This window comes from Arvicola amphibius, chromosome 1, assembly GCF_903992535.2.
Source record: "Arvicola amphibius chromosome 1, mArvAmp1.2, whole genome shotgun sequence".
NCBI lineage: Eukaryota > Metazoa > Chordata > Mammalia > Rodentia > Cricetidae > Arvicola > Arvicola amphibius.
The window spans coordinates 110,236,862-110,308,950 of record NC_052047.1 but is presented as its reverse complement, the minus strand read 5'-3'; the positions used below and the strand labels follow the sequence as shown (position 1 = coordinate 110,308,950).

At 39.6% G+C, this 72,089-nt stretch overlaps 4 protein-coding genes and 1 pseudogene across 4 annotated transcripts; 2 read left to right on the top strand and 3 right to left on the bottom strand.

The window, feature by feature from the left end:
* Positions 1–9,019: 9,019 nt before the first annotated feature.
* Positions 9,020–9,958, bottom strand: LOC119823705 (olfactory receptor 1030-like). Its single transcript, XM_038343812.1, has one exon. It carries the CDS (start codon positions 9,956–9,958, stop codon positions 9,020–9,022), a length of 939 nt encoding a protein of 312 aa, XP_038199740.1.
* Positions 9,959–33,242: 23,284 nt separating this feature from the next.
* LOC119806816 (olfactory receptor 10T2-like) lies at positions 33,243–34,199 on the bottom strand. The gene has a single exon (XM_038318856.1). The coding sequence runs from the start codon at positions 34,197–34,199 to the stop codon at positions 33,243–33,245; it is 957 nt and encodes a 318-aa protein (XP_038174784.1).
* An 8,074-nt stretch (positions 34,200–42,273) lies between these two features.
* On the top strand, positions 42,274–44,014 carry LOC119803040 (annotated as a pseudogene).
* A 9,468-nt stretch (positions 44,015–53,482) lies between these two features.
* Positions 53,483–54,427, top strand: LOC119818618 (olfactory receptor 502). Its single transcript, XM_038336243.1, has one exon. It carries the CDS (start codon positions 53,483–53,485, stop codon positions 54,425–54,427), a length of 945 nt encoding a protein of 314 aa, XP_038192171.1.
* Positions 54,428–64,837: 10,410 nt separating this feature from the next.
* Positions 64,838–65,782, bottom strand: LOC119818390 (olfactory receptor 502-like). Its single transcript, XM_038335707.1, has one exon. It carries the CDS (start codon positions 65,780–65,782, stop codon positions 64,838–64,840), a length of 945 nt encoding a protein of 314 aa, XP_038191635.1.
* Positions 65,783–72,089: the final 6,307 nt, after the last annotated feature.

The window sequence follows — 72,089 nt, the reverse complement described above, 5'->3', positions numbered from 1 at the left end:
TGACTTTCCTAATAATATCCTTCCAATTTTCTCAATAGCAGGATTAGTATTAAACCCCGGGGGAAGGTCGCAAGAACCCATTTTCTCAAGTTATTTAAAACCCAGACTCAACAAACTCCCCTCATTTGCAGCATGGTGCATACCTGGTAACAGACATTCGAGGTAGCAAGGACATGAAAGTAAGTGACTTCCAGCACAAATGTCTCTGATTTCTAAAAATGTTATGTTAAAAGTAACTCTCAGGTATTGCATTCAACTTTAGCAAAACTTACAAAAATGAGGCAAATATATCAGCATATGTAAGACATCTGGCAGTTTAGTTGAACTTGACCCGTTAAATGAATATTTTTTATAATGTGCTTGAGTTATGCCAAACTTTTAACGATATAGTAATTGAGAACTTAGCATGATGCTTTGAAGGGTCCTGATGAAAACATTCCTTCTGGATCCTGACGATGTGATGGGGATTTTATGGCATTTACAGCTCCTCTACTAAGCACGCACAGGTTTGGAAGCCTGAGAGGCCTTTCTTCTCCCTTTTTTATTTATATTTTATAATTTAAGCACTTATTAGGACCTCATATATCACATCTCAAAACTTAGTTTTCACTGCAAAACTGAGAGATTCAGATGGGATTTAAATTGTCAAAAAAATTGGGTCCACTCTAATGCCTTTTAAACCATGGTAGTAACTCGATCCTGTGGCTTTAGGATATTGAGATGGAAATAAAGGTAGGGTTCAGACATCTACTCTTAAGCGAATTATTCCACGCATGGGAAGCAAGTTACCATTTATCCTAAAATGCCTTAGTGTATATTCTTTTGAGAAAAATCTAGTAAGGCTGCAGAAATATATGGAGGAGCTTTCTTTAGGTTCCTTTGTATATTTTTTTGTGACCGAGAACAGCTTGGATGAAAGGAAGCCAGGCTTCCAGGTGCACAGGCAGGCTGTGTTTGACAGGTTCTGCTGAACTGTGACAACTCTGAGAGCAGCTGACATGGAGGTCAGCTATTCTTTCTCATAATAAAAACAACAGGAAATCAGTTCTGATGCCATGGGCACAGGAGTCAACCACACTGCACAGATAAGTGGTTTGCGACCTCCCCCTCATCATAGACCTAGAGCTGGAAACCGAGGACTTGCACAGTATCAAGCCTCCATTCTAGCAACATGCTACTCAGGCCAATGCATTTCCCATTCTTTCTTTTAGTCTTATTAAATATTTAATTGAAACTAGGATTTTAATGTAGCTGACACGTGAGTATTGTTGATGTGAGTATGGACGTACCGTAAAGCGAGGGAAAGGGAAGAGTTCAAGTGAAGCCGCACGTTTGGATGTAGTGACTTCACCTCTGTAAAGAAAGGCAGGGATGCAATCCCTCCTTCTCCTTAGGTCCGAATCTGTCCTCTCCACCACTGCACAGTTTGGTTTAGGATATGTCACTTTAGTCTAAGTTCCGATTTGCTCACATAGTCTATAGTTAGTAATAATGATGTTTACTACTCTAAAGATTAAGGGAGATACACGGAGGGTAAGGAGTGCTGAGCACAGCCCTAGAAGGGTCTGGAGAGCCCGAACATGCAAACTGCAGAGCCTAAGACTGTTTAGAGAAGCCCAGACTGTTTGCATTTATATCTGGGAATACTTTGAGCAGATTCCTTCCTGTATTCTGTATGCTAGGCAAGTCTAAAGCACAACAACAACAACAACAAAAAATAAAAATCTATCTGCAGCAGTCTCAGACAAGGGGGGAGACCTGTGGACTCCTGGGTACTAGCTGGATCTCTGTAATCAGGGCAGTCAGAATATGGGGTTTCTACTTCTCTCTTGTCTTGAGGCTGTGACTCATGGAAGACATCTCTGAGAATGTGATAGTCAAGTCCTTGTGCAGAGAATAAGCAGACTTCTCGGCAGAGGAAAGGTGAGGAACTTGCCCAGGAACCTACAGCAAGCCTAACCCCACTTGGATTCTGGACTTCACTTTACTGCTTCAAATTGCTTCTTTGGTGCCTTCTTGGAATCCGTCGAACACATCTTGGGTAAGGCATGGCTACAACTCACCTCACAGATCTTGTAGAACTTCACCTCCAGTTAAAAATTACCGAGCGATGCCTATTTTCAGCGCGGTAAGAGGGTATTTAAAGGTCTACGATCCTTCTGTTTTGCCTTCTTTCTTTTGGGTTTCCAGGAGAGGTAGGAAATATCAAGACTATAATCAGTCCTCTGATGTCTTTTTCCCCCTTCTCTTCTCACAGCACTCACCCTTTATATATCCCTAGGTCTGGCACTGGGTAGTGGGAAGAGAACTTGGAGTTGATAGTGTGTGGTAACATTGCTGACACTGTTATGGGGTTGACTTCTTAGTTTTATTTCTAAAAACATCTGGGATACAGTCATCTAGAAATACTATTATATATTACCATTAAATCTATAATATTCACATATGTAATTAAAAATAAAATGGTATCATGAGCAGAGTAGAAAATTTTTGCACATATATTCTGAGCATTTTTAGAAAAATAAGATATCTGTAGCATCATTTTATCTGTGACATTATATACTGCTAGGTCATAAAAGTATTTTACTTAACCATTCCTTCATTGATGCATATCTATTACTGATGCTTTTTAAAAACTGCTGTAAAAACTATTGCAATAAATTATTAAACACATAGATAGTGTTACTTTCTTATAGTATTTTCATGAAATAAACCATTACAAAGGAAATTACTGAATCAAATGATGTTTAACTGTAGGGATTTAGTGATCATTGTCAAATTAAACTTTGAAAATTTTATGCCAATGAATACTCCCAAAATGTATCCACATGTGTCTCTTCCACTTTGGTACTATCACCCCTCTGGTAAGTAATAACTGTTACTATCTTTGCCAATAAAATATGAAAATCTGTCTCATTATTGTATTAATTTGATTACTAACAGTGTTGTACAAGTTTTACACATTTTAGCCACTCATCTCTCTTATTTTTCACATTTGTATACTTATATCTTATTTCTATGCTTCTATTGTTAGCTCTTTTGTGACTACTAATTCTGTTGAGTACATTTTATTTTTCCAGTGAATGTTTTTTCTGGGTTTATAATGGAAACTTAAACATTTGAGTTTATCAAATTTGTCACACGTTTTCTTTGCAGTTTCAGGCCTTAATGCTTCCCTTAAAATAGGCCAGAAAATATTCACATATATTCTTCTCAGTTTCTTTGAGATTTCCGTTATTACATTAAGATATGATCACTTTTTGATTTGTATGGACATGAAGTATAAGATATGTATACATTTATGTTAATATTTGTTGTTTAGTTAACTGTTAAACCTATCTTTAATTGACTTGACTTGCTGATATTATTATTTATTAGTGCAGATATAAATCTACCAATGTATCTTTGTTGTCGGAGATTAAAAGCAGAGATGTGAGGGAGGGCCAGGCACAAAGTTACCACAACACCATAGAAATGGAAGAGAAAAGGATTGATGTAAGACTACATTAATGCATGGGTGAATAACTGAGTAATCTTGTCCTCTGTTTTAAATGCCAGAGATATAAAGAGAGGTGACTAGGGAAGGTGCACTCCGTGGAAATGGAGAAGGAAAAGCAGACTGCAAAGTAAGTGATTATCGATTTCCATCAGTTTAGCTTTTAATTTTTTGATTTTTTTTTAAAGGGGAGCTAGATGGTTCAGCCAGTAAAAACAGCTGTCTCCAAGCTTGATGATCTGAGTTCAATCCTCAGAATCTATATGGGGGAAGCAGAGAACTGACTTCCACACTGCTCTCTGACCTTCACATGTGCTCTCTCTCTCTCTCTCTCTCTCTCTCTCTCTCTCTCTCTCTCTCTCTCTCTCTCTCCCCCCCCCACACACACACACACACACACACACACACAAATACATGCAAAATGAATCAATCAAGAAGTACAGCTTTGAGTTCCTGGTTCCAGCAGAACATTGATATAGTGATGTGTATGAGGGAGGAAAGAGAAAGGGGGGAGGAGACACTATTTAGCAATTCAGTTATTTTCTTTTTAGGCATCTTCTTTAAAAGGGAAAACTGCGTTTTCATGTATGACTCATCAACATGAGAGTGAAGCAGTGGCCAGTGCATTGGTGGAGAGTCAGCGGGGCCTATCACATCCTCCCGGCTCAGGCTCCTCTCCCTGCCCTCTTACCTATTCTCTTTCCCAGCCTCTGGGCCCCACACCAGGCTCCTGTTACCCTCCTCGGGGCATCAGATGTGGGCTCATTCTTCCTGAGGGATGGGGGACAGCACCGGAAGGAAGGGAAAGGCGGTGGTCGAGGGAGAGGCATTATTGACTCTTGTCAATGCTTCCAAGTTTATTGCCAGTCCCAGCGGAGATCGTGGAAAAGAAGCAGGAGAAGGTGAGATGCCCTCTCTCTTGCTGACCTTCAAAACACCTGGATCCACCGCTGGCTCACCTCTCACTGTTCTCTCACAGGCTTGGGCGGAGCCAGCAGCTCAGAGCAGTCACAGATGGGGGAGGGGAAGGCGACCCTCCACAGCTACAAGGCACACAGCGCCTAGCGGACCACTCTGGAACTTTAGGATTTTGTCCCTGGGAACAAGTTGAGTCTTAGTGATTCAGAGTCAAAGAAAGGTCAGTGAAAAGGTATTATCGATTCATTGAGTGCAGGAAACAATGGTGTTTCTAGGGCACAGGGTCCGTGTTGGAAATCACTGACTTATGAATTTTGGGACAGGAGCTCCTGCGGGGAGATAATGGGTTGCACTTCTTTCTGGAGACCCACAGGAATAAAGAAAGTCCGTTAGTCAATGCAACTTCCATGTTTTGTCATACAGATAGGTATGAACTTTTTACAGACAAGGATTTTTTACTGAGCAGTAGCTTCAAATCAGAGAACCTGAGGATGCATCAGAATCCTGCAATCTGACTACCTAAAATGAAATTTTGTTCTATTTCAGTACTTGGAATGTAGTTTAGCTCTCTGTACCAGTTTAATCTTACCACAACTCTGTGAGATATTATTTACCTAACTTAGGCTCAGAGGGGTCAAGCAGCTTGACTGACATGGTGCAGAGCGAATCTAAGGGAGCCTCTGACCCTGAGGCTCTTCTTACCGCACCATCACGGCTCCCGCAGGCCTGCGCTTTAGAAGGCGGCTTTGCTAAGAAAACTATTACTCTCCTCAGCCATGCCTGTTTTTCAGGCCCACAATAATTTATTTTGCTTGTGTGGCCTGCAAGTATCTATTAATGTACTCTTACACACACACTTCTCAAATGTGGATTGTAGCACTATCAGGAATCAGCGAGAGATCAGGTTATATAGACACAGACTTCTTTCTGATCAATGTAATGGTTGAATGTACAGAGAAATATGCATAGGAAACAAAAACTTATCAGATAGTCTTTGGACAATTAATTCAAACAGAGCAAAGAACTTCACCCTAGACTAAAGCTGATAGGGTTTCTAGTTTGTGCCTGTGGTCATTTCTGGATCAATTTGTGACTTGTATCAAATGTAAGAAGGAAAGATAGTCTCACAATTTAAAAAGCGAACTTCAACCTTTCTCCATATAAATGACTGTTTCTCCACACAAATATCATTAACCAGTTTCCTAATTGATGCATTATTATAACTGACATTCGTTTAAATTCCACATCTGAAGGGTTCCCACAGAAAGCTAGTTGCTAGTTTTGGCAGGGAAAATGATGAATAAAATATTATTTATCATAACAATAAAACAGAAAGATAGAGACAAGAGAAAAGACACTAAGAGCAGAGTGAAAGGTTTCTATGGGGAGGAGAAGATGGACCGGGCTCTTCCAGTTCCTCTCCAAAGCTGATACACTTGAGGTCGTGGAACATCCTGAGCCTAGGTTTGCCTTAGCTCTGTAAACCGCCTGAGCCTGGCGGTCACAACACCCAGTACATCACCTGCTGTGAGGAGTGGAAACTGCAGGCCGACACGTGTCCAGGCCAGTGGGCCACACACTCAACCGTGGAATGGAAGCTTGTGTGAACAAAATTTTATTTTTCAGGTCATAGAGTAATCATTCTGGGAACTAGAGCTGCTTCAGAGGCATAAAACACATACTCATGCATTATAAAAACCTTTTCTTTAATTTGACCTATCTTACGTGAGACGGAAATTCTGATTATTCAGAAAGTGGTCATATGTTTATAGCAACCTAAATGGAAGAGCAGGCTAAGTCTGTCCCTTTCCCAGGAGCCTGAACTCCCTAAGTTCTGAGCTCCTTGGCTCCCTATCTCTGGTGGACGCACTGCTAATTGCAGGCAGAGCCACTTGTCAGAACTGACCTAGTCTTTTCTCACTCTGCATGAGATGTGCATCCAGGGCCCAGGTGATAATATGGGGCAGAGAACTTGAAGGCGTAAGAGTGTTAGAATTTGCACAGATCAACTAGTGTGAAGGGATGCAGAAAAGAGGAGTTGTTGGTATTCTTGTGTTTCTTTTCGGTGCTTGACTTAAAAGAAATAATTTTGGCATATTTCCAGGCATGGAAACTCAATGGAGAAATAAGTGTTGATAAGTAAAAAAAGTCTATCCTAACTGAAAAGTTTAGTGATTTGTGCTCAAAGGAGCAAGCATTCATATTTATGTGAGCAGATGTAACCCCTTGGTGACAGATTAGACCAGTTGGGGAAAGATGCTTGTGTGGTAAAAGGTGACACATAAAAACCATTTGAGAATTACCATGGAAAAAAATAAAGTTATGTTTTGTTTATATATATGAGAACGTTTTTATTTTCACTTTCAAGGAAATATTACACTCTTAAATCCAGGTGATTTCCATTACTTTGGTCGCATTTTTATTTTCAGAAGATATTTTCTTAGGGCTAAGCACAGTCTGAGGAGGTTTCATGACCTGTCTTCAGTTTTCTGAGAATTTGTTTATACAGAATATCACTTTGAAAAGCAGGGTATAATTAATTTTTTGAGAGGCATGTATTAAAACATGGTAAATACTTCTTTTTTTTGTAGGTTAAACTGATTTGAACATAGTTTGAGGGAAAAACAAGTTAGGAAATAAACATAGCTTTTGGTTGAAAACACAAGTTTCCACCCAGCATTGGTACCTGCTCATCTTTATCTCAACAAGTCAGGTCTTTCTTCAGCAAAGGCCCCTTGTGGGTCAAGGTCCATTGCTACAAGCAGCCCCTGGACTATCATCTCATCATCAGCTTCTCAAGTGCTGCCCCTCTGTGTCCAAGCTGTGCTGTTAACTCTTGTGTCTTAATGTCTCTTTGACATTAGTCTTACTGGGGATATTGAAGCCCAGTCTTCCAGACCGAACTCCAGGAACCTCCTCTTCCATCTCAATTCTCAATCATGGATCTTTTTCTTTTAGAGTTAGGAATAAGAGCAGAACAGTTCAGGTGTAGCTCCTAGCCAGGTGTGGTAGGTGTGAGGGTGAAAAGTGAAGATTGCCTCTGCCTCTCTTCCAGGAGCTCCTGGCCTTCCACCCAGGCTCCCGTCCCATTTTAGAACCACTGGGTGAGCCTTTCTCCTTGTCGGCCTCTGTGCTGCCTCTCATGTCTGTTTATGCCTTGCCCTTTGTCCTTGCTTTATGTTATCACACTAAAGGTTTTTTCTTTTGTAACTAGTCAACACTTTCTCTACACTCACCAACGCAATGTGTAATTCAGTTCTTCAGATAGACTTCAGAATCAAAGAAAAGCACTTTAAAATACTCAATTAATTCTATTTTCCTAAATTACTGAGGCACAAGTAACAGTGCAACAGAGATCACATATACACATTGTTATCTGGGTGGCTAATTTGGGCACAACTAGGTCCCTTTGTTTCTTGATTGATTTAAAAAATTACTCATAGCTAATTGGTGAGTTATTTTTAACTGTTTGAAATCATAATCATCTTTGAAAACAGCTCAGGGGACCATCTACAGGTTTGTGACAGATTCGTGTGTTTTAAGAATGATCTGAAACAAGTGTTAGAATTAAACTTGGAACAATCATCTTCTTGCCTAAGAAAAGACAAAATATGTTTTTTCACCTACCCCTAGACACACCAGAGTTTACACAACTAGCTGTAAGAAAGTGGAATTTCAGATCTGTGGAAACAAAGAATACATAAAATGTTATAAAACTATCATATTTTTCTAAATTAATAAAATTATTTTATCAGAAACATGCATGCCATAATGCAGTTTCCTCAGGAAGCTTTTCTTTTTCCCTTTTTCATATACCCTAACTCCCAAAGAAAGAAAGAAAGAAAGTGTAAAAAAAGGAAAGAGAAAGCCACTGTAGATATACTTTCCAGAGATAAGAAAAATTAAACCTTGCTTGTTAAATAATGACTACTTTTAATATCTTTAAAAGTCCCCCGATCCCCACCCTTATCTCCTCTAACTAGATTTCTTTTCTTAAACACATTCCATATTCAGCTGAATCCCATTTTTCCTTTCCTTAGTACCACACTGATATTTATATTGTTCATTTAAAGCACAGAAGATTACAACTACATTTGGGTTAGTAAGATTTTTCTGAGATGTTCCTTGTAATTTAACCACAGCCTACAGCAGTTTGTTGCGAAAGAGTACTTTTAAGACTAACAAATAGCTTACTCTGATATAGACTGCATCAAACTGGAAAATGCTTAATAACAAGATGCTTACAAGGGCAGTTTATATCCATCATCATTAGTGCACAACTCTACTCAGAATATGGGTTTTGAGGATTTTCATGACTGTGGAGCTCAAATTGTTATGAAACGGTAGTCAGCCACTTCATCTTTAACACATGAAGGACATACATAATTAATCACATAATTTTTCTAGCAGACAAATAAATTGTAATTAGTTCATGACGATTGCTTGGATTAAATATTACTCATGTCCATGAGGCGGTTCTTTATTTTGGGCCATGAAAATCCTCCATTGGATTAACTCCTTCCTAACTGGGCAGCAGTTGACCCACTCCATTTCCATCAGCTTGGTGTGTACTGCTGTCCACAGTACGGCATCGTAGCACCCTGCTCAGTGTGAAGCTTTGCCCTCTAGCATTCTTCTCAGGGTTTCCTTCACCTCTGCATTTCTCAGGCTGTAGATGAGAGGGTTAAGCATGGGGATTACAAGGCTATAAAACACAGAGATCACTTTGCTATACCTCCATGAATTCCCTGTTGTTGGTTGCTGCAGGTACATGAAGAACAACGTCCCGTAGAAGATGGTGACCACGGTGAGGTGGGAGGCACAGGTGGAGAAGGCTTTACACTTGCCCTGGGAAGACTGGATTTTTATGATAGAGACCAGGATGCAGATGTAGGAGATGAGGACGGTCATGAGGGATCCAGTAAGATTCACAGCCGAGAAGATCAGGAGTTGCTTCTCTTTGTTGTGGGTGTTAGAGCAGGCGAGTGCGAGGAGAGGGGGGTCGGCACAGTAGAAGTGGTGGATCACGTTGGAGTTGCAGAAAGACAGCTGGAAAGTCAGTACTGTCTGTATGACAGAGTTCAGGAAACCGTAGGTGTAGACTCCTACCACCAGCTCCTTGCAGACCCGCTGTGTCATGATGGCTGTGTAGATCAGGGGGTTGCAGATGGCCATGTAGCGGTCATAGGCCATGGTAGCCAAGAGGAAGCATTCAGTAGTGGAAAAGGCACCAGAGAAGTACAGCTGAGCAAAACAGCCTGAAAAGGAGATGGTTTTTTTCTTCACCAATAAATTTTGCAGCATTTTGGGCCCAATGGAAGATGAATAACAGAGATCAATGAAAGCCAGGTGACCGAGGAAATAGTACATGGGCGTGTGAAGCCGCGAATCTGCCTTGATGAGCAGGATCATGCCAACGTTTCCCACCAGGGTGATGAGATAAATCACCAGGAACACCACAAAGAGGGGGAGCTGAAGCTCAGGGCGATCTGTGAATCCCATGAGGACAAATTCTGTCACGGTGGTGCGATTACCTCGTGCCATTTTGTTCTTCTACCTGATGTGAAGAGAAGAAATACGACTTAAAATGATCAGATACATAAAAACACAATCTCCCTGTGTCTCCATCCTAGCACAGTTGTTAAAAGTCTGCTGTTTCACAAATACCCAAATGGTTGGAGTTTGCTTCTTTTAAGAACCACAGCATGAGTTTCCTCGGCTGTATTTTCAAGTTTACAGTGGTGATGCTTTCAGTTTAATTCTGGACTCCACCTAGGACCAGACAGCAAGCGCATCTGTTTCTGGGATTGAGAGTAAGTACCACGCTGCTCTTGTTTTTGTGGGTCTGCAGGAAGGGCTCACAAACAAACGAGTAGAGGTTCACTGAGTACTCTGGACACCTGTGGGAGAGACTGAGTGTGGAAAGTGGAAATGGATGAGTCTTTATTGATTCTTACCCATTGGTCAAATGTCCACTGCCCACTTTTGTTGTGCCAGGCACTATGGAAAATGAAGTGGACATGAAGATGAAGAAATGTATGTCTGCTGAAAGGGTGCTCACAGGCTGCTAGGAGAAGGACGTATGTAAATAATTAGTTTCAATTCAGTGTGGACAGTGCTTTTCTTCATTAGCGTTTCTCTTGCTATGATAAAACACTGACCAAAACAATGAGGAAAGGGTTTATCTCATCTTGCAGCCTGCAATTCATCGCCGAGAGAAGTAAGGACAGTACCTCAAGGCAGGGACTCATGCAGAGGTCATGGAATGGTGTTAGTCACGGACTTGCCCTCCATGGCTTGCTCAGTTTGCTTTCTTATACCATCCAGGATCACCAGCCTAGGGATGGCACCAGGGTGGGCTGGGCTCTCCACATTAATCATCAATCAAGAAAATGTCTGACAGTGCCATGAAGAGACTTATGTCTTACATCAACCTGCCCTCTGGCAGAGTGTTGTGTATGGAGGGAGGATCAACAGCTGTTAAAGAGGGGATTCTGAATTATCCCGAACATCAGGCTGAATATTAACACAACATAGCATTGAAACATTGGTGTACTCTTCATAGCAGAGAGGACTATAAATGAAACAAACAAACAGAAAAATAAGCAAGCAAAACCAAGTCTGATTTCTGCTCTGTTGTTAATATAACTGCTTAATGATGCTATTTGTGAATATGAATAGAGAATCATCTCTGGGTATAAATGAGATCACAGTTTTATACTTTGCTTCTTCCTAAACTCAGCAATTATGCCATGACATTCCTTTTCATAGCTATGTTGTGGCTTATTAGTTCCCTCTGATTGGAAACATTTTCCACTCAATTCAGTGAATATATGCTTCTGGGCTCCACTTAGGGTTATGTACACACCTAGTGCTAGGGCGAAGACGTTTAAAATTTGTAATTTACAGGTTCTATCTATCTTTTGATGGTGGCTAACAAATTAATTAAACTCTTTGATATTTACGTATATATTATACTCAGTTTTCTGCTTGTACTTTAAAGTTGCTACATTATTTTTTCTTAGTGCTAAACAGTAAGTTTTATGCCAAATCTTTTCCTTTTTGAATTCTGATTTTTGTGACATGGTTTATAAACACTTCTAAATTTAATATCACTAAATTTATCTCTTGTTCTATTCTATATATTTTTCAGAATCCTTTCTTTATTTCTTCAAATGGCTGGCCAAGGATTCTAATACAACTGATTGGCTAAGTCACTTTACCGCTGATTCTGTTGGTTTGAAGTTCAAGCCTACAGCATACCAAACACCCTTTCTGTGCTTGCGTCAGTTTCTAATGTTTTTTTCCCCCAGTATCTTCTAGAGCTAAGACCAAATACAAAATCTAATAGAGTTAATTTTTGTGTCTGGTAGCACACTTTCTGGCTTGCTCATGCTAAAAGGATGCTAGCATGATTTTTATCAGTTAAAAAGTCTTGTTTGCACTCAGATTCCTTTGATTGAGTGGACATGTTAGTTTTGGGAGAACAGACATATTTACAAGAGGCTCTTCTTTCTGTAAGTAGGCTATATATTGTACTCATCAAAATTTTGATAATAGGTCAAACTTTCCAAATACATATTGTATACATTTCTTTAAGGTCTATTTTTAGGCATTTTGTTTTTTTTCATCACAATTTTAAATGAAATATTATCTTTCATTCTGTGGCTTGTTTAAGTCTTGTTTACATGTAGGAAAGCTATTGAATTTTGTGAATTAATTTTATAGATATCTTCTTTAACATATCATTTACGAGCCAATTTTAGTTGATTATTTTGGGTTTTTCAAATACACATTCACATACTATGAACCAGATGTGGTTTTCCCCAAGCTTTCTGTGGAGTGTCTCTCCTTTCTTTCCTTTGTCTACTTGTAAAGGCTTGTACTTCCACAGTGATGCTAAGCTATGGTGACAATTGTGGCCATTTCCATCCTCTTCAAGAGTGATTCAGGATTCAGAATGACAGAGGAGATTCCACAGTACTGCAGACAGATGGAATAACAGACACAGAACTGCTGAGGTAAGAGAGACTACACATTAAACAACTTCAAAGACAGGTGGCTAAGAGCACACCTTGGAAGCAAGCTCGCCTTTGTCTTTTGCAGGGTTAGGGCAAGCATAACAAATGCAGGCCCATATAACTTCATGTAAGAAAACATTTGAAAATTAAAAGGCAATATAGCAAATTATTAAATCTGTTCTATTATTTCTCTTATGCAGCTATACCTTTATAACCCCCTAGAAAATAGAATTCTTGGGATGTTCAGAGTACTGTAGAGATCTCCATAGAACTTGCATTCAGTTCCCACATATAGTTGCACAGTTGATGAATAAGACTATTTCCACACCCCGACAACCCTTAGCTCTCTATAAGGCCTGTTGTGACAATGCTAGTAGCATTGCTCACACCAAGAAGAGTTATCTGGAAGATCCTAGAAGCATTCTGGGAGTCATGCAAGAGTCCTGTTGCTAGGAAGTTAGTCTACGAGTAATAGATAGCATGGGTTTCATATCATAGGATGTGGTGCAGAGTAAAGTGCACTAGAATAACTCTAAAAGCAAGGATGGGCAGTGTTTTGTTACATTCGGATCTCAACACTGTCTGGCGTAGGTGACTGGAAATGTGGCTAAAATTGCATGCCTAAGCTAGATAATTGAAAGTCTGATGATCCCATTTTAAAAGATCCAAATATTTATTTTAAATTTATCACTGTGTGGGTATGTGTACACGAGTTTAGGTTCCTGCAGAGACCAGTGGTTTTGGGTCCTCCTGGAACTGGAGTTACAAGTGGTTGTGAGCTACTTGAATGGGTCCTGGGAATGAATTCTGGCTATCTGCAAGAGCAGTGTGCTCTCTTAATACCCGAGCCATCATTCTAGTCATAAAATATCCCATTTTAAAGAGTTTGTTTTATAACCCGTAGGTAGTAGGCAGCTTTTAAAATTAACTGAGGTATTGACAGAAAACTACAAGGAGCCCTAGTGTTTCTTAAGGAGATCTAATATATTCAAACACACACACACACACACACACACACACACACACACACACAGAGAGAGAGCTGTTCAGAGCTGTTTACACAAACTCACCAACATTAACACCATTTAATTCAAAAATAGAAGATGCAATTGAGCAATGAAAGGAAGCAGATATCCCAGTGTACTGTCTAATGATGTTGTCATGGATAATTTTAGTAGAGACAGAAAGTCTGCACTAGCAGTGAATTCAGAGGAAAGAATGCTGGATGCTGTGTGAAGCAATGCAGGATGATGTAGTCAGAGCTGATGATGGTATGGGAGTCACTGAGCTTTGGGTTGAGATGTGATGGTCGAAATCATGCAGGGAGAGAGAAATGGGTGAAAACAAGGATTTCAGAGTTGGTTTTATTTTTAAAAGCTAACCAGAAGAGTCAGCAGAGGAAAAAGTTGTCTCAAGATCTTCAGGCTAGTCCCTATCAGGGAATAGTGGAGAGCCCTTAAACACAGGCATTCTTGACATCCCTGGCTTATGGTAGATGCGGGCTGTCTATGTGTGCTCACAGTGCTCTCAATTATAGCTTGATTCAAGATCAAAGTAACCTTGGAATCTTCAGGTATCACACTTAAACTGTCTCGCTGTTACTGGTTAAATGCTTGTTGTTGAGAATTCTGTGCAGTAGCAAAAATCTGTTTGGATTTATTTCTGGAGTTGATCAAGTCTTCCCACTGGGGTCCAAACTAGGAGAGCGCCTACTCCAAAGAGACATAGGGAGGTTTAGCACTCTCAGGAGATCCCAAGAGCTAGTGTGCAGCTCTATTTAACAGCTTTATTTAACGACTCTTTCTTGATCAAAGATATTTACTATTAACCGCTATGGACATGATGTACTGTTTGCCTGTAAAGTTTCAAAAGCGTGGCTAATGAATGTTAAGTTGAAGTTTTAAAATGCTTTATTAGCTAAGTACTTATTAATCATCTATCATATTGAAATATCATTTTCCATTCGTACAAGCTTCTACTGAAATTAATCTTTAAGTTTTAGAATTACTGATAGTATCAGTTTTTATGTTTAGATTACAAATTTTAGGAATGAAGAAAACAATCTCTAATAGTAAATATTTGACTTTTAATTTTTCATCTAGGAGAATATTTATAGTCTCCTTTAAAAAGAAAATGTTAATGAGATTTAATTAAATCTCAAACTTGATAATAACTAGTGGTGAGTTGGAAAGGTTTGCTCCATAAAGATTCATATTTATTTTTAATTAAATATTTTAAATTATGGGTCTGTGTAGTATGTAGTGTGTGTGTGTCTCTGTGTGTGTGTGCGTGTTCACACATGCTTACTATGGCACATGAGTGGAGGTCAGAGGACAACTGGCTGTGGTTGGCTATTTCTACCCTATGGCTCCCATAAATTGGACTGAACTTAGGTTGGCAGGCTTGTTGGCAAGCACCGTTACCCACTTAGCCCTATCTTACTGCCGCAGGGCAACTTATATCATTCTGTTTAATACAAACTTGTTATCATTTCAGTTTCCCAACAAGTAAACTGATGTAGCAATCTTTAATAGTGTGCCACGTTTATAAAGCGGTAGGACCAGGATTTAAAGCCAGGTTGGCTAATGATTCAGTCTCCCTTTGCCCAAAGGATACAGTTTCTCTATTAGTGTTTTCCAGTATTTATTTATTCTGGCAAGTTTTTCTTGTAAAGTTAGATTCCTTTGATAATATTTTAAGCATGCAGTGATGGCTCAATGATACTTTCTAAAAGTTTGTTCAGATTTAACTGTTGCGTTTATACAAATAAACAACATCTGGTTATTTGGAATGTTGTTTTATTCCTTATGATAATCATTATGTATGACCAAATAAGACAGCTATGTTGATTAACTCAGGAGATATTCTTAGCCTCTGGGGAGGTAGGGGCAGGTGAAATACTTTGGAAATCTATGAAAGCTAAATTTTCTCTTCTGAGGAAATTTTTGCTTGTATGAAATTTTGGGATGTGATTTGGGAACCTTCTTGAGTTTGTCAGATCCCCTGCCGTGGTCTCCTCCTAAAATAACGCACTAATCAAAAGAGCAAGTGAGGCAGTGAGTAAGAGCACACTTTCTTTCCTACTCCATTTCCGGCAGGAACAAAGCACTTGTCTTCCCTACAGTCCCAGCACCAACAATGCCCTTTCCTTGGCTGCTTCATGGTTTCTACTACATCAATCTAAGCAGTAAGTACAACTTACCAAGCACCCAGTAGACAGTTAGGATTCCCAATGCTCTGGAAGTGTCCGCTGAGTGTATTTCCAGCCGGATAAACAGACCTCTTCATGTCTGTCTTCTTCTGCTCCTAGGTATCTGTATTCCACACTCAGGAGGCTGGGAGGTTTATAAAGTGCAGTGAATCCATTGTCTCCTGTTGTTCTGGTGCTTCCTACGTCTCAAGGGAAAGTTTCTGTGATGTAGTTTGCACATGACTAAATCACCTTTGGGAATGAAAATCCCTGAATCATTCTAATAGCTAATGATGACTCAGGTTGCCATACATGGGTGCTTGCCATGAGTTGGTGCTTGCTCTTGGGATGACTCCCAAGTCCAGAGCCTTTGGTGTAATGTTAAGATGAAGGACGTCCGAAGTAGGTGTCCTTGAAGTTGCACCTGTAATGAGGTTCAGAAAATGCTTTGTGGAGTGGTCGTTAAGATTAGGAAAATGTTATGTAATTAGAACAGATGCATACCCTAGACAATTTGGCTACAAAGAAAAGACAGTCTTGGTTTTCATATTTATCATAAGAGATAATATAGGGAAAAAGCAATATCTTCTTTTATTGTTATGCATTTCTCACTGAATCAAATTAGGGAGTAATTATTAAGTAATGGGCAGAGCCAGTCCCCAAAGCCGCTGCTTTAATCCTAGCTACATTGCTTAGCAGATTAAAGATTATGTGGTCAGAAAAAGATAGAGCTATGCAGTAAAGACAATTTCAGACAAAAAACCCTCTAAGTGGTTTACAGTATATTTAAAATATACATAGGATTGGAAGAGAAAGGAAAAAGGACAGAGAAAATCCTTAAAAGTAGAGCAGTTAGTGTGATGGCACATGCCTTTAATCCCAGCACTTGAGAGGCAGAGACAGGCAGATCTCTATGAGGTCGAGGCCAGCCTGGTCTACAGAGTGCGTTCCAGGACAGCCAAAGATACAGAGAAACCCTGTTTCAAAAAAACCAAAAATTAAAAAGAAAAATAAAAGAAAAAGAGTTAAAAATAAAAGCCATATAAAGATAGAAAATGCACAGAGAATCTGGATAATGTAGGTTATTGTGTTGTCTTTGAATTGTTTGACTGCGGAGGGAGGAGCAACAGTTGCTAAAAGACATTTGATTATAAATGCTGCTGGATTAATCCAATTTATATATTTGAAAATGCCTTAACTTCAAAATTTTAGTCAAAAGATATGTTACTTTGAAGAAGAGGTTTTTCTTTTATTTTCACAAGAAATGAGAGGCTGTGGATTCGTTCTGGGTTAAGAAAAATAAGGTTTGATTGAGAAAGACCCTTGAAAAATCTCCAGTGGAAATGGATGGCCCAGATGATCCAACGTTTCAGAGCACCTCTGCTGCAATTTCCCTTGAGTTCTCCATTCAGAACAGCCTCAAGGCTGCTGGCTGAGATGGTCAAGTCTCACAGAATACTTCAGTCATGACTTGACCATAAGCCTAAATTTTCTTTGGGTCCTCATAAGATTACTAGCACCTTCAGTCAGCAGGAAGTAACACAGAAAACTACATCCGCATTCCCAAATAATGGATTAAATAGGCTTTGCATAGGCATTCCATGATTCACTCAGACAGGGATGATTGACAATAGGTCCTTGGAGTGAGTCCCTGAGTCCTTGGTGACAGAATGGGGTCCAGGATTGTCAAAGGAGTGGAAGAACCTGGTTTGAGGGTTCTTACTGATTATCCTAAAATATATTTGCTAGAATTGCAAGGCCTAATTCTTACACTCAGTATCCTCTCTAAATCTGACCATGAGAAAATGCTGCTGTCCCCTGAGGAGTCATCTACTCTGAGCCGAACAGTGCAAGCCCAAAGTCTTGTTTCAGACAAAAACATTCAGAAAAACAATCAAAGGAAAGTAATTAACCTGTTAAACCTGAAAATCTCTCATCCACATGGTTTTCCTTCCTCCACTGATCAATTTGCTATTCTGTGTGCCTTGTTGATGTTTAAAACTGTTAAGAATGTATGCATTTCAATGAGTGAGGGTCTTCAGTTGTAAACAACAGAACAGATTCTGGGATATTTTCAGAGGATCAAGAGTCAACATGAGGTCTGTAAAAGCATGATTAAGGCTCTTTCTCACTTAACAGAACTGGTTAGGTGAGAATCCCGTTGAAGCTGACACTGAGGATCAGTGGCCATAGACCATTATCTCAAGGGCTGTTGCCACTACCTGATAGACACCGAGGACACTCAGATCAGCCCTAATGTTCCTTCTATAAAATTGCTGCTAAAGTCTTAAATTGTGGCTTTGATGAGTTGAGAGAAATATGCACATATGTGAGGTTTCTGTTTCTTTGAGAATCTCATACATCTTTGCAATGTAGTTTGATTATATTCACCTCCTCTCTTCTCTTGCTCCTCCCAGATTCCCCTCAAGTTCCCTTCCAGTTTCATTTCATTTTTAAAATATAACCTATTGGATCTAATAGTGCTGACCATATGTGCATGGGTGTGGAGTCATCTGATGAATATATTTAATTCTTACTTCCCCAAAGAAAACAATTATTCCTTTGATTTTGCATATTGGCTAGGGATACATGTAATTACTATTTTTAGGATCTATTCTATTTCAAGGATCAGGTACCCAAGAGAGGATAATTCAGGTGGTTGTTGACCAGTTTTATTCCAATTGCCTACCTGAGAGCTATTGGGCCCATTGAAAGGTAAAAATTTTCCTTACAACCCAATTCCTATAAGCTCTGTCTCTTTTTGGTGTGTGACAGTAGAGTAGTTTCTCAAAGGTAAGGGTAGCCCAGAACAAGTGTATAATAATCCCTAAATTCTCTGAGCTGTTTTCAATCAATAATTGCTTAAAAATGGCTTTCTATTCATTTGGAAAATGAGTATTGGGAATCAGAGAACATATCTCTGAAATAATTATAAAGCTTTTCCTCAATTTTACAATCTTGCCTTAATCTAAAGAACTCTGGGTCTCCAAAACTGACTCAGGTATGGGAATGGGATGAGAAGTTACCAGTACATTACACGTTTCAGATCAGGCCTGTGAACTCTGACTTTAGAGTTCACAGATATCACAGCTTGGAAGCACAGCCACACAGGATGCCCATCTGTGTTTCTAAGGAACTCCTAAAGATTCCATTGGGTCACACATTTTAAAATACTGTGTTGATTAGCCAATATCAACTGGATTGAATTTGGAACTGCCTCGGAGATACACTTTGAACATGTCCATGAAGACTTTTCCAGAGAGATTTAAGTGAGGAAGGCAGATCCACCCTGAGTATGGGATGAGGTCCTAAACTTAATAAAAAACATCAAGAGGAGCCAGTAAGCTGAGTACCTGTGTTTATCTTCTTCTGCTTACTGACTGAAGCCACCTCAGTCCTACCACCATGATAGATTATCTCTTCTTAAATCATTATGCAAAGTAAACCCTTCCATTTTATGTAAATTTTGTTGAGTATTTGCTCACAGAAATGAGAAAAGTAGTCAACACACAACACATATTCTGTGTTATGATAGCCGTGTCAATCTCAATGTTTAAGCATACATACAGTCTTTGACCCACATTAGGCTTATAGTATCATTCAAATTAGATACAGTTTTAGATGTGGTATGCCTTGTTCATATCCCTAGGCTATATACTACAGCTACTTAGGTATTTCTTAAAATAGTTTGTTCCTTCACTAATTAATCTCTCAATACTATGGAGCGGAAGATACCCCTGAGCCCTCTTCAGAATGTATACTTGGACATGTACATGGGATGTGCATGATAAACCTAGAAAGATTTGTAGATTTTCTTTCCAAAAATGTTAACCAAAAATGCTAACCTTTAGTTGTATTGATCATTTGTTTCTTTCTATTTTTTTTGTTAATTTTTTGTTTGTTTTATACTGCTTACTTGACATGATTCTGTGTTCCTGTGCAGCTTATTGAATTATAAGAATTATGCTTGAGTTCCTGTTTGAACTTCCTTTGAGGATGAACTATGAAGTGGAAGTATGAGCTGAGCAACTCCTTTCTTCCCAAGTTGCTTTATTCATGGTGTTTCATCACAGCAACGGTAACCCTAATACCTCCTCTCTGAGCTTAGTATTGGTCACACATTATACACACCATCTCAGTCTAGTGAGTCCGCCTGACCTTAGCGTGCATCCTCTATACCTAATCTTCAGGTTTATCCCTGGAAAGTCATAATTCTTTGCTCTGGTTCAGTCTAGTGAGTTTCTTGGATGCTAGCCAGCCAATGCCCTTCTCAATACCCAGGCATAGTTGGCTCAGCCTTGTGAGTTCTTAGTACCTCAATGCCCAGGCTATCCCCAAGTAGTCTATCTAGGTTGGACAACCTATATGCTGGCCTAGCTTATTGAGTGTCTAAGACCCTAGCCACCCATGCCATCCTCACACTCCCAGATATAACTCTGTTAGCACAGCTTGCAATCAGCACATCAGCCCAAGGATATCCATATATCCAACTATGTCTGGGAATCGGGCCAGATCTGGAGATTGGTGACAGTGAAGGTGGGACTCACTAGTCTGGTCCTACTTCACTATTTGGAGTCATCAGTTTAGTGAGGACATAAACATGTAAAGAAGTCCCTGATGCAGAAGACAAGCAGAGTTAGGAAACAACAAGAGAACAACAACATCAGTGTCAGTGATGGTGGCTTTTAATTCATCCATGAAAATATATATCATCTGCTCCAGGGCATCAAAATGCATAAAACAACTAAGGACTGACTTGCACACTTTATTATTTATTATCCACCAAGATCACCAAGGAGCATTATCTAATTTTAGTTCCTGTTTGTGTGCTTCTTTGTGGAAGTTTTTCACCTCTGAAGCCAGCTCATTTCTAGGTCTACCCTAGTGACTCTTTCACTCATTAGAGGTTATAGGCGCTCTTGAAATGGATAGAAGTAAAATTTATAGTTATTTTCCAAGATGAGCTTTATACTTAGGCTTTTTGAAGATGTAGAGAAAATGATATTTGTTACTCTGAAATAACAGTGTTGCATCTTTCAGAGAATGGCTATTTCAATATTTGAGTTTTCACTTAATGTACCTAATTACAACTCCCTTCAATGTCTTACTGAAGTTTTTGTACGTAATGCTATAGTGAATAAAAGTAGTGTTAAAAAGAGGTCATGGCAAAAAAGAGGGAATAGTACTAAAGAGGGTGGATCTGGGAGAAGTTGGGGAAGGAGTGGGAAGATGAATACGATCAAGATACACTATATTGGGCTTATATGCAAAGAACACTTCATTCTACCATAGAGACACTTGCTCAACTGTGCTCATTGCTGCTCTGCTAATAATAGTCAGAAACTGAAAACAAGCAGATGTCCCTCAACAGATTAGTGGTTAAAGGCAATGTGGTACATTTACACACTTGAGTATTACTCATCCATTAAAAAGGGACCTACACAAAAGTTACTGAGGAAAGCTGGGAGTGGGAGAGGTGGTCCTCCCCAGGAAGAATGCATAAATTGTTGGTCCAGTAACACACACACACACACACACACACACACACACACACACTCACACACACACAGGCAGCAGCAGCATTACATTGATGGAGTGGGCTATATTTAGAAATATATATGTACATACACATATATGCATGTAATAACAATTAATGAAAGAAGAGGACACAGATTTGAAGGAGAGGAGAAGGGTATATAAAAGGATTTGGAGAGAGACAAGGGAAGACACAAATGCTGTAATTATAACCTCAAAAAATTTAAAGTATAAAAAACAAATAAAAAGTAGGCTAGCAATGCCCCCAAAAGAAGCCTGCTTATTCTCTGATGAGAGACAGAAAAGGGAGGGGGTCTGGAAGGGAGGGGAAGTGGGGAGGTCTCGGGGGAGTAGAAGGAAGGGAAACTGTAATTAGGATATATTTTGTGAGAAAAAGAATCCAGTAAAAAGAAAAAGGGTCATTATCAAAGAATTAATAAAATAGTTTTTAAAATGGAAAATAGTTCTGTTTCAGTGTCAATGATATTTTTAATTGCACAACTCTGGACTTTCCATTTTAGCAGGAGTCTCTTTTTTATGGCTTGTTCATTTTGATTTTTTCTTTTCCTCTTTTTTTTATTAAAAATTTACACCTCCTCCCCGCCTCCTGTTTACCTCCCTCTCCCCCTCCACTCACCCTCCCTCTCCTGTCCGAAGAGCAGTAAGGGTTCCCTACCCTGTGGGAAGTCCAAATTCCTCCCCCCTCCATCCAGGTCTAGGAAGGTGAGCATCCAAACAGGCTAGGCCCCCACCCCCCAAAGCCAGTATATGTAGTAGGATCAAAATCCAGTGCCATTGTCCTTGGCTTCTCAGCAGCCCTCATTGTCTGCCATGTTCAGGGAGTCCAGTTTTATCCCGTGCTTTTTCAGTCCCAGTCCAGCTGGCCTTGGTGAGCTCCCATTAGATCAGCCCTACCATCTCGGTGGGTGGGTGCACCCCTCGCAGTCCTGAATTCCTTGCTCATGATCTCCCTCCTTCTGCTCCTCATTTGGACCTTGGGAGCTCAGTCCGGTGCTCCAATGTGGGGCTCTGTCTCTATCTCCATCCATCGCCAGATGAAGGTTCTATGGTGATATGCAAGATATTCATCAGTGTGGCTATAGGATCTGGCCATTTCAGGCTCCCTCTCCTCAGCTGCCCAAGGTACTAGCTGGGGGCATATCCCTGGATACCTGGGAATCCCTCTAGAGTCAAGTCTCTTGCCAACCCTAAAATGGCTCCCTTAATTAAGATATATACTTCCCTGCTCCCATATCCACCCTTCCTATATCCCAAGCATCCCATTCCCCCGAGCTCTCCCCATTCTCCCCTTCACGCTTTTCTCTCCCCATCTCCCCTTAGCCCCATCCCACTCCACCTCCAAGTTCCCAATTTTTGCCTGGCAATCTTGTCTACTTCCAATATCCAAGAGGATAACTATATGTTTTTCTTTGTGTTTACCTTCTTATTTAGCTTCTCTAGGATCACGAATTATAGGCTTGATGTCCTTTATTTATGGCTAGAAACCAATTATGAGTGAGTACATCCCATGTTCATCTTTTTGGGTCTGGGTTACTTCACTCGAAATAGTGTTTTCTATTTCTATCCATTTGCATGCAAAATTCAAGATGGCATTGTTTTTTATCACTAAGTAGTACTCTAATATGTATATATTCCACACTTTCTTTATCCATTCTTCCATTGAAGGGCATCTAGGTTGTTTCAGTGCCACCATGGACTTGTGTTCTTCATATCTCTGTTTATTTAGGTTCCTGAGAGATGAACTGTCTTAGGGTTTCCATTGCTTTGATGGAACATCATGGTTGAGAGCAGCTAGGGGAGGAAAGGGTCTATATCAGCTCAGAATTCTCAGGTCACACTCCATCAGCAAAAGGAGGAAGTCAGGACAGGAATTGAAGCAAAAACTGTGGAGGAACTTTGCTTACTGTCTTGCTCTCCATGCTTGCTCAGCCATTTTTCTTCTGTCATCCAAAACTACCTGCCCAAGGCTAGCACCACCCACAGTGAGCTGTATTTTCCCATACCTATCATAAGTCAAGAAAATGCCTCATAGACTTCCTGCAGAATGATTGTAGGGAAGCATTTTCTCAATTGAGAGTTCCTCCTCTCAGATGCTCCAGCTTGTGTCAACTTGACTAAACAAAACACAAACCAAAACCAACCAAACAAACAAACAAAAATCTATCTAGTACATGGATCATCATGCAGTTGAAGAAGAGAACTTGGCAGACTGCAAACTGAGTCTTATTAATTGTTACATGAGAAAGCCAAGAAGTTCTAACATGAGGAAGCACACACTCTAACACTTAAGTGGGCGTGTTCAGGAAAATAGAACATGAAATGGTTGGATAGAGAGAGAACCTTTGGCATATTGTGATCCATTGTTGAGCTAAGCTTGAGATCTATAGTCCCCACAGACTCAGACATTCTTTTTTTTAAAATTTTTTTTATTATTTTCTTTTATTACTTGTATGTGCAGGAGGAGAGAAAGCCTTTATGCAGATGAATACATGAACATGTGCATGTAAATAAGAATGCATAATGTTTGTGTGCATGAGCCTGGAGGCTAGAGTTCAACATCAATGTCTTACTCAATTGTTCCTCACTTTATATTTTGAGACAAGGTATCTAACTGATCCTGTGGCTTATTGATTCAGATGAAGGTAGCGAGCCAATGCAGTGTAGAGATATGCCTTTCTTCCTGTCCCTTCCCAATCTTGTGTCATCATGTAGTCTTTTATACGTCTACTGAGAATCCAAATTCAGGTCTGAGTGCTTGTGTAAAAAATGCTTTAACAACCACTTAACTGACTGAGCCATCTTCATAAACCCTGAAATTTCAATTGTAATGAGAAAAAAGTTTATAAAATAATAGTTTAAACTCTAATGAGAAAAATATCAACAGTAAAAATACAAGCTAGTATTTTTGTTCTTTTTTCCTATATTTAATTTATTTATGATGATCACAGCCTCCCCTCTCTCTACTCCTTCCAGTATCCCCAATCTCACCAGCCCCCAGATCCAGTGCTCCTCTGTTTTCCTTCCATAATGAGCAGACCTCCTAGGGATGTCACCAAACACAGCTTAAGAAGATGCAGTAACACTAGACACAAACCCTCGTATCAAGGCTTGTCAAAACAACCAGTAGAAGAAAAGGGGTCCAAGAGCAGGCAAAAATGTCAGAGACATTCCACCTCCCACTTTTAGGAATCCCACAAAAACCTCAATTTAAACCACTACAGTATATATGCAGAGGAACTAGCACAGACACATATAGGTTCCTGTTCCAGACTGTGAGCCCTATAAGCCCTACTCAGTTGATACTGTGGGCCATGTTCTTCTAGTGTCCTTTAGCCCTTTGCCTCCTACAATCTTCCCCCCATTTCCTGTGCGGTTCCTGAGCTATACCTATGTTTGACTGTGGGTCTCATCTCTGATCCCATCAGTTTCCAAAGGAAAACTCTCTGATGATGATTGAGCTAGACATCAACCTATCACTATAGGAGAACATCATAAAGAATTATTTTAATTTTTTGGTCAGTTATGATTTTATGACTCTAGGTCTCTGACCTGTTTTGCTTCTGATTCCTGTCCATCCAGGCTGTATCTGGCAACAGCTCCCTCTAGTATCTTGGACATGCAGTTAGACCAGTCATAGGTTGGCCACTCCTGCAACCTCTGAGTCACCATCGCCTCAGCACATTTTATAGGCAGGAAAGTCTTCAGTGGAAGGTTATGACTCTGGGTTGGTGCCCCTGTGCCTCCAATCAGAGCTTAGTCTGGTTACTAAAGATGGTTGGTTGAGGCTCTGTATCTTCCATTAATTAGGAATCTTCACTAGGGTAACTCTCTAGGTTCCGGGAAGTTTCTACTGTACTAGGTTTCCATATAACCCTTTACCTACCTCCCACATTCTGCATAGCTAGGAATTGCAATCTAACCTTATTCTCCTAAACTCTTCTATAAGGTGCTAGTTATGGTGCTTGCATTTTCCAGATACTACTAAAGAAATCCTGAGGTACTTTTTAAATGTTTCAAAAGCAATAGCAGCAAGAAAACCTCAGTCAAAAAAAAAAAGAAAGAAAAAAACGAAAATTCCATTTTTTTTAATCTCATTTTTTTATTCAAGATTTCCATCTCCTCCCCTCCTCCTCCCCCTTCCCTCCCCTCCCTTCCACCCATACCCCCACTCCACCCCTCTCCAAAGACCAAGAGCCATCAGGGTTCCCTTCACTATGTTAAGTCCAAGGTCCTCCCAGCTCCCCCCAAGTCCAGGAAGGTGAGCAACCAAACTGACAAGGCTCACAGTGAGCCCGTCCATGCTGTAGAGTTCATGCTCATTGCTGTTGTCCTTGGTTTCTCAGTCCTCCTCCACCGTCAGCCACATTCAGAGAGTCCGGTTTGGTCCCCTGTTCCATCAGTCCCATTCTGACTGGACTTGGTGGTCTCCCGTTAGATCTGTCCCACCGTCTCAATGGGTAAAAGCTCTCCTGGCTTCCTTGCTCATGATCTCCCTCCTTTTGCTCCTCATCAGGACCTTGAGAGCTCAGTCTGGTGCTCCTATGTGGGGCTCTGTCATTTTCTCCATCCAATGCCAGGTGAAGGTTCTACGGTGATATGCAAGATATTCATGAGTATGACAATAGGATCTGTACATTTCTGGCACCCTCTCCTCAGCTGCCCAAGGACCTAGCTGGGGGCGTCTTCCTGGACACCTGGGAACCCCTCTAGAGTCAAGTCTCTGCCAACCCTAGAATGACTCCCTTAACTAAGATATATAATTCCTTGTTCCCATATCTACCCTTCCTATATCCCAACCATCCTATTCCCCCAAGCTCTTCCCATTCTCCACTTCTCACTTTTCTCACCCCATCGCCCCATCCCTCCATCCCACCCCACCCCCATGTTCCCATTTTTTGTCCGGCAATCTTGTCTAGTTCCAATATCCAGGAGGATAACTATATGTTTTTTTTTTGGGTTCACCTTCTTATATAGCTTCTCTAGGATTTTTTACGAATTATAGGCTCAATGTCCTTTATTTATAGCTAGAAACCAATTATGAGTGAGTACATCCCATGTTCATCTTTTTGGGCCTGGGTTACCTCACTCAGGATGGTGTTTTCTATTTCCCTCAATTTGCATGCAAAATTCAAGATGTCATTGTTTTTTTACCGCCGAGTAGTACTCTAATATGTATATATTCCACACTTTCTTCATCCATTCTTCCACTGAAGGGCATCTAGGTTGTTTCCAGGTTCTTGCTATTACAAATAATGCTGCTATAAACATAGTTGAACAAATGCTTTTGTAATATGATTGGGCATTTCTTGGGTAAATTCCCAAGAGTGGGATTGCTAGGTCCTGGGGTAGGTTGATCCCCAATTTCCTGAGAAACCTCCACACTGCTTTCCAAAGCGGTTGCACAAGTTTGCATTCCCACCAGCAATGGATGAGTGTACCCCTTACTCCACATCCTCTCCAGCAAAGGCTATCATTGGTGTTTTTGATTTTAGCCAATCTGACAGGTGTAAGATGGTATCTCAGCGTTGTTTTGATTTGCATTTCCCTGATTGCTAAGGAGGTTGAGCATGCCCTTAAGTGTCTTTTGGCCATTCGAACTTCTTCTGTTGAGAATTCTCTGTTCAGTTCAGTGCCCCATTTATTAATTGGGTTCATTAGCATTTTAAAGTCTAGTCTCTTGAGTTCCTTATATATTTTGGAGATCAGGCCTTTGTCTGTTGCGGGGTTGGTGAAGATCTTTTCCCAGTCAGTAGGCTGCCTTTTTGTCTTAGTGACAGTGTCCTTTGCTTTACAGAAGCTGCTCAGCTTCAGGAGGTCCCATTTATTCAATGTTGCCCTTAATGTCTGTGCTGCTGGGGCTATACGTAGGAAGCGGTCTCCTGTGCCCAAATGTTGTAGAGTACTTCCCACTTTCTCCTCTAACAGGTTCAATGTGTTCAGATTGATATTGAGGTCTTTAATCCATTTGGACTTGAGTTTTGTGCATGGTGATAGACACGGATCTACTTTCATTCTTCTACAGGTTGACATCCAGTTATGCCAGCACCATTTGTTGAAGATGCTTTCTTTCTTCCATTGTGTGCTTTTAGCTCCTTTATCAAAAATCAGGTGTTCATAGATTTGTGGGTTAAGATCTGGGTCTTCTATTCGATTCCATTGGTCAACTTCTCTATTTTTATGCCAATACCAAGCTGTTTTCAATACTGTAGCTCTGTAATAGAGTTTGAAGTCAGGGATGGTAATACCTCCAGAAGTTCCTTTATTGTATAAGATTGTTTTGGCTATCCTGGGTTTCTTGTTCTTCCATATAAAGTTGATTATTGTCCTCTCAAGATCTGTGAAGAATTTTGATGGGATCTTTAAGGGGATTGCATTAAATCTATAGATTGCCTTTGGTAGTATTGCCATTTTTACTATGTTGATCCTCCCAATCCAAGAGCAAGGGAGATCCTTCCATTTTCTGGTGTCCTCTTCAATTTCTTTCTTCAAAGACTTAAAGTTCTTGTCAAATAGGTCTTTCACTTCCTTGGTTAGAGTTACCCCAAGATATTTTATGCTATTTGTGGCTATCGTGAATGGTGACGCTTCTCTGATTTCTTTCTCTGCTTCCTCATCCTTTGTATATAGGAGGGCAACTGAATTTTTTGGAGTTGATCTTGTATCCTGCCATGCTACTAAAGGAGTTTATCAGCTGTAGGAGTTCTCTGGTGGAGTTTTTCGGGTCGCTTATGTACACTATCATATCATCAGCAAATAATGAAAGTTTAACTTCTTCCTTTCCAATTCGAATCCCCTTGATCCCCTTGTTTTGTTTTATTGCTATTGCTAGAACTTCAAGTACTATATTGAAGAGATAAGGAGAGAGTGGACAGCCTTGTCGCGTTCCTGAATTTAGTGAGATGGCCTTGAGTTTCTCTCCATTTAATTTGATGTTAGCTGTCGGCTTGCTGTAAATAGCCTTTATTATATTTAGGAATGACCCCTGTATCCCTAATCTCTCCAAGACCTTTATCATAAAGGGGTGCTGAATTTTGTCAAATGCTTTTTCTGCATCTAATGAGATGATCATATGGTTTTTATCCTTCAGTTTATTTATATGATGGATTACATTGATAGATTTTCGTATGTTGAACCAGCCCTGCATCTCTGGGATGAAGCCTACTTGATCATAGTGGATAATTTTTCTAATGTGTTCTTGGATTCTGTTTGCCAGTATTTTATTGAGAATTTTTGCATCAATGTTCATGAGTGAGATTGGCCTGTAATTCTCTTTCTTGGTTGAGTCTTTGTGTGGTTTAGGTATCAGGGTAATTGTAGCTTCATAAAAGGAATTTGGCAATGACTGTTCTGTTTCTATATTATGAAATACCTTAAGGAGTATAGGTATTAGGTCTTCTTGGAAGTTCTGGTAGAATTCTGCATTGAACCCATCAGGTCCTGGGCTCTTTTTGGTAGGGAGGTTTCTGATAACAGTTTCTAATTCTTCACTACTAACAGGACTATTTAGAGCATTTACCTGGTCCTGGTTTAACTTTGGTATATGGTACTTATCTAAAAAAGTGTCCATTTCTTTTACATTTTCCAACTTTGTGGCATACAGGCTTTTGTAGTAAGATCTAATGATTCTCTGAATTTCCTCTGTGTCTGTGGTTATGTCCCCTTTTTCATTTCTGATCTTATTAATTTGTGTGTTCTCTCTCTGCCGTTTGATTAGTTTGGCTAGGGGTTTGTCAATCTTGTTGATTTTCTCCAAGAACCAGCTTCTTGTTTCATTGATTCTTTGGATTGTTTTCTGTGTTTCTATTTTGTTGATTTCTGCCCTCAGTTTGATAATTTCCAGTCTTCTACTCCTCCTAGGTGAGTCTGCTTCTTTCTTTTCTAAAGCTTTCAGGTGTGCTGTTAAGTCTCCAATGTGTGTTTCTCTGTTTTTTTTTAAGTGGGCACTTAGTGCTATGAATTTTCCTCTTAGCACTGCTTTCATAGTGTCCCATAAGTTTGAGTATGTTGTGTCTTTATTTTCATTAAATTCAAGAAAGACTTTCATTTCTTTCTTTATTTCTTCCTTGACCCAGGTGTGGTTCAGTAGTTGACTGTTCAGTTTCCATGAGTTTGTAGGCTTTCTGGGGGTAGCATTGTTGTTGAATTCTAATTTTAATCCATGGTGATCCGATAAGATGCAGTTGGTTACTAATATGTTTTTGTAACTGTGGAAGTTTGCTTTGTTACCGAGTATGTGGTCAATTTTCGAAAAGGTTCCATGAGCCGCAGAGAAGAAGGTATATTCTTTCCTATTTGGGTGGAATGTTCTATAGATGTCTGTTAAGTCCATTTGTTTCATTACTTCTATTAAGTCTCTTAATTCTCTGTTAGGTTTCTGTCGAATTGACCTGTCCATTGGTGAAAGAGGAGTGTTGAAGTCTCCCACTATCAGTGTGTTTGGTTTGATGGCTGCCTTGAGTTCTAGTAATGTTTCTTTTATATAAGTGGGTGTTTTTGTATTAGGGGCATAGATATTCAGGATTGAGACTTCATTCTGATGGATTTTTCCTGTAATGAGTATAAAGTGTCCCTTTCCATCTCTTCTGATTGATTTTAGTTTGAAGTCAACTTTGTTAGAAATTAGTATGGCCACACCCCCTTGTTTCTTAGGTCCATTTGCTTGATAGACCTTTTCCCAACCCTTTACTCTGATTAGATGTCTGTCTTTGTGGTTGATGTGTGTTTCTTGTAAACAGCAGAATGTTGGATCCTGTTTTTGTATCCAATCTCTTAGCCTGTGCCTTTTTATAGGTGAATTGATTCCATTGATATTAAGTGATATTAATGACCAGTGGATGTTAACTCCGGTTGTCATTTTTTATTTGGTAGTAGAGATTGTGTTTTTCCTTTCTTTGAGATGTGCTGGTGAAGGGTCGCTAGATATCTGAGTTATTTTGGGCAATGCTGGACTCCTTTGTTTGTGAATTTCCTTCTATTACTTTCTGTAAGGCTGGATTTGTGGCTATGTATTGTTTAAATTTGTTTTTATCTTGGAATATTTTGTTTTCTCCATTCATAGTGAACGAAAGCTTGGCTGGGTATAGTAATCTGGGCTTGCATCCATGGTCTTTTAGTTTCTGCAAAACATCTATCCAGGACCTTCTGGCTTTCATGTTTTCCATAGAGAAGTCAGGTGTTAGTCTGATAGGTTTTCCTTTATATGTTACTTGACCTTTTTCCTTTGCAGCTCTTAATATCTGTTCTTTGTTCTGTATGTTTTGTGTTTTGATTATAATATGGCGGGGGGATGTTTTTTTTTGATCCAGTCTATTTGGTGTTCTGTAAGCTTCTTGAACCTTAATAGGAATATCTTTCTTTAGGTTTGGGAAGTTTTCTTCTATAATTTTATTAAATATATTTTCTGGACCATTGAGCTGTAATTCTTCTCCTTCTTCTATGCCTATTATTCTTAGGTTTGGTCTTTTTATTGTGTCCCAGATTTCCTGAATGTTTTGTGATGAGAATTTGTTGGATTTGCTGTTTTCTTTGATCAGTGCGTTTATTTTCTCTATGGTATCTTCAGAATCTGAGATTCTTTCTTCTATCTCTTGTATTCTGTTGGTTATGCTTGTTTCTGTAGTCTCTGTTCGTTTACATAGTTTTTCCATATCCGGCTGGCCCTTGGGTTGTGTTTTCTTCCTTGCCTCCATTTCAGTTTTCAAGTCTTTCACTGTTTCCATTATCTGTTTGATTGTTTTTTCTTGCTTTCCTAGGATATCATTTACGGATTTATTCAATTCTTCAAACTTTTTGTTATTCTTCTCGTCCATTTCCTTAAGGGAGTTTTTCACCTCCTGTTTAAGGGACTCTAATACTTTCATAAAGTCAATTTTTTCTACTTCTTCTTGATTAGTGTGTTCAAGTCCTCCTGTTATAATTTCGTTGGGTTCTGGTGCTTTCATGTTGTTTTTCAAATTGTTGGAGGAATTCTTGCATTGGTGCCTGCCCATTTCTTCCTCTGAATAATCCCCTTTGGGTCTTCTTTTAGAAGTTCAATTCCCCCCAATGAATTCAATTCACTCACCCCAATGAATGATGGATCCTCTGGCAGACTGTCAGGTCTCCTTGCAGGCCAGGCAGCTCGCTGACAAAGGGCCTACCTTGCTGGAGGCAGCAGGCTAATGAAGGAGGGGACCTCCCACTGGCCTGGGTACACTCAATTCCAGGTCCCCAGTGCCCAAACAGGCTGAGCTTTGGGATTTTGTGGCCCCAAAGACGGGAGGATGAGGCGGGGTAGGGGGTTCTGGGTGCAAGCTGGGAAGGGACAAGAAGAGAGAAGCAGGATCCGGGGGAGAATAACCCCTGCAGGAAGAGCAGGGAGTGTGCAGGTGGGGGGGGAGAATTGGGGAATGTCGGTGGTCCCTCTCCGGGCAGCTGCCATGTTCAGGCACTCACTCCTCACTCACCCCAATGAATGATGGATCCTCTGGCAGACTGTCAGGTCTTCTTTCAGGCCAAGCAGCTCGCTGACAAAGGGCCTGACTTGCTGGAGGCAGGCTAATGAAGGAGGGGACCTCCCACCGGCCTGGGTGCACTCAATTCCAGGACACAGGCGCCCAAACAGGCTGAGCTGTGGGATTTTGTGGCCCCAAAGACTGGAGGATGAGGCGGGGTAGGGGGTTCTGGGTGCAAGCTGGGAAGGGACCGACTCAGACATTCTTTATCCTCAGGTCCCAACCTCTGGTCCCCACAAATTCCCCTCACTGACCTTCTGGCCAGGGCTGCCCCTGGCTTTTTCTCTTTAGATATTTTCTTCTTTCCTTGGATTATCCCAAAATTCTTTAATTTATTCTGGAATCTTTTCTCTTTCACACCACCTATTCTCTGCCTCTTAAACTAATTAAATCTGGGTATCTGAGCAAAATGCACTGTCTTCAAATCTCTGTTGAGGAGACACCACTCCCTTCCATACTCTATAAGCATTGGCATTCTCTTGGCTCTTCATCCCATTTCTAAATCATTTATTTACCATCTTCATGGCAAAGCATTGATATCAGTATTAGTTGGTGCCATTAGTACCACTGTTCTGAGAGTGGTACTGAACAACCATTTTCTTCTCCTCACTTATTAAAGACTTTGCCCAGGTCCAAATCTTTTACCCTACCCAAGCCCTTTACTTTGCTCCAGAATCAGTAGTGGTACTCATTATGTGGTGAGCCATTAATGTGACCTGGAAAAGCCTAGAATCTTAGACCTCCTCATAATATCTATTTCTTCATAATTCACTTGAGAACCTTACTGCAATATTGTTAGTAAGATTGTAGTTAAATACAGCACATCCAAACTCTCTGGGCTTTTACAAATGACATGCTGTTTAGTTTTCTATGGTCTATATTTTAATAATATGATTATTATTTTCCCAGTGCTAGGGATTGAACCTTGGACCCTCTTTCATGCTAGGCAAGAGCCGAACCATTGAGCTAGACCCTAAAACAAAATACTTGTTTGAAGATGGGAAGAAGTCAATTTTGAACCATCTAATTTAATACTTTGTAGAGGAATGGGAAGGATAGGTTTTGACAGAGTTTTCTACAGTTTTTATAGAATCTAGTATGTTAAAAAATTCCTGTCTGTCTGTCTGTCTGTCTGTCTGTCTGTCTGTCTGTCTCTCACTCTGGCACCCTGGATTCTACCATGCTAGCACCCCAGGAAAATCTTGTTTTCAATTATCCAAGCTCTGTAGTTCTATGGAGCACTGGACCCTGCCAATATACAGGTTCTGGAAGTCCTGGAAGTTTCCTGAACCTTGCAAGGAAGGAGGGAGGAGAACTTGAGGGAATGGGATAGTTAGCATGGGGGAAGGACAGAGACAGAGAACAAGGAAAGAGATATCTTAATTGAGGGAGCCATATGGGACTATCAAGAAACCTGGCACTAGGTAAATTCCCAGAAATATACAGGATGACCCCAGCTAAGACCCTAAACAATAGTGGAGAGGGTTCCTGAACTGGCCTTGCTCTGTAGTCAGATGGATGACTATCTTATCCCATTTTCCCCATAAGATCATATACACTTCAGTCTTTTAGGATCTTTTATTCATCATTTTAGGAAAAAACTTGATTATGTTGCCTAGGTCTTTTCTCAGGGCTGTCTGCATGTCTTTGTTCCTTAGACTGTAAATGATGGGGTTGAGCAGAGGTGTCAGAATGGTGTATGTCATTGCCAATAGTGTGTCATCCCTGAAAGAGTCACTGTTCTTGGGTCTCAAATAGACAAAACAAGCAAACCCATAGTGTATGAACACCACAGTGAAGTGGGAGGAGCAAGTTGAAAAGGTCTTATATCTCCCCCTGGCGAAGGGCATCTTCACAACTATTGTCACGATGAAAACATAAGAAACCATGATCAAAATAAAGCTGCCCACCAGCACAAAGGCAGTGAATGCAAGGAGAATCACTTTTTGATAAAATGTGTAATTACAGGCAAGGGAGACCACAGGCTCGATATCACAAAAAAAGTGCTGAATGATGTTGGAGTTACAAAAAGACAAGTTGAATATTATGATGACAATGCACAGAGAAACTGTGAAGCCAACCACCCCAGAGGCCATGATGAGCTGGAAGCAGATCTTTTGAGTCATCAGGATTGGATAATGTAGGGGGTTGTGGATGGCGGTGTAACGGTCATAGGACATGGCAGACAAGATGAAGCAGTTGTTGCCTCCCAACCCAAAGAAGAAAAACATCTGTGTGGCACACTCAGGGAGAGAAATGGCCTTGCTCTCCGATTGCAAGTCCACTAACATTCGGGGTAGGATCACCATGGTGGTGCAGGTTTCTGAAAAGGACAGAGCAAAGAGAAAAAAGTACATGGGAGTGTGAAGGTTGTGGTTGAGCTTGATGGCTGACATGATCAATGCATTTGCTAGGAGGATGGTCACATGGGAGAGGAGAATCACAACAAAGAGTAGATCCTTTAGTTCTGGGAAACTGGAAAATCCCCACAGAAGGAATGTGGTCACTGTGGTGTGATTGCCCATCCTCCTGGTGGCAGCACTTTTGGCCAGGCAGAATGTGTGCTTAATGTGAAGACTCAGAGACGACTGTGAAGAGATTCTGCAATGATGTTGCCAGGATTTTCATCAAGGTCCCCTGAGTTAACAAATTTAATAACCACAGGAGAGTTTTGGATGCCAGTGACTGAGGGCAAAGTTAGGAGTCTAAATGATATGAATATTTCTAGTTAGTAAGTCTGTTCAAACTCCATAGGTTAGGGCTTAGGCTTGTTGGCTGTGGTTAATGTAGTCCAACAGTGGCTGGCTCACGTTGAAAAGTCCAAGAATCTGAGAGTTGTTCAGTCTTTGATGTTGGATGACTCAGTCGGTCCTCAGTCTACGTTGGGACCACAGAGAAGTAGGTTTTAATGGCAGTGAAGCAATGCATCAGCAACAGGATAGATGAGCTTGCTGGTGAGAATGAGGGCAAGCAGACAGAGCTTACTTCTCCCATGTCCTTTCATATAGCCTGGACCAGAAGGTATAGCCCAGATTTAGGAAGTGTCTCCCTACTTTAAATGATCCAGTCAAGAAAAATCCTCACAAGTGTGCCCAGCCACTTGGGTGTTAGCTGACGACAGATGCAGTCCAATTGACAACCAAGATTAACCATCACAGTGACAATTTTGAAAGTAACTAGATGAGATAAGCAATTTACCAGGCAATTTCAGGCTGTTTTAAATATACAACAATAATAATATTAGTAGTTCTTAGTGAGCTAGTTCAATGACTTTGTAGTTGTTGTGAACATTGCATTGAAAGCATCTGGGGTTGGAGTGAGTTTTGAGAACGGTGTTATTTTAGACTGTCAGTCAAATTTAGTCATAGGCGTTTGATCAGCATTATTTTCCAGTTGCTATACTCCAATGGTTTTGCAGTAGAGACTTGAAGGAACCACTTTAAATTCCTGACATTAATTTTTACATCATATTTCTAACTCATTTGTTTATTAAATTTCCAGTCCATACAGAAATTTATGGGCAAGAATGACATGAGGACTGTACATATTGTTTTGATTTAAACATTAATCACTGTTAAATCATAGAAAAAAGTAATTAAAAAGGAAGAGGAATACAGACAGCAAAAGAAATACTGGCTGGAAATCAATCTACAGAATTCACAGGGATTAAAGTAAAGGATGATATATCATTCTTCTCTTTGAAGAGTTGCTATTTTCTAATCAGTACTGAAGATTCAGGAACAGAATATGACCAGCAACCCCTCAACACAGAAGATGAACTACAAAGTATGCTGGGGTTAGACAGTGTTCATATAACCCTCATAAACATATGTGATAGGTATCAGCACTCAGATTTTACAAAGAGTGGCTGAGTGACTAGTAAAAGTCATGACTTTATTCAGCTTATATTGACTAAACACCGACCATGTGCATTTCATTGCCCAAGACACACAGTATGGATCCAGGTGTACAGATATCTATCATGTGGTAGTGCACGGCTATTGTCTGTTCAATCAGCAAAGGCCTGTGTGAGGAGGTGAGATACTTAGGTGGATTGCAGGATATGTTAAGAGCAGGAGAGAGGATATTACAGGCGTGTCTAACAAAGGACTTGGGAGTAACAGAACGTTCTCCATCAATCTTCCCTGAAACTCTGTGGTTTAAGATCAGATTTTTTTTTTTCCTCTGAAGGTTTCTCAGTTTATTTATCTCTAAAAGAAAGTCCTTTCCATAAAGGTTCCTTCGACTACTGGTTACCTTTTGTGATTATAAAGTCTAACCTCTCTGGGAAAAGGTGTTCAGTTTTCTCTGAACATGATTCAGCACCTTCCAAGTATTGAAAGCAGAAGTTTTATGGCTAATCTGGCCACATCATGTCTCTTGTATTTTTAACAGAGATTTAATGGCTCCATTTTAAACTTGTTTCTCATCTTTATGCCCAACAAGTTACTTCCAGAATTTTAAATTTAACATTCTATTTTAAATATAAGGTGTGTTTTTAATTGCATTGGGTATTTGCAATAGAGTGAAATTGCATCTTTTAAGTTTATTAAACACACACACACACGCACACACATGCACACGCACATGCACACTCACACGCACATGCACACGCACACATACACACACACACTTCATTCTTCACACTGTGATCAGATGTTAGAATTCGAAAGACAGGACATATTAATCAATCTGCTGATAGTGTCAAAAACAGTATGTAGGTATCCACTATTCATAGAACTGGACCTAAATGCCTCAGCATGAATTTCAGTTTTGTTTATAAACAAATGGAAAGGTTTCTTGGTTCAGTCCTACTCTATCCCTACCTATCCAATGTGCATACCAGATGTGCTCTGCTTTCCAAATGCAACCCAATCCTTCTGTTACTTTGCATATGGTATTGTTTCTGCCTAACTTCCCCCTCTTCATTTGCCATTCTCTGTGCTCTGGAATCTGAGCTAAAATGCTTCCTCCATTTTACTTTATCACTCATTTAGATTTTTGTAGTAGTTTCTAGTCTCTGTTTTCCTGTTCCTATACTCTTCCATATCAAATCTCCCATCATGGTACTCCTCCTCAAAGAGGAGGAGTAGAAACCATTGCTTCCAAAATTTTGGTGATAGTTACCTTTCCATAACTGGTACCCAAATATCTAAGGGAACATCAAAGGGAAGGACTGTTTATTTGTATCACAGTCCGTGGTTGCCTGATTCCATTGCTTTGGGTCTGAGGTAGAGGTGACATGGGAACTCCTACAAAGAGGAGGCTATTTGCTTCATGAAAACAGAGAGAGAATGCCTTTGCTTTCCAGTTTCTCTTTGCCTTGTGCCTCTTATTCCACCTATGTGTGTCTAGCCTGTGGGATGATCCCACAGAATCAGGTGATGCTCCTCCACCTTATTCAGTGCTCTCTGGAAATTCCTCACAGACACACCAGAGGTGTAAAGTGGAACTTTACTAACCTCTTGGTGACTTCTGTAATTTTTACTAAATATTTCTGTTGTCTGGTACTCTGTATCCTCACAGCTGCCATGAGAGACAAGAGGTACCACAGTGGTCTTCCCTTTGACAAGGAAATGATGGCTCTGAGAGGTTCTTTGCTCTGCAGGTAGTTACTGCACCTGTGTGGCATAGTCACAACAGGGCAACAGGAGTCTGGGGAACATCTGCTTGTCTCTTTGACTGTAAAGTTTCCCAATATGAATGGATTTAAGGTCTTGCCTGTCCATCAACATTTCTCTCTGCCAAACTTCTCTTTGTGAGCAAGCTTTTAAGAATCCCAGTTGTAGCTACTTGGTTTTTGATCTTCCACTTTTGTGTGTTGTTGCTCTCACCTGCAATGCCCTTTCTGACAGAACATTCATACTTGCCCTGGGAAAGTTTTCTAAACTTCTCTGCCTGTGTTAATAATTTCTTTGGGCTTTCTAAATAGTTTTGTTTTTTAAAAGTTTGTGTGTGTGTCAGTGTGTGCATGCATGTATGTTTAAAACAAGCTTAACTTTTGCATTGGTAGGAAAGTGATTCATTAAAAATGTTGTGTCCCTCATCCTAGAGTGTCAGTCTAGTGAATATATGTTTTTGATCATGACCAGCTCAGTGACTGTAGGAAAAAGCTCTTTTGCTCTCCAGACACATTTTCCCAACTAACTCTCATGTTCATGTGCTAATTAATTTACAACACAGTCTTTAATATATTTGTATTTGCTTCATTTTGGCAGTTGTCCAATGTTCTCAGGACTCTGCACACTGAACATTGTGAATGAATGTGCAGGTGTTTCACCCCTTTTTGTTTAATTGCATTCATGAATGATGAACAAGCTAGCAAGGCAACAAAAATGTCAAGTGCAGGAGTTCTTGCTTAGAGCCTGGGAGAAAGAAATTATCTCCACATTCCTAGCCACTACCCCTACTTGATGCAGTATGAAATCACACCTGATGTACACAAGTGGTCTTTTATTAAGGGAATGTTAAAATTGGTAGAATTTGCGAAAAACAGACAAAAGCAAACAAACAAAAAACCTTAGTGTGGGATGATGCTTTTGTACACTGCAAAGATTTATCACTTGTATCGGTTTAATAAAACGCTGATTGGCCAGTAGTCCCTCATACTCACTACAAGTTCTTGGTGTTTTCAAGAGAGTAATACCATAGTACCAGGGAATGTCTAGTTTCTACAGACTTCATCAATGACTTTGACTGATGGTCTCACAATGATTTTTGAAACTTTTCATGTATGTTATGATAAATTCCCCAATCTATTGAAATAGAGCGGAACAAGAACAGTGTGATGTCATTTAATCCTTCATTATCAATGACTGCCACTAGACAACAAGATACTTACAATATTGCATCAATTGATGTTTGTCCCTCTGGATATCATCAGGACCTGCATCTGGATTTCCCATCCTGTTCTCTATTTTCCATCCATCACTTTCCTGTGTACTTTTCTTGGCTTCATCTCTATGAGGAACAAGAAAATGGCAACATTATTAACTTCCTTGTCATCTGTGCCCACGCTTCCCCTAATACCTTCTACCAAGCAATAAACAGCCACTGAATCTTGATTTTGAAAAAAAAAAAAAGCCAAGCACATACTCATTGTAAGGAACAACAACAACATGAAACCCCCACAAACCCCCCACCTTCTCAAGGAGGAGAGTCACCTTCCACTCTCTTAAAACCAAGAAGAAGTGAGAGCATCTGAAGAATTTCATCTCTCCCTTCAGGGGTGGCTTTCTTTGAGAGTTTATACATCACATGATTCAGGGATGAGCAGCAAAGCTGTTTTGGTCACGTGGATGTCTGTGACCAGTCGCAGAAATTAGTCTTACAATTTAAGGAGATGTCTTCTGCATTCCTTAAGGGTGGGGCTTAGAACATTCAAGGTTTTAATGAGAGTCCTGGGGCCACTGGAGATGATTATCTTGAGACTGTTTTAGATACTCGAAATAATGTGTTTATGGGGCCTTATCCAATGTCTTATCCACCCAGGGCTTTGTAATTCTTGAGATGTGATAGGGACTTCCTCTGTTTCTTACTTTTATGAATATCTGGAAATGGTTTAAGATTAATGTCTTAAAAATATCTTGGGGTGCAAAGGATTCTGTGGGGGTGTATACCTCTTGTATAACACCATTTGTTTTATGACTTTGGAACTTTGCCAAGTCCTTCAGTCTTCTGATACTGTATTTACATGGTAAAAGAATGAGTGTTATGAGATTATTGCCTGGGGAAACAGAAGGAGCTAGACAGGAAGAGAAGGAACAAGTAATATAATCTGTGTCATTCATTTCTCATAAGGCAACTTTGTTGAGAAGATGCTGTTTGTAGTGAGGAGCTACGGGCAGGCCTGTTTTTCGTCCTGCCCGGCTCTCGGCCACTGGCTAGCTTTACCCAAAATAATTACACAGAAACTGTATTCTTTTAAATACTGCCTGGCTCATTAGTTCCAGCCTCTTACTCACATCTTGATTAACCCATATCTAATAATCTGTGTAGCACTATGAAGTGGTGCCTTACCTTTTAGTTTCTAGCATACGTCCATCTTGGGCTGGAGCTTCATCGCATCTGGCTTCTCTCTGAGGAGAGGCATGGTGGTCTGCCTAACTTAAGAGAGGCATGGAATCTGACTGAGCCATCTACCTCAGCTGTTTACAGAGAACATTCACTTTCAAATCCCTGCTTAATGCACTGACATTGATTTTTCCTGTAAATGGCTTCTGAATGATCATCTCGGCATCTGTATCTCAAACTCTTTACTACTTATGGTAAATCACACCTTCTCTTCAATTTTCACTCTCATAACTTCAGACACTACAGCAAAACAGCCAACGCATTATTCTAGGGCTGAGTAGAGAACTCAGACTGAAAGGTGCCTGATGTATAAATCTGAGGACCTGGCTTTGATGCATAGCATCTGTGAGAAGAACCATGTGGTGGCCCTTGCTTGTAATTCTAGCACTGAGCAGACAGAGGCAGGGGGATCCCTGGAGTTCACCGGGCAGCTAGTCCAGTCTTCTTGGAGAGTTCCAAGCCAGTGAGAGATACCAACACCCTTCACCCAAAGAGGATTGCTCCTTAGGAACACTGTCCAAGGTTGTCCTTTTGTCTACATAAGTGAACACGCACACACACATATACAAACACACTCATACAACTAAACTAGGTTTATTTTTAAACTAATACACAGTATATAAATATTTAAAGCACTTATTTTAAAAATGTAAATTGAATTAATTTTTAACAAATATGGAGAAGCAAAATGATACATGACTATGGCATATGTGATCATATACAGTGTATACAGTAGTTAGTAATTCAACATAGATAGTGCCTCAAACATCCATCATGTATTTTCCAAAAATAATTATCAATTGAAAAAATTAACAGCCTTCATGAAGAAATTTGTATAATCCTATGTCATGCTTTGGTCATGCCCACTTTGCTTCTCTGATGTTTAACTTTTTTCTCCCTACCTCAGTGCTCTTTCAGTCCCTTGTATGGTCCCTCTTCAATTTTCAGGCTACTTTAAAAAATAGTTTCTGACTATGAGAAAGATCATTGGATGTTTTATATGATATATTTGGCTCATTAAGATTTCAATTGTTGCATATATTTGTCCTGCACACCACAGGGTTTTAAATAACTGAATAATAAATAGCCCATGTACAGCATCTTTTCTCTATCCTTTCTTCTGCTGTGGCTCAATCATGCCACAAGTTCCATCCGTTTTCTAACAAATTAGCTAATTTCTTTTTTTTACAGAGGGATAAAATTCTATTGTGCATATGTTTTATGCTTTCCTAATTCAGTCATCTGTTGATAAATCTCCAGACCACTACATGTCTAGGATACTGTGCACAGTTCAACAATAAACATGAGGATGCAAGTGTCTCTGTGGCCTTTGGACTTAGAATCCTTTGAGTTTATACTGGAGAGTGTTATGAACAAATCATATGGTAGCTCTATTTTTTAAATATTCTCTCTGTGTGTGTTGTCTTAAAGAGAGCAGGGGTAGAGAGAGAGAGGCTTACAAAGTATATAATAATTCCTTATCCATATCCTCTCCAACCTTTGTGGCCATTTGTTTTCTTCATAATGTACTCCCAATATCATTTTAATTCTTATTTTCTGAATGGCTAAAACTAGTGAACACATACTTTTTCCTTTTTCCCTTTTTACATACTTATTTGCAGTTTTTATTATTATTTCAAGATTGCTTAATTCATTAATGTGTGGATAATCTTTTTTGTGTCTGTGTTTGTTTTGGTTTGTTTTTAGTTATTTATAGATTGTAGATATCAATCCACTGGGAGATACATAGGGCTCAGAATCACAGTACACAATTGTTTAAACTCTTTAGTCTTTTCTCTATACAATAAAAACATGAGAATAATGAAAGTATCTACTCCAAAACATACTGTGAACATTTACTATGTGTAAAGTTCTTAGCATAATTATCCATATAAAGGGATGTTGATAGAAATATTCTTTGTAATTATTGTAGTCTTTGTCAACCCAACCCTGCAATAACAGGGCTACAAGGGATTCTGAAATTAAGGTTATCAAGAGAATTAAAGTACCACTGAGTCTTTGGGCTGAAGAGTTAGTGTTCTGCCATGACCTACTATACAAAGGGAGTACTCAAGAGGTGACACTTTGATTCTATTTCCATTTTTGAAGGCATCCAGGTCATTTTAAAATTCTAATTCTTCATGCAATTTTAAGACATTCATTCTCCGTCTTCTTATATAATGGTGGAAATGTGTAAAACTTTTTTTTTGTTATTAAAATTCAACTTTATGTGAAGTTCCACTTCATGCTCCCCAGGGTACTTGATGGCATATGTTAAAGATGGAAATTAAAATACTTATTGATGGTCAGTCCCTGCAGTGGCCACCACTGTCCACCTGCCCTCAGCCAGCAGCTCAATGCCACCTTGGGCTGGCATCTGCTGTGGGATCAATGAGGCAGCTGATGGGTTGCGGGCGGCCGGGCACTTTTCTGCATCTCCGTGGGGCTGGCCAGTAGCATCAGTGCGCTGTGAGAACACTGACTGCCACCCTTCCAATTTATTTTTTGGGGGGCACATGGAGAACCATGAACAGTTTTAAGAAGCAAGAGTTTGACAGACAATCCTTGACAAAGGCTTTACTGCCAAGGACATTCTGAACCAAAAAAAAAAAAAATGAAGTTTCTTCCTCCAATGACAAGGATGCTTTCTATGTTGTTCCTGGGAGACATTCTGAAGGAACATTAAGATGGCTAAAAGCTCTTCCTCGCATCACTCCCTTTTATGCAGTCAAAAGAGATGACAGCAGAGCCATGATGACTACCTTAGCTGACACTGGGCCAAGTTTTGACTGTGCAAGCAAGACTGAAATGCAGTTGGTGCAGGGGCTCAGGCTGCATCCAGAGAGGATTACCTTTGCAAATTCTTATAAACAAGTGTCTCAGATCAAGTATGCTGCCAATAATGGAGTCCAGGTGATGACTTTTGACAGTGAGGTTGAGTTGATGGTGGTCGCCAAAGCACATCCAAAGGCAAAGTTGGTTTTGTGGATTGCCACTGATGATTCCAAAGCAGTTTGTCACCTCTGCGTCAGATGTGGGATTCCCCTCTGTATACTGTGAATATGATTGGTTAATAAAGAAAGCTGGCTTGAGCCTATGGCAGGGTGGAGTAGTGGTAGGTGGGGAAGATGGAACTAAATGCGGGGAGAAAGAAGGGCAGAATAGGGAGAAGCCATGTAGCCCCTGTTGAAAACAGATGCTAGACAGAACTTTGCTGGTAAGCCACTGCCACGTGGCAATACACAGATTAATGGAGATGGATTAAATTAATACGTAAGAGTTAGCCAATAAGAAGCTAGAGCTAAGGGGTCAAGCAGTGATTTAAATAACATGGTTTCTGTGTGTTTTATTTGGGGGCTCTGAGCACCCAGGGACCAACAAGCGGCCCCTTCTTCCAACAAGTGTTAAGTTTGGTGTCACTCAAAACCAGCAGGCTTCACTTGGAACAAGCAAAAGATCTAAATATTGATGTCATTGGTGTCAGTTTCCATGTAGAGAGTGGATGTACTGACCCCGAGACCTTCATAGGTCCTGTCTGATTACTTCTGTGTCTCTGACATGAAACAGAAGTTGATTTCAGCATGTATCTGCTGGATATTGGTGGTGGCTTTCCTGGATCTGAGGATAGGAAGCTTAAATTTGAAGAGGTCACCAGCTCTGGACAAGTGCTTCCTACCAGACTCTGGGATGAGAGTCACAACTGAGCCAGGCAGAAACTCTGCCATTTTAGCTTTCACACTGGCAGTCAATATCATTGCCCAAAATATGGTATGGAAGGAGCAGACCAACTCTGATGATGAAGATGAGTCAAATGAATAAACCTTCATGTATTATGTGAGTGACAGAGTGTATGGAACATTTAATTGCATCCTTTATGATCATGCACATGTGAAGGTCCTGCTGCCGAAGAGACGCAAGCCAGAGGAGACATTACTCATTCAACATCTGGGGACCAGCATGTGACGGCCTTGATCAGAGAGTCGAGCATTGTAACCTGCCTGAAATGCATGAGAGTGAGTGGCTGCTCTTTGAGAACATGGATGCATACACTGTTGCAGCTGCATCTACTTTCAATGGGTTCCAGAGGTCTTCTATCTGCTATGAAATGTCGAGGCTGATGTGGCAACTCATAAAAAAGATCCAGGGCCTTGGCATCCCACCAGAAGTGGAGGGACAGAATGTTAGCACTCTGCCCACATCTTGTGCCCAGGAGAGCAGGATGGACTGTCACCCAGTAGCCTGTGCTTCTGTTAGTATCAATCTGTAGATGCCATTCTTATAGCTCCTACCTGCATGTTTAGCTTGAATTAAGGGATTTGGTGAGGACCATTTAACTTAATTACCCCTAGTTATGGAATGTCTTTGTAAGAGTAGGTTTGGCACGGATGCAGTGTGGAAGGCTAGGCGATGGGTCCATTTCCTTCTGTTTCTATAGAAACTTTGAATATTTGTTTTATATGGATTTTTATCACTTTTTGAATATGATACTAATGTGTGCCTCTCAGCTGCTGAGCAAGCATTTGTAGCTCGTGCATTTGGCAGAATGGGCCAAGAGCTAATGTTCTGACCCATTTTGGAAATAAACTGTCTTGAAATAGCTGGGCATCAGGGAAGGTTTTCAGTGTCCCTTAAGGGAGGTGCACACTTCCTGCACAGGCTGCTGTAGTCACAGCAGTGAGTTAACCCACAGCACAGCAGATAAGGAAAAGGTGGATGGTACAAGACCATATCCTCTATACATAGTGCCAGTCTGCTAAGACAGCCCAGAGCTGTGCACGTGGCTGGTGCCCAGAGCCTGTTAGTGAGGAATGTCATCTGTCTCATGACCTGTTGTCCTGGACACATCCCAGGTATCTGATGTCCTGGACACATCCCAGGGAAGGCATCTAAGATTCTTTGAACCTTGACTGCAGAAACCCTGAATATTCCTCAACCCCTGACTTGGCCTGCATGACCACCTAGTAACAAGTCGGAAGTATCATACAGCACTTGGCAACCAACTTTCTGTAATGAATTCAATAATAGCAAAAAAATACTGATTGATAAAAATATTGAATGGATGAAAATGGGTTTAGCTTTTATATTTGAAGTTTAGCAGTATTTACTTCTCACAAATATCCAAATAAACTTGAAATAAATTGTTTATAAAAATTTTGTTATATTATGATGTAGTTTTTTTATTTTATTTTATTTTTTTCTCATTTTTTTATTAAAAATTTCCATCTCCTCCCCTCCTCCTCCTCCTTCCCTCCCCTCCCTTCTACCCATACCCCCACTCCCTCCCTCTCCAAGCTAAAGAGCCATCAGGGTTCCCTTCACTATGTTAAGTCCAAGGTCCTCCCAACTCCCCCTAAGTCCAGGAAGGTGAGCAACCAAACTGACAAGGCTCACAGTGAGCCCGTCCATGCTGTAGATTTCAAGCTCATCGCCGTTGTCCTTGGTTTCTCAGCTCTCCTCCACCATCAGCCACATTCAGAGAGTCCAGTTTGGTCCCCTGTTCTATCAGTCCCATTCCAACTGGACTTGGTGGTCTCCCGTTAGATCTGTCCCACCGTCTCAATGGGTAAACGCACTCCTCACGGTCCTGACTTCCTTGCTCATGATCTCCCTCCTTTTGCTCCTCATCAGGACCTTGGGAGCTCAGTCTGGTGCTCCTATGTGGGGCTCTATCATTTTCTCCATCCAACGCCAGGTGAAGGTTCTATAGTGATATGCAAGCTATTATTTAAACCTACATGACTATACATGAACACCTAGAGAGAACAAAGTAATAAATTGACCACTTGAGAATTGACATGATCTTGGTAACATAATTGCTTTTCCTGTGGATTGAATCACTCAGTATCCATCACAGAAAAAGAATGCTCCCTGGTACTTCAGAATTCACACTTGAGTCTTTAGCATCTTCAGAGATTTATGCCAAAAGGAGACTACAAAAGATGACTATAACCACCACAAACTTGACTCTTCACTGAAAGATGAATGCATGCTCATTTCAAGACGTAGGACTTTGGCTATTGGTAATGAATCTGGTTGACTGGTTTTCATTTATCATCTGAGAAAAACATGTATGTATTTGATCAGTCACAGCACTAAAAAGGCAGTTATAATCAAGCAGTCTGCCTGTGTGCCACCTTGGCTGGCGTGATTTGTCTTTACCATCAGTTTATGAGAGAGGAAGTAGTCATAATCAGAGAACCAGGGTTCCTGTTTACCTACACATACAACACAGCAGGTCCTACTTATCAACATTATCTAAATGTGTCACTATTAAAAAAGTTGAAATCTGTGGGAATTTACTGATATTTAAAGATTCAAGTAAAAGATTTAAAAGTTGTTAAAAACTGTGCATGAAGAGTTAACTTTGCTTAGAAAAAGCTTACTATATTTTATATTACTATACTTACTATATTTTATGCAATTGAAGATATGCTGAAAACAACATTATGTCATAAAAACCTGGTTAGAAACTAGTGCTATATCAAGAAGTCATTTGTTTTCAATAAGCCTATTTTAGTTATGTGTTGAGTTTTAGTATGTTCTTTTCATAATGATTACATAGTTATTTCAAATTATTTAGCATAATATTTTTTGTTTCAAATATACACAAAATCTAACAAATTTATAATATTCGTATTGATAATTTAAAATTCCATCTAGTAGGTATGTAAGTAATAATTTTATTTATGCAGGGAACTCTTATACAATATCTATTAAAAACATTCTTTCCAATCATTTCTTCTATGTAAGAGTCTAAGATTTTGATTATTTAACTTTATTATTATATAGATATCAAGTAGGACGGTTCATGCAGGTTGGGTATCTAATTCTGATTTTACTATTATATAGTACATGCAAGTTAAGGAATCTTTTCAAAGTTATTAAAGTACAATTATTAAAATAGTATTTTATGAAAATGTAAGATTTTATATAAAACCAAAACATTTATGAAAATATTGCAAATTCCATAAATAAACTATACATACCTATGCAAAGTTCTTAGATTAATGCTTGTTTTTTTTCCCCATTTTTTTAATTAAAGATTTCCATCTCCTTCCCTCCTCCTCCCCCTTCCCTCCCCTCCCTTCCACCCATACCCCCACTCCACCCCTCTCCAAGACAAAGAGCCATCAGGGTTCCCTTCACTATGTTAAGTCCAAGGTCCTCCCAGTTCCCCCTAAGTCCAGGAAGGTGAGCAACCAAACTGACAAGGCTCACAGTGAGCCCGTCCATGCTGTAGAGTTCATGTTCATTGCCGTTGTCCTTGGTTTCTCAGTCCTCCTCCACCGTCAGCCACATTCAGAGAGTCCGGTTTGGTCCCCTGTTCCATCAGTCCCATTCCAACTGGACTTGGTGGTCTCCCAAGTCCGGTGAGATCTGTCCCACCGTCTCAATGGATAAACGCACTCCTCACGGTCCTGACTTCCTTGCACATGATCTCCCTCCTTTTGCTCCTCATCAGGACCTTAGGAGCTCAGACCGGTGCTCCTATTTGGGGCTCTGTCATTTTCTCCATCCAATGCCAGGTGAAGGTTCTATGGTGATATGCAAGATATTCATGAGTATGGCAATAGGATCTGTACATTTCTGGCACCCTCTCCTCAGCTGCCCAAGGACCTAGCTGGGGGCGTCTTCTTGGACACCTGGGAACCCCTCTAGAGTCAAGTCTCTGCCAACCCTAGAATGGCTCCCTTAAGTAAGATATATAATTCCTTGTTCCCATATCCACCCTTCCTATATCCCAACCATCCTAATCCCCCAAGCTCTTCCCATCCTCCACTTCACACTTTTCTCTCCCCATCCCTCCCTCCCCCAATCCCACCCCACCCCCATGTTCCCATTTTTTTTCCGGCAATCTTGTCTACTTCCAGTATCCAGGAGGATAACTATATGTTTTTCTTTGGGTTCACCTTCTTATATAGCTTCTCTAGGATTTTTTACGAATTATAGGCTCGATGTCCTTTATTTATGGCTAGAACCCAATTATGAGTGAGTACATCCCATGTTCATCTTTTTGGGCCTGGGTTACCTCACTCAGGATGGTGTTTTCTATTTCCCTCAATTTGCATGCAAAATTCAAGATGTCATTGTTTTTTTACCGCCGAGTAGTACTCTAATATGTATATATTCCACACTTTCTACATCCATTCTTCCACTGAAGGGCATCTAGGTTGTTTCCAGGTTCTGGCTATTACAAATAATGCTGCTATAAACATAGTTGAACAGATGCTTTTGTAATATGATTGGGCATCTCTTGGGTAAATTCCCAAGAGTGGGATTGCTGGGTCCTGGGGTAGGTTGACCCCAAATTTCCTGAGAAACCTCCACACTGCTTTCCAAAGCGTTGCACAAGTTTGCATTCCCACCAGCAATGGATGAGTGTACCCCTTACTCTACATCCTCTCCAGCAAAGGCTATCATTGGTGTTTTTGATTTTAGCCAATCTGACAGGTGTAAGATGGTATCTCAGCGTTGTTTTGATTTGCATTTCCCTGATTGCTAAGGAGGTTGAGCATGTCCTTAAGTGTCTTTTGGCCATTCGAACTTCTTCTGTTGAGAATTCTCTGTTCAGTTCAGTGCCCCATTTATTAATTGGGTTCATTAGCATTTTAAAGTCTAGTCTCTTGAGTTCCTTATATATTTTGGAGATCAGACCTTTGTCTGTTGCGGGGTTGGTGAAGATCTTTTCCTAGTCAATAGGCTGCCTTTTTGTCTTAGTGACAGTGTCCTTTGCTTTACAGAAGCTGCTCAGCTTCAGGAGGTCCCATTTATTCAATGTTGCCCTTAATGTCTGTGCTGCTGGGGCTATACGTAGGAAGCGGTCTCCTGTGCCCAAATGTTGTAGAGTACTTCCCACTTTCTCCTCTAACAGGTTCAGTGTGCTCAGATTGATATTGAGGTCTTTAATACATTTGGACTTGAGTTTTGTGCATGGTGATAGACACGGATCTACTTTCATTCTTCTACAGGTTGACATCCAGTTATGCCAGCACCATTTGTTGAAGATGCTTTCTTTCTTCCATTGTGTGCTTTTAGCTCCTTTATCAAAAATCAGGTGTTCATAGGTTTGTGGGTTAAGATCTGGGTCTTTTATTCGATTCCATTGGTCGACTTCTCTATTTTTATGCCAATACCAAGCTGTTTTCAATACTGTAGCTCTGTAATAGAGTTTGAAGTCAGGGATGGTAATGCCTCCAGAAGTCCCTTTATTGTATAATATTGTTTTGGCTATCGTGGGTTTCTTGTTCTTCCATATATAGTTGATTATTGTCCTCTCAAGATCTGCGAAGAATTTTGATGGGATCTTTAAGGGGATTGCATTAAATCTATATATTGCCTTTGGTAGTATTGCCATTTTTACTATGTTGATCCTCCCAATCCAAGAGCAAGGGAGATCCTTCCATTTTCTGGTATCCTCTTCAATTTCTTTCTTCAAAGACTTAAAGTTCTTGTCAAATAGGTCTTTCACTTCCTTGGTTAGAGTTACCCCAAGATATTTTATGCTATTTGTGGCTATCGTGAAAGGTGATACTTCTCTGATTTCCCTCTCTGCTTCCTTATCCTTTGTGTATTGGAGGGCAACTGATTTTTTGGAGTTGATCTTGTATCCTGCCACATTACTGAAGTAATTTATCAGCTGTAGGAGTTCTTTGGTGGAGTTTTTGGGGTCGCTTATGTACACTATCATATCATCGGCAAATAACGAAAGTTTAACTTCTTCCTTTCCAAATCGAATTCTCTTGATTCCCTTATGTTGTCTTATTGCTATTGCTAGAACTTCAAGCACTATATTGAAGTGATAAGGAGAGAGTGGACAGCCTTCTCGTGTTCCTGAATTTAGTGGGATGGCCTTGAGTTTCTCTCCATTTAATTTGATGTTAGCTGTCGGCTTGCTGTAAATAGCCTTTATTATATTTAGGAATGACCCCTGTATCCCTAATCTCTCCAAGACCTTTATCATAAAGGTGTGCTGAATTTTGTCAAATGCTTTTTCTGCATCTAATGAGATGATCATATGGTTTTTTTCCTTCAGTTTATTTATATGATGGATTACATTGATAGATTTTCGTATGTTGAACCAGCCCTGCATCTCTGGGATGAAGCCTACTTGATCATAGTGGATAATTTTTCTAATGTGTTCTTGGATTCTGTTTGCCAGTATTTTATTGAGAATTTTTGCATCAATGTTCATGAGTGAGATTGGCCTGTAATTCTCTTTCTTGGTTGAGTCTTTGTGTGGTTTAGGTATCAGGGTAATTGTAGCTTCATAAAAGGAATTTGGCAATGACTGTTCTGTTTCTATATTATGAAATACCTTAAGGAGTATAGGTATTAGGTCTTCTTGGAAGTTCTGGTAGAATTCTGCATTGAACCCATCAGGTCCTGGGCTCTTTTTGGTAGGGAGGTTTCTGATAACAGTTTCTAATTCTTCACTACTAACAGGACTATTTAGAGCATTTACCTGGTCCTGGTTTAACTTTGGTATATGGTACTTATCTAAAAAAGTGTCCATTTCTTTTACATTTTCCAACTTTGTGGCATACAGGCTTTTGTAGTAAGATCTAATGATTCTCTGAATTTCCTCTGTGTCTGTGGTTATGTCCCCTTTTTCATTTCTGATCTTATTAATTTGTGTGTTCTCTCTCTGCCGTTTGATTAGTTTGGCTAGGGGTTTGTCAATCTTGTTGATTTTCTCCAAGAACCAGCTTTTTGTTTCATTGATTCTTTGGATTGTTTTCTGTGTTTCTATTTTGTTGATTTCTGCCCTCAGTTTGATAATTTCCAGTCTTCTACTCTTCCTAGGTGAGTCTGCTTCTTTCTTTTCTAAAGCTTTCAGGTGTGCTGTTAAGTCTCCAATGTGTGTTTCTCAGTTTTTTTTAAGTGGGCACTTAGTGCTATGAATTTTCCTCTTAGCACTGCTTTCATAGTGTCCCATAGGTTTGAGTATGTTGTGTCTTTATTTTCATTAAATTCAAGAAAGACTTTAATTTCTTTCTTTATTTCTTCCTTGACCCAGGTGTGGTTCAGTAGTTGACTGTTCAGTTTCCATGAGTTTGTAGGCTTTCTGGGGGGTAGCATTGTTGTTGAATTCTAATTATATTCCATGGTGACCCGATAAGATGCAGGTGGTTACTAATATGTTTTTGTAACTGTGGAAGTTTGCTTTGTTACCGAGTATGTGGTCAATTTTCGAAAAGGTTCCATGAGCCGCAGAGAAGAAGGTATATTCTTTCCTGTTTAGGTGGAATGTTCTATATATGTCTGTTAAGTCCATTTGGTTCATTACCTCCATTAAGTCTCTTAATTCTCTGTTAGGTTTCTGTCGAATTGACCTGTCCATTGGTGAAAGAGGAGTGTCGAAGTCTCCCACTATCAGTGTGTTTGGTTTGATGGCTGTCTTGAGTTCTAGGAATGTTTCTTTTACATATGTCGGTGTTTTTGTATTAGGGGCATAGATATTCAGGATTGAGACTTCATTCTGATAGATTTTTTCTGTAATGAGTATAAAGTGTCCCTTTCCATCTCTTCTGATTGATTTTCGTTTGAAGTCAACTTTGTTAGAAATTAGTATGACCACACCGGCTTGTTTCTTAGGTCCATTTGCTTGATAAACCTTTTCCCAACCCTTTACTCTGAGTAGATGTCTGTCTTTGTGGTTCAGGTGTGTTTCTTGTAAACAGCAGAATGTTGGATCCTGTTTTCGTATCCAATCTCTTAGCCTGTGCCTTTTTATAGGTGAATTGAGTCCATTGATATTAAGTGATATTAATGACCAGTGAATGTTAACTCCGGTTGTCATTATTTATTTGGTAGTAGAGATTGTGTGTTTCCTTTCTTTGAGATGTGCTGGTGAAGGGTCGCTAGATGTCTGAGTTATTTTGGGCAATGCTGGACTCCTTTGTTTGTGAATTTCCTTCTATTACTTTCTGTAAGGCTGGATTTGTGGCTATGTATTGTTTAAATTTGTTTTTATCTTGGAATATTTTGTTTTCTCCATTCATAGTGAACGAAAGCTTGGCTGGGTATAGTAATCTGGGCTTGCATCCATGGTCTCTTAGTTTCTGCAAAACATCTATCCAGGACCTTCTGGCTTTCATGGTTTCCATAGAGAAGTCAGGTGTTAGTCTGATAGGTTTACCTTTATATGTTACTTGACCTTTTTCCTTTGCAGCTCTTAATATTCTTTCTTTATCCTGTATGTTTTGTGTTTTGATTATAATATGGCGAGGGGATTTTTTTTTTGATCCAGTCTATTTGGTGTTCTGTAAGCTTCTTGAACCTTAATAGGAATATCTTTTTTTAGGTTTGGGGAGTTTTCTTCTATAATTTTATTAAATATATTTTCTGGACCATTGAGCTGTAATTCTTCTCCTTCTTCTTGCCTATTATTCTTAGGTTTGGTCTTTTTATTGTGTCCCAGAATTCCTGAATGTTTTGTGATGAGAAATTGTTGGATTTGGTGTTTTCTTTGATCTGTGCATTTATTTTCTCTATGGTATCTTCAGAATCTGAGATTCTTTCTTCTATCTCTTGTATTCTGTTGGTTATGCTTGTTTCTGTCATCTCTGTTCGTTTACATAGATTTTCCATATCCAGCTGGCCCTCGGGTTGTGTTTTCTTCCTTGCCTCCATTTCAGTTTTCAAGTCTTGCACTGTTTCCATTATCTGTTTGATTGTTTTTTCTTGCTTTCCTAGGATATCATTTACGGATTTACTCAATTCTTCAAACTTTTTGTTATTCTTCTCGTCCATTTCCTTAAGGGAGTTTTTCACCTCCTGTTTAAGGGACTCTATTACTTTCAAAAGGTCAATTTTTTCTACTTCTTCTTGATTAGTGTGTTCAAGTCCTCCTGTTATAAGTTCGCTGGGTTCTGGTGCTTTTATGTTGTTTTTCAAATTGTTGGAGGAATTCTTGCATTGGCGCCTGCCCATTTCTTCCTCTGAATAATCCCCTTTGGGTCTTCTTTTAGAAGTTCAATTCACCCCAATGAATTCAATTCACCCACCCCAATGAATGATGGATCCTCTGGCAGACTGTCAGGTCTCCTTGCATTCCAAGCAGCTGTCTGACAAAGGGCCTACCTTGCTGCAGGCAGGCTAATGAAGGAGGGGACCTCCCACTGGCCTGGGTGCACTCAATTCCAGGTCCCCGGCTCCCAAACAGGCTAAGCTGTGGGATTTTGTGGCCCCAAAGACTGGAGGATGAGAGGGGGATTCTGGGTGCAAGCTGGGAAGGGACAGGAAGAGAGAGGCAGTATCCAGGGAGAATAACCCCCCAATGAATGATGGATCCTCTGGCCGACTGTCAGGTCCCCTTGCAGGCCAAGCAGCTAGCTCACTTGTTTGTTTTTTAAAGAAGCATTTAAAAGATTAGTTGCTATCTGAGTGTTTCCTACAAAACTCTATGCATTCACCTTTCTTAATATGCCCAGGATTTGTTTCTGTTATTCTCATCTTTTACTTTTATATTTTGCTTTAAGTTGTACTTGGTTAAACAATATAATGTGAAGAGAAAAAGGCATATTATGTGAGGGAAAGTTTTTATGTGATTCTGCTAAAGAACTTTAAAATTACAGAGTGACTCATCCCTGCAGGCAAATAAATATGGCTGTTTGGGCATCTTTAAAGGCAATTGTATTGTTTGTGTATTAATGATAGTAAAACTACCCATTTATAAATCCCTTTCTGTCCTGTCTCCCTCACAGCCCGGTTCTGTCAGCAGCTACACTGTCCCATGGCTCTCTTGGAGGGTGGAAACGACACTGCAGTGACAGAGTTCATTTTATTGGGCCTGACAGATGACCCAGTCCTTAAAGTCATCCTCTTCATCATCATCCTGTGCATCTACCTGGTAACCATGTCTGGGAACCTCAGCACCATCCTTCTCATCAGAGTCTCTTCCCAGCTCCATCATCCCATGTACTTTTTTCTCAGTCACTTGGCCTCTGCTGACATAGGCTACTCATCTTCTGTCACCCCCAATATGCTTGTCGGCTTCCTGGTGGAGAGAAACACCATCTCCTACTTTGGATGTGCCATCCAACTGGGCTCAGCTGTTTTCTTTGGGACAGTTGAATGTTTCCTTCTGGCTGCCATGGCTTATGATCGTTTTATAGCAATCTGTAGCCCACTGCTTTATTCAACCAAAATGTCCACGCAAGTTTGTGTCCAGTTGCTTGTAGTGTCCTATGTTGGTGGCTTTTTTAATGCTTCCTCCTTCACGATGTCCTTCTTTTCTCTTCTCTTCTGTGGCCCCAGTGGTGTCAATCACTTTTTCTGTGATTTTGCTCCATTAGTAGAACTCTCCTGTTCTGATGTCAGTGTCTCCTCAGTTGTCCCCTCATTCACAGCAGGCTCCATCATTGTGGTGACAGTGTTTGTCATAGCCGTATCCTACATCTACATCCTCATCACCATCCTGAAGATGCGCTCCACTGAGGGCCGCCAGAAGGCCTTCTCCACCTGCACCTCCCACCTCACTGCAGTCACTCTGTTCTATGGAACCATCACCTTCATCTATGTGATGCCCAAGTCCAGCTACTCCACAGACCAGAACAAGGTGGTGTCTGTGTTCTACATGGTGGTGATCCCCATGTTGAACCCCCTCATCTACAGCCTTAGGAATAATGAGATCAAGGGTGCTCTGAAGACACAGCTTGGTAGGAAAACATTTTCTTAGAGCTACCTGTCATTTTTAAGACTTGATATATTAATAATGCCTAATTGATATATTACTAAAGTGAGTGTCCTGATTGAAAAGCTTGATGACATGTTAGTTTGTGAGGAGCTTTTCAATAAATAGGAGGGTTCAAATTTTATATTAAATAGAAAATTAGAAGTTTCTTTAACAAAAATTAAATCAATTTTATAATTAAGGGCATAAATTATTTATACAAATATAAATTGCTAAAATAATTTTGAAGCTACAGTAATATTTTTCAACATTGTTCATCATTAACCAGGTTACAGATTGGATCTTAATTTTCCCCAGAGTCTCATGTCATTGGCCAAAGCCTATTCCCTAATTTGTGGCACTCATTGGGAATGCTAGAAACACTTAGATATTGAGAATAGTTGTGATATTTATTTTACTCAAGATATGCCATATACAAGTGATGTCACTCAGAACTTTGTCTATTTTCCTTATTTGTCAGGAGGTGAGTGTCTTTGTTCAATCACAGATCTCTACCATGATGTGCAAACAAAGATCATATTAATGGCCTCAATTCACCAGGGACTGAAACCTCTAAAATTCTGCTTCAGAAAAACCTTTTCTTTTTGTAGGTTGATTAACTTAGTTATTTGTTATAGTAACAGAAAGCTGGTTTATAGAGTCTTCAGTTTTTTGGGGGTATGTTTTTGTTTTTTTTAACACTAAGTTATCTTGAGATAAATCTATTACATCTATCCATCCAATTGCATGATAAGAAACAACAAAAGACTAAAATATCTAGGAATATTGTAGAAAGGTTATCTGTAAGGTTGGACTGTTTAGACCTACAAAACTCCTGATCTGTGGTCTTGGCCACTGGTCATAGCTTAATTGTGGGGTCTGTAGAGAAGAGGAAGGAATCTACCTGTAATTCGTCTGTGGATTTCCATTTCTAATAATTTTTTACATTTTGAAAGTTTCATACATTACAGTATGTATATTGATCATATCCACTAACTACTCTCTTCCACACACTTCACATAGTACCCACATGCAATGCACCTCCAACTTAATAATCCTTTTCTAAATATTTTAAATTAGTTCCTTTATTTGGGGGTATTATAATATGATTACACTCATTTTTTCCCTCCAAACCTCACATATGTCCTTCCCTGTTCTTTCTAATTCATAGCTTCTGGTTTTTTTACTTTTATTAATAACATCTGAGTCTAATTAGTGATGCACATGGGTGTGTGTATATCCACAGGGTAAGTAGCATACCAGAACCTGTGTTCAGAAAAGAGAGAGACTCTCCCTCCTGAAGAATGACCTACTGCCAGTAGTTCCTCTGACAGGGGTGGGCAGGGCTCTTCTTTCATTCCTGCTGGAATTTTGATTGGCCTTATCTTGCACAGGTAACTGTATTCATTTTAAAACAGCTAAGTTATATCTAGAAGTCAGCATTTCACAGTACTTTTCTCAATTTGCCGCTTCTACATTCTTTCCAACTCCCCTTCCCAAAGGCTGTCTTTCTCTTGAAGCTGTGATTACCTTCAGTAGAGATTCAGGAAATCTTCAGATGATGGTGGCTATCACACAAGTTCTCTGGGACTGTTAAGGTGGATATTGGTATTGATGACCCATGCTCAAGTGAGCACACAGAGTACTTTGATCAGCTATAACCCTCGGCATTAACCCTACCCTCTGCATAGAGAAGCATGTCTGACCAAGGTTGGGAGCAACACAAACTTCTCTGGGCTGATGATTCCTGCCTCCCTGAACTCCTTCCTGTGTGCCCCTGCCCAGCTCTGGTGTCTTGCCTGGGCTAATCTGTGTTGTTCTATACCAGGTACAAAGTAGGAGTTCTTGTGATGGAATAAGCAGGTTCCCATGTTTCCAAGAGCCAAGAGAAACACCAAAAAACTTTCCCAGTAGAGTCAAGCTTCTATGTTCGATCATGAGACTGAGAACAGGAAAGTTTTAGAAAGACTTCATGGTCAGAGACACACCCTGCTCTGCATGCTGGGGCTTTCCTGGCTGTCTTTTCCTGAAGCTGTGATTACCTTCAGTAGAGATTCAGGCAATCTTCAGAAGATGGTGGCTACCACACTCATTCATTCCTTTTCCTGTCTCTCCTTGAGTGCTTCAGAAGAAAATTCCATCTTTGAATATATTTTAGAAATACAGTTTAGAATTCTTACATATAATAGCTCTATTCGATGTCTCTGGTGTTGCAAATGAGAAATGGTCAAAATAGAACTTATAGTCTACAATAGGATTCTAAGAACAAAAATTAAAAGTAAGTGATGTTACTATGTTCATAGCAGCATTATTTGTAATAGCCAGAACCTGGAAACAACCTAGATGCCCTTCAGTGGAAGAATGGATGAAGAAAGTGTGGAATATATACATATTAGAGTACAACTCGGCAGTAAAAAACAATGACATCTTGAATTTTTCATGCAAATGGATGGAAATAGAAAACACCATCCTGAGTGAGGTAACCCAGACCCAAAAAGATGAACATGGGATGTACTCACTCATAATTGGTTTCTAGCCATAAATAAAGGTCATGGAGCCTATAATTCGTGATCCTAGAGAAGCTAAATAAGAAGATGAACCCAAAGAAAAACATATAGTTATCCTCCTGGATATTGGAAGTAGACAAGATTGCCAGGCAAAAATTGGGAACTTGGAGGTGGAGTGGGATGGGGCTAAGGGGAGATGGGGAGAGAAAAGCGTGAAGGGGAGAATGGGGAGAGCTTAGGGGAATGGGATGCTTGGGATATAGGAAGGGTGGATATGGGAGTAGGGAAGTATATATCTTAATTAAGGGAGCCATTTTAGGGTTGTCAAGAGACTTGACTCTAGAGGGGTTCTCAGGTGCCCAGGGAGATGCCCCCCAGCTAGTTCCTTAGGCAGCTGAGGAGAGGGAGTTGGAAATGGCCCGATCCTATAGCCACACTGATGAATACCTTGCATATCACCATAGAACCTTCATCTGGTGATGGATGGAGATAGAGACAGAGCCCCACATTGGAGCACCGGACTGAGCTCTCAAGGTCCAAATGAGGAGCAGAAGGAGGGAGATCATGAGCAAGGAAGTCAGGACCACGAGGGGTGCATCCACCCACCGAGATGGTGGGGCTGATCTAATCAGAGCTCATCAAGGCCAGCTGGACTGGGACTGAAAAAGCACGGGATAAAACCGGACTCCCTGAACATGGCAGACAATGAGGGCTGCTGAGAAGCCAAGGACAATGGCACTGGATTTTGATCCTACTACATATACTGGCGTTGGGGGGCCTAGCCTGTTTGGATGCTCACCTTCCTAGACCTGGATGGAGGGGGGAGGACCTTGGACTTCCCACAGGGCAAGGAACCCTTACTGCTCTTTGGACAGGAGAAGGAGGGGGAGTGGAGGAGGGAGGGGGAGGTAAATGGGAGGCCGGGAGGAGGCAGAAATTTTTAATAAAAAAACAATAAAAAAGTAAGTGATGTTGACTAAGAGTTTGGGTTGGATACTGTGAGACAAAAACTTGACAAAGCAAAACAAAAATAAAGAAGAGGGAAAACCAACCGAGTAGAAGAGGTTGATGCGCTAGGGCACAGAATGCTCATCATAGTCATCTCTCGGAGCTCAATGCCCCAGCAAGGACCACAGAATGTCCTCCTGTTCACCTTGGATGCCTCTCTCTGATCTGTTAGTTGTGTGAAGTCAGTACTCACACATGTGAATTAGATCAACTTCAGAGTTTTCAGTTGCAACAATGGCAGCATTGGTCAGTTTAATCAAACCCATGGGACCACAATCTGAACAAGTATAAATGCTAAGTTCAATATCAAATTAGAGTTTACAGGATAAGAATTCTGTGAATATCCATAGAACATATGAGAACCAGAGATAGGGGGACCTAACATTCGAATATTTTCTTTCAACATAAGGTATTTGATAATTTAGAAGAAAGTACTACAAACATGCACTGTAGGGTTATTGAGGGGGGGCAAAGACAAAACTATGGCATGTTTCTGTGAGACATGTTGTTGAAAGACATCACACATATGCTCAGAACAGGAAATACAAGAAAGCAAACCATGCGTAGATAGTAGCCAAGAGAGCTCTAGGATTGAACTTGTATGCAGTGTAGTCAAAACCCAGTGATATATGGAGGTAAATTGAAAATGAACAAACTCAAGGCTCAAATTTTCCCATCAAGTGCAGAGAAAGATTTTCAAGCCAAAAGAAATGCAGAAACACTAAATTTGGAAGTTAATGAAAGCAACATATAAAAGAAATAAAACTAGTACCATTTGGTGGATATTGGAAAGAATGAACATAGTCTATAATATATTAGTTTTATTAAAGGTATGAGATATTTGAAATGCATATAATTACAGAAAATCAGAAAATCAAAAGTAATGTGCATACAAGATTAGAAATATTCAGTGTGGAATTTGCATATGATAACAGTCAGGAATTCAATATATCTCTACTGCAGCCCAACAACCCTACTACAGCAGGCCTTGAGAAATGTAATATATCTGAAGCATGTGACAAAGACCTTAATATTGCCTTTATGAATATGATAGTCACCCTTAAAGAAGAAATAATAAATCCTTTAAGAAATGTATGTAAAGCAAACAGTGGAAAAAAGTAAATAAAATAATCCAACATCCAAAAATAAAAATAGAACCAGTAAATAAAACCCAAACTAGCCAGACAGTGGTTGTGCACATCTTCAAACCCAGCAAGCAGGAGGCAGAGCTAGGCAGAGCTCTCTTTTGTGAGTTCGAGGCTAGCCGGTGTTCAAGAGCTAGTTCCAGGACAGCTAGGACTGTTACATAGAGAAACCTATCTCATAATACAAAACAAAACAAATCAAAACAAAATGGAGGGAAATTGGCAAATTAAAAATTTAGATACTTTAACTAAAGCCTCAGAAGCAAGTCTCATCAATAAAGTACAAGAGATGAAAGAGAGAATCTCAATCATTGAAGATATGATAGAAAAAATGGATACTTTAGTCAAAAAATGATAAATCTAAAAATTTTGCAGCATAAAACATCTGGGAAGTCTAAGATACTCTGAAAAGACAAAACCAAAGAATAGTAATAGGCATAGATTAAAGACAGAAAACAAGCTCAGTATTCTCAACAAAGTCTTAGAAGACAATTTCCCAAACATACCAAACACCAAATAGACTAGATCAGAAAAGAAAGGCCCTTGGGCACATAGTAATCAAAACACTAAACATACAGAACAAAGAGAGAATATTAAAAGTTGAAAGGGAAAAAGACAGTAGCATATTGTACTGGCTTGTTTTGTATATCAACTTGGCACAAATTAGAGTCATCAGAGAGAAGGGAGTATCATCAGTTGAGGAAATGCCTCCATTATATTCAGCTGTAAGGCTTTTTCTCAGTGATCACAGCAGGAGGGACCAGCCCATCGTGGGTGGGACCACCCAGGGATGATTGTCCTGGATTCTATAATAAAGCAGTCATAGCAAGCCATGAGAAGCAAGCCAGTAAGCAGCACCCCTCCATGGCATCAGTATCACCTCCAAGATCCTGTCCTGTTTGACTTCCTGTCCTGACTCTTTTAATATGAACAGCAACGTGCAAGTGTAAGCCAAAAAACGCCTTTCATTCCCAAACTTGTTTTTTTGGTCATGGTTTTGGTCACAGTAATAGAAACCATAACTAAGACACATATAAAGGCAGACCTTTTAGGATAACAGTCGATTTCTCAGTAGAGACTCTAAAAGTCAGAACAGTCTGGACAGATGTTCTATAGAATCTGAGAAAGCACAGATATCAGCCCAGACAATTATATCAAAAAAACTTTCAATCATAATTGATGGAGAAAAATAAGGTATTCTATGGTAAAACCAAATTCAAGCAATTATTTATTTAGAAAGTCTTCCCTACAAAAAGAGCTAGGAAAATCCAACCATAATCATTCCCTAGAAAACACAAGGAGGAAAAAATATCCCAGAGCAGCAAATCAAAAGAAGGGAAACACACACACACACACACACACACACACACACACCACCACCACCACCACCACCACCACCACCACCACCACCACCACCACCACCATTACAACAAAAACAAAATAACAGGAACCAACAAACACTCTGCTACCACTGCCGCCACTGCCACCACCACTACCACCACCACTACAACAAAATAACAGGAATCAACAAACATTCCTCACTGATAATTCTCAATGTCAATGGTAGCAGATGCCCTCTAAAAAGACAGAGACTAACAGGGTGGTTCTGAAAACAGGATCAATCCTTCTGCTGCTAAGAAACATACCTTACCATCAAAGATAGACATTACTTCAGGGTAAAAGGATGAAAAGAAAATTCCAAGAAAATTTACTTTAGAAGCAAGCTGGTGTAGCCAATTTAGTATTTGACAAAATAGAGTTCAAACCAAAACTAATCAGAAGAGATAGGAAAGGACAGTAAGCTGAAGACCAGCCAAAGAAACACACCCTGACCCTGAAACCAGAGCCAAAGAAACACACCCTGACCCTGAAACAAGAGCCAAAGAAACACACTCTGAACCTGAAACCAGAGCTAATTCTCTGGCTCAGAAACCAGAGCTGAAGGATTTAAAAGGGCCAGTGAAAGAAACACTGTTTCTGGCTCCAGAGCCAAAGAAACGATCAACCAATCCCTAAGTATGAAATCCAGCCAATCTCTGATCTTGTCCAAGCTCAGGAATTGAAATTTGATCATTTCCCATTCTGAAATACTTCATCCTGGAAGAACTCCACCACTAAGAAACCCTATATAAGTCCTCTGTCAGTTCAGTTTGGGGCTACCATTTCCCACCCTGGCAGAGGCAGCCACTCTCCTGGGTTCCTCCCTAACAATAAATCTCTTGAATGAGGTCTGGGTAATGACCTTGAAGTAATAACTTGAACCAGAGCAGAGCAGAGCTGTAAGGACTCTCACCGGAACAGGAGCAGAACTGTTGTATCTCTGCAGGGAAACTCGGGCAGGGAGGGGTGGGGCAGGGCAGGGCAGGGCAGGGCACTAACAGCTTTTCTGGAGAGGAGAACTGCTATACCTCTGGAGAAACCATTCCCCACCAGAACAGAGCTATAGGTATTGCCTGGCTTCTGATGGTCAGGATACCATTCCCCGCAAAGCTGTAATACATACAAGGAGACTATGTACTTGTCAAAGGGAAAGAAGAACTCACCAAGAGGACATTGCAGTTCTTAACATGTATGTCCAAAAACAAGTATCCAAGTTTGTAAAAGAAACACCACTACAGTGTAAATCACATCACACACAGCTAGTGGGGGATTTCAGTACCACATTCTCACCAATAGGTCTTCCAGACAAAAAATAAACAGAGAAATGCTGGAGTTACCAGACATCATAAACCAAATGGACCCAACAGGTATTTTCAGAACAATTCACCTAAACACGTAAGACTATATCTTTTTATCAGCATCTCATAGAACTTTCTCTAAAATTGGCCACATATTCAGACACAAAAAGCAATGTTCAACAGATACAAGAAAATTAAAGTAACACCCCGAGCCCTATCTGACTGCCACAGAATAAAGCTGGATATCAACAACAACAGAAAGAACAGACAGCTTACAATTTCATGGAAAATGAACATCTCACAACTGAATGAAAGATGGGTCAAGACAGGAATAAAGAATAAAATTAAAGACTTTCTAGAACTGAATAAAAATAAATATACAATATATTGAAACATATTATGATTATAAGTATGGCAGTTCTAAGAGGCAAGTATATAGTACTATGTGCCTTCAGTAGAAATATTAGGGAGTCTCGTACTAATAACTTAACAGAATACCTGAAAGCTCTAAAACAAAAGGAAGAAATCACACTCAAAATGAACAGATGGAAAAAATAAAACTGAGGGCTGAAATCAATAAAATATAAACAAAAATTTACAAAGAATCAATGAAAAAGTAGTGTGTCCTTTTAGAAAACGAGTAAGATTGACAAACACTGATTCAAATTAAGTAAAAGGCTGAGAGAGAGACTATCTATTAAAATGGTCAGAATTAGAAATGAAAAGCGGGCTATAACAATAAACAATGAGACAATCCAGACAAAATACTTAAAAAACCTGTGCTCCATCAAGTTGGAAAATTTGAAGGAAATGATAATTTTCTGTATAGGTACCACTTATCAAGGTGAAATAAAGATAGATAAGCATTTAAAACAGACCTACATCTGCCCTAGTGAAATAGAAGGAACCATTAAATAAAATAGTTTATGACCAGATGTTTTTATTGCAGAATTCTATTGGACTTTCAAAGATGAGCTAACATTTATACTCCTAAAATTATTTCACACATTGGTAACAGATTTGTCTTATTAGGCCAGTTGCCCTAATACCCAAACCAATAAAGATGCAATGAAGAAAGAGACTTATAGACCAATTTTCGTCATGAACACAGATGTAACTTGCAAACTGATATACTTAGGTGGCATCTTGCACTGATGTCACCACTCCATTTATTCTGATCATGATCTTTTTATCTCCTTAAAATAGGACTTAGTTCCATTCCACTTCCTGGTTCTCTTTTCTCCTCAAATCTTACATTTTCTATTTTTTCTTGCTCAGCTTGCTCCCTTTCCTTATAAATCTTTACAAACATGAGCACTAATAACCACACAGGAAAGTCTATACTAGACTGTTTTGAGATTTCCTCAGCAAATGGAATGCATTCATGTTGCTTCACTTCAGTCTCAAGTAGACTTCAGAAAAGGGCAAAGCAGTCACATTCTTTAACAAAAATATCATATGAACAATCTCTAGGCCACATAGTAATATTTTACTCCCCTGAAACCTTTTGAGCCAGCCCCCCACAGTTTATCAAATTACACTCAGCACCACAGTCTTCCATTCTCCTACTAAGATGACCCGTTAAGCACTAAATTATTGAACTGCTTTTCTATTTCACAGTCCCAAGGTCCACGTTCCTTCAAACAGAACCATGATCAGGCCTACTATAACACCCCAGTCCCTGGTACCAACTTCTGTCTTGGTTAGGGTTTCTCTTTCTGTGGATAGACACCATGACCACAGCAATTCTTCTACAGGAAACACATTTAATTAGGTGCCTCACATTTTCAGAGGTTTAGCACATTGTCATCATGATGTACCATAGTGGTGCAAAGGTAGACATGGGTGCTTGAGGAGCTGAGAGTTCTACATCTTGGCCCACAGGCAACAGGAAGTGGTCTTAGAACCACCTTGAGTGAAGACTGAGAAAAGAAGACCGCCAGAGCTGGGCAGGGGCACACAGGAAGGAGTTCAGGGAGGCAGGAATCATCAGCCCAGAGAAGTTTGTGTTGCTCCCAACCTTGGTCAGACATGCTTCTCTATGCAGAGGGTAGTGGTTAATGCCGAGGGTTATAGCTGACCAAAGTACTCTGTGTGCTCACTTGAGCATGGGTCGTCAATACCAATAACTACCTTAACAGTCCCAGAGAACTTTGCAGAAGGGGCATTGGAAAGAATGGAAGGAGAGCCCTGTCTCACCCACATCAGAGGAACTACTGGCAGCAGATGGTTCTTGAGGAGGGCGAGTCACTATCTTCTCTGAACACAGCTACTGGTATGTTATTTGCCCTGTGGATGTTCACACACCCATGTGTATTTGTGCAGCACTAATTGGACTCAAAAATTGTTAATAAGCCGGGCGGTGGTGGCGCACGCCTTTAATCCCAGCACTTGGGAGGCAGAGGCAGGCGGATCTCTGTGAGTTCGAGACCAGCCTGGTCTACAAGAGCTAGTTCCAGGACAGGCTCCAAAGCCACAGAGAAACCCTGTCTCGAAAAACCAAAAAAAAAAAAAAAAACAAAAAACAAAAATTGTTAATAAAAGTGAAAAGTAGAAGATATAAATTTGAAAGAACAAGAAGGTACATTTGGGAAGTTTTGGAGGGAAGAAAGGGGCATGAAATTATAATTCCCCAAATAAAGCAATAATTATTTATGACATGCCTTAGTAATACAAATTTAACAACTAGTCTTAATTCCTAAATGTTTGTATCATTCCCCACATGCACTACAATAGGGAACAGGCTTTTCATAATGACATGAGACTTTGGGGACAATTAAGATCCAATCTGTGACATAGTTAATGAATAACTTTGAAAAGTATTAATGTAACTTTTAACATATGTTTAGCAATTTTTGTTTGTCTGATTAGATTTATGTCTTTAATTTTAAAGACATTTGACATTATTAAAGAATTGTCTGGTTTCCTATGCTATATGAAATTTGAACCCCCATATTTATTGTAAAGCTTCTCACATTCTAACACTGTCATCAAGCTTTTTCAATCAAGACACTCACTTTTGTATTATATCAATTAAGCATCATTAATATATCAAGTCTTTAAAAATAACAGATATCTTTAAGAAAGTATTTTCCTACCAATCTGTCTCTTCAGAGCACCCTTGATCTCATTATTCCTAAGGCTGTAGATGAGGGGGTTCAACATGGGGATCACCACCATGTAGAACACAGACACCACCTTGTTCTGGTCTGTGGAGTAGCTGGACTTGGGCATCACATAGATGAAGGTGATGGTTCCATAGAACAGAGTGACTGCAGTGAGGTGGGAGGTGCAGGTGGAGAAGGTCTTCTGGCGGCCCTCAGTGGAGCGCATCTTCAGGATGGTGATGAGGATGTAGATGTAGGATACGGCTATGACAAACACTGTCACCACAATGATGGAGCCTGCTGTGAATGAGGGGACAACTGAGGAGACACTGACATCAGAACAGGAGAGTTCTACTAATGGAGCAAAATCACAGAAAAAGTGATTGACACCATTGGGGCCACAGAAGAGAAGAGAAAAGAAGGACATCGTGAAGGAGGAAGCATTAAAAAAGCCACCAACATAGGACACTACAAGCAACTGGACACAAACTTGCGTGGACATTTTGGTTGAATAAAGCAGTGGGCTACAGATTGCTATAAAACGATCATAAGCCATGGCAGCCAGAAGGAAACATTCAACTGTCCCAAAGAAAACAGCTGAGCCCAGTTGGATGGCACATCCAAAGTAGGAGATGGTGTTTCTCTCCACCAGGAAGCCGACAAGCATATTGGGGGTGACAGAAGATGAGTAGCCTATGTCAGCAGAGGCCAAGTGACTGAGAAAAAAGTACATGGGATGATGGAGCTGGGAAGAGACTCTGATGAGAAGGATGGTGCTGAGGTTCCCAGACATGGTCACCAGGTAGATGCACAGGATGATGATGAAGAGGATGACTTTAAGGACTGGGTCATCTGTCAGGCCCAATAAAATGAACTCTGTCACTGCAGTACTGTTCCCTTTCTCCAAGAGAGCCATGGGACAGTGTAGCTGCTGACAGAACCGGGCTGTGAGGGAGACAGGACAGAAAGGGATTTATAAATGGGTAGTTTTACTCTCATGAATACACAAACATTTGTCTTTAAAGATGCCCAAACAGCCATATTTATCTGCTTACAAGGATGAGTCACTCTGTAATTTTAAAGTTCCTTAGCAGAATCACCAAAAAACTTTTCTTCACATAATATGCCCTTTTTTTCACATTATATTGTTTAACCAAGTACACCTTAAAGCAAAATATAAAAGTAAAAGATGAGAATAACAGAAACAAATCCTGGGCATGTTAAGAAAGGTGAATGCATAGTTTTGTAGGAAACACTCAGATAGCAACTAATCTTTTAAATGCTTCTTCAAAAAAAAACAAGCATTAATCTAAGAATTATGCATAGATACATACAACTAATCTTTAAATGCTTCTTTAAAAAAACAAGCATTAATCTAAGAATTATACATAGATACATATAGGTCATTTATGGAATTGCAATATTTTCATAAATGTTTTGGTTTTACATAAAATTCTACATTTTTATAAAATACTATTTTAATAAATTTGTATTTTAATACTTTGAAAACAGATTCCTTAACTTACATGTGCTACATAATAGTAAAATCAGAATTAGATACTCAACCTGCCTGAACTGTCCTACTTAATATCTATATAATAATAATGTTAAATAATAAAAATCTCAGACTCCTATAAACTAGAATTGATTGGAATGAATGACTTTAATAGATATTGTATGAGTTCCCTGTATAGATAAAATTATTACTCACACATCTACTAGATAGGAATTTTAAATTATCAATAAGATTATTGTAAATTTGTTAGATTTGTATATATTTGAAATATAAAGTATTTTACCAAATAATTTGAAATATCTATGTAATCTTTATGAAAAGAACATACTAAAACTCAACACATAACTAAAAGAGGCTTATTGAAAACAAATGACTTCTTGATATATTACTAATTTCTAATCAGGTTTTTATAAGATGATATAATGTTTTCAACATATAAGCAGTTGCATTAGATATAGTAAGCTTTTTCTAAGCAAAGTTAACTCTTCATGCATAGTTTTTAACAACCTTTAAATCTTTTACTTGAATCATTAGATATCAGTAAATTCCCACAGATTTCAACTCTTTCAACAGTGACACATTTAGATAATGTTGAAAAGTAGGACTTGCGGTGTTGTATGTGTAGGTAAACAGGAACCCTGTTTCTCTGATTATGGCTGCTTCTTCTCTCATAAACTGATGTTAGAAACAAATCACACCAGCCAAGGTGGCACACAGGCAGACTGCTTGATTATAACTGCCTTTTTAGTGCTGCGACTGATCAAATACATACATGTTTTTTTCAGATGTTAAATGAAAACCAGTCAACCAGATTCATTACCAATAGCCAAAGTCCTACGTCTTGAAATGAGCATGCATTCATCTTTCAGTGAAGAGTCAAGGTTGTGGTGGTTATAGTCATCTTTTGTAGTCTCCTTTTGGCATAAATCTCTGAAGATGCTAAAGACTCAAGTGTGAATTCTGAAGTACCAGGGAGTATTCTTTTTCTGTGATGGATACTAAGTGATTCAAGTCATAGGAAAAGCAATTAAGTTTCCAAGATCATGTCAATTCTCAAGTGGTCAGTTTATTATTTTGTTCTCTCTAGGTGTTCATGTATAGCCATGTACAATTTAATATTTACTACATCATAACATAACAATTTTCTTATGAACAATTAATTTAATGTTTACTTGGATGATTGTGAAAAATAAATATTGCTAAATTTCAAATATAAAAGCCAAACCTAGTTTTATCCACTTAATATTTTTTTCAAATAGTATTTTTAATTACCTTCTTTAACATATGTCATCAAGAACCCTTCGGGAGCAGGAAGTGAAACCTCAAATGAAGTTGAATTCCATTTATATATTTATTCATATATTTTTAAATAATAAAAGTGTTTTACACTTTCTATCATTGTGTAAGAAGACAGAGGAAGAATGTCCAAAAATTGCATAAAGAATTAGCATTTTTTAATGACCCGGATGCCACCAAGAATAGAAGTAGAGGCAAAGTATCATCTCTTGGTGTAGGTAGGTCATAGCAGAACAGTAACTCTTCAGCTTTAAGACACATTGGTAGTTTAGTTCTCTTGCTAATTCTAATTTCAGAATCCCTTGTAGCCTTGTTATTGCAGGGTTATTTTGAGATACAGTACAATAATTACAAACAATTTTCCCATCAACATCCCTTTTTACTGATAATTATATTAAGCATTTTGCACATAGTGAATCTTCATGGTATATTGGGGTATAAATTCTTTTGCTGTTCTCGTTTTTCATTAGATAGGGTAGAGACTGAAGAGTTCAAACAATTTGTGTACTGTGATACTGAGCCCTATATATCTAACAGTGGATTGATATCTACGTTATATAAAGAACTGAAAGCAAAACAAAACAAACTAGCAAACAAACAAAAACCAGATGATCCAGACATTAGTGAATTAAATAATCTTGACATAATAATAAAAACCGCAAAGAAGATCCTGGGGAAAAATGTAGTCTTAACCATTAGTTATAGAGGAATTAAAATGACTTTGGGGGTCTTTTATAAAAAAAATAAATGATCACAAATATTGGAGAGGTTATGGGAAAAGGAATTATTATACACTTTGTGGGTCTCTCTCTATCCCCACTTGCTCTTACACACACACACACACACACACACACACACACACACACACACACACGATTTAAAAATAGAACTGCCATATTATCCATGCATACCACTCTCCAGAATAGACTCAAGTTATTCTAAATGAGAAGGCCACAGAGATACTTGTATCCTCATTTTTATTGTTGATCTATACATAGTAGCCTGCATAGTATGCATAGTAATTTTGCAGGGAGCAGCCTGGAGGTTTATCAATAGATGAATAGACGATATTAAGAAAACATGATGTGTAGTTTCAAAGCAGAATTTTATTGACCTGTCAATAAAAGAGAAATTAGTTAATTTACAGAAAAATGGATAGAGCTTAAGATCATTGTTTTAAGTAAAAAAGGCCACTCATAAAAACAAGTACCATCTTTACTCTTATACCTTCAAATATAGATTATATGTATATAGCATATATTAATGTCATATAAGAACTAATATAAGGACATATTTGTATGAAAATGTCACAATAAAGTTATATATTAACAAAATAATGATGATGTTTACTTAAGAAAGGAGTACAGAGGCAGGCATTGTATTATACACCTGCAAGTTCAGAACTCAAGAGATTGAGGCAAGAAGATAAATTCAAGGTCATCTTGAGCCACAGTACAGATTTGAAGACAGCATAGTCCATACAAGAATACTTTATCTCAATGAAAAGAATAATTGGCCTATATCTATAAGGGAATATTTCCTATGTGTAGCCAACAGGAAATGAAAATCAAAACTTCATCTAAAAAAACTTGGAAGTCTACTATCAAAAATAATAATAGTAACAAATTCTGATCAGGATGCTTAGAAAAAGAAGCCCTTAATATTGTCAGTAGGAATGTAAGTTTGCATAACAATTACAGAAAATAATATGGACATCTCTATATTTGCTGAACCACTGTATGGTCTATCCACACCTCTTCAAGATGTATGTCCAGACGGAATTAAGTCATCATACAAGAGTCAGTTGTGTAAATCCTTTAATGTACCACTATTCAGTCAAAATAGGTCTTCAGCCTAGGTGCTCATCTGTACAAGACAAAGAAAAGATACTGTACATACATTAAACCATGGGCAATTATTCAGTCATTAAAATTTTGTCATCACTTCTTTGTCTTCTGGATAAAGTATTCAATTTCTTTTTTCAAAGATTTAAAGTTCTTGTCATAGAGGCCTTCTACTTGTTTTGTTAGAGCTACTCCAAAATATTTTATGTTATTTGTGGCTATTGTGAAGGGTGACATTTCTCTGATTTCTTTCTCATCCCATTTATCATCTGTGTAAAGGAGGGCTACTGATTCTTTTAAGTTAATCTTGTATCCTGCTACATTACTGAAAGTGTTTATGAGCTGTAGAAGTTTCTTGGTAGAACTTTTCGGGTCACTTATGTAAACCATTGTATCATCATCTTGAATTTTGCATGCAAATGGAAGGAAATAGAAAACACTTTACTGAGTGAGATAACCCAGATCCCCAAAGAGGAATATGGTATGTATTCACTCATACGTGGATTCTAGTCATAAACAAAGAACATTGAGCCTATAGTTCGTGATCCTAGAGGAGCTAAATAAGAAGGTGAAGACAAAGAAATGCATATAGCTATCCTCCTGGATATTGGAAGTAGACAAGATCGCCAAGCAAAAATTCAGAGCAGGGGGGTGGGGGTGGGTTGGGGGGAAGGCAAGATGGGGAGAGAGAAGGGAGAAGGGGAGGATTGGGGAGAGCTTGGGGGAATGGGACAATTGAGATGGAGGAAGGGTCGATATGGGAGCAGGGAAGAAGATATCTTAACTAAGGGAGTCATTTTAGGGTTGGCTAGAGTCTTGGCTTTAGAGGGGTTCCCAGGTGTCCAAAGGGATTTCTCCTACTAGGTCTGTGGGCAGCAGAGGAGAGGGTGCCTGAACTGGCCTTCTCCCATAGACACACTGATGAATATCTTGCATAACACCATAGAACCTCCATCTGGCGATGGATGGAGATAGAGACAGAGAACCACATTGGAGCACTGGACTGAGCTCCTAAAGCCCAGATGAAGAGCAGAAGGAGGGAGAATATGAGAAAGGAAGTCAGGACCGTGAGGGGTGTGTCCACCTACAGAGACGGTGGGACTGATCTAATGGGAGCTCACCAAGGCCAGCTGGACTGGGTCTGAATGAACATGTGATCAAACAGGACTCTCTGAATGTGGCTGACAATGAGGGTGGACTGAGAAGCCAATGATAATGACACTGGATTTTGATTCTACTGCATGTACTGGCTTTTTGGGAGCCTAGTGTGTTTGGATGCACACCTTCCTAGGATGGAGGGGGGTACCTTGGACTTCCCACAAGGCAGGGCACCCTGACTTCTCTTAGGACTGGAGAGCAAGGGGGAGGGGGAGTGGGAGGAGTGGGAGGGAAATGGGAGGATGGGAGGAGGTGGAAATTTTAAATAAATAAAAAACCTGAATCTTATTTGAATGATAGTAAAACCCTAAAGGGGGCCAAAGATCATATGTATGCTTAGATACCTACTGAGTTTGGCATGGCTATAACATGGAATATGTACTGATTACTTTTCTCATTTCTGTGAGCAAGTACTTAACAAAGTTTACTTAAGGAGGAAAGGGTTTACTTTGTATAATGGTTTAAGAAGAGTTGAAGTTTATTATGGTGACCAGATATGAGTTGGCTTTAGTCAGCAAGCAGAGAAAAATAAACACAGGTATTAATCTTACTTGTTCTTTTTTTGTTTTTTAAAATTAAGTTTAGGACCTCATCCCATAGGTCTCATCCCATAGTGAGGTCCCACACCCACACTCAGGCTGAGTCTTCTCTCCTCACTTAAACCTCTCTGGAAATCTTCACAGACATATTCAGAGTTGTGTCTACTAGGTAGTTTCAAATTTAATCAGGTTGACAATGGTTAATCAACACAGTATTTAAAAATGTGTCACCCAAAGGACTCCTTAGGGGTTTCTTAGAAACACAGTTAGGGCAACCTGTGTGGTTGTGCTCTTTAGCTGTGATCTCTGTGAACTCTGAGGTCAGAGATCACAAGCATGTTCTGAAACGTGTGCAGTCTACTGATAACTCCTTGTCCCATTCCCTTACCTGAGTCAGTTTTGGAGACTCATAGTGTTTTAGATTAAGGCAATATTGTAATGGTGAGGAAAAGCTTTATAATCACATCAGAGATGTATTTTCTGATTCTTAATCTTCATATTATCTAAATGCATAGGCCATTTTTAAGTAATTATTGATGGGAAGCAACTCAGAATATTTGCTCTGTGCTACCCTAACCTTTGAGAGACTATTCTGCCATACACACACACACACACACACACACACACACACACACACACACAAACAAAAACAAACAAACAAAAAAACGACTGGAGTGATTACATGTCTAGGTGTGTCAATTTCTGGGGTTGTCTTTGTTGGATGGGTGTTTTCTTCCTTGTTCCATCTTTCTTCTCTGGTCTTTTGGCTGTAGTGGCCTGTGGTTGACCACTTGAATTGGTCTGGATGGCCTCTCATCCAATTGGGGTTGGCACCCAAGCTGTAGCCTGGAGTTTTGGAGATGTGTGTAG

Bases quoted from the DNA above. Each gene is read 5' to 3' on its own strand.
- LOC119806816 (XM_038318856.1), bottom strand. From the start codon at position 34,199: ATGGGCAATCACACCACAGTGACCACATTCCTTCTGTGGGGATTTTCC.
- LOC119823705 (XM_038343812.1), bottom strand. From the start codon at position 9,958: ATGGCACGAGGTAATCGCACCACCGTGACAGAATTTGTCCTCATGGGA.
- LOC119818390 (XM_038335707.1), bottom strand. From the start codon at position 65,782: ATGGCTCTCTTGGAGAAAGGGAACAGTACTGCAGTGACAGAGTTCATT.
- LOC119818618 (XM_038336243.1), top strand. From the start codon at position 53,483: ATGGCTCTCTTGGAGGGTGGAAACGACACTGCAGTGACAGAGTTCATT.